Genomic DNA, 69419 nt, shown 5'->3' with positions numbered 1-69419 from the left:
GGCTCTGCGTTGGGTTCTCCCGGCGCGGCGGGGGGGCTGCTCTCCTGGTTGGGCTGGGGCGGCGCTCTCTTTCCCTCCGTGCCTCCCTGGCCTCTGGCTCTGGGGGCCTTGCGGCGGCCCTGCTGGCCCTGGCCTGGGTGGCGGGCTTGGTCGCCCGGGCGGCGGTTGTTCCCTGCCGGTTCCCGTGTGGCGTTGGGGGGATTCCGGCTGCCGCTGCTGCTGCGGTGGGGGTCTTGGGGTGGGGATGGCTGGGCGCTCTCCCTCCTTCTTTTCACGTTCCACCATCCATTTTAGAAGAACATAAACACTCACCTGAGCACAGGTGTTAGCTCACCTTTGCACTAACAGTTTGCATGATTGAATGACTGAAAGATTTCACACTAGTTGGTTTTAAGGCATAAGTATGCGTGTGAACACTATCTGTTTTGTGTACATGTCGACAGGTGGACATTTTTGCAGCTAGCAGGTGTGTTTATAACATTTGAGTGTGTGCGAACAGGCCCCGCCCTTTTTGTACTACATTGGAACCTTACCATAATGATTAACAACCAGTAAACTTGTTGCTGTATGCTGCTTCATGGTCTTACCCCCCTTCCCCTCCTATTATCACCCTCCTACCCCCCCCTCTCTCTAACGTCCCTCTCTCTTCTTCCCTTCTTTCCTTTTCCGTCCGGTCCAACACCAAAGATTTTCAGACATGATTGAAATGAATAAAGTTTGGCCTCAATTACAAAAGGGGTTTATTCAGACATACCTTTGGTTTGTCTGAAGATTAATAACCCCTCTTGTTAAAGTAAAATATGTCCAACACAAGAGGCCCTCAGCTCTCATCTGTCTGCCCAGCTGTTGGACAGGACAAGTTAAAAAAAAAAAAAAAGAAGACGTTTTGTCTCAGAGCTTTTTCTGTTTTCAGACCAGCAGCCAGCAGAGGAATACCGCTGAGCTCAGCAAAAGCTGTGTGTGTGTTTGTGTGTGTGTGTGTGTGTGTGTGTGTGTGTGTGTAGTCTGCAGGGACATGTGGAGACTGAAGACTCATTAGCATAATAATAAACTGGGATGCATGTAGACAGGCAGGCGGTGAGTCTGAACATGTGCGTTCACGCGCGTGTGTTTTTATGGGTGTGTGTGTGTGTGTGTGTGTGTTTGTGTTGAATGGGACTGCAAAGTGCTATCAGAGTCCATTTCATTCCCATCCTGTAGAGAGATTGGTTAATCCAACAACATCAACTCTTTTCTGTTCTCAGCTGTTGGAGTTTCAGCAGAACCCTGACTGGAACCGGACCCACAACACCAAGCAGAACCCACACAGCAAAGATCCACACAAAGAACACAAAGAGTCAAAGGTCGACAGATTATTTCATATTTATATGTGTCTGGAAATTACGGAAGGGAGGGGGGCTGAGAACAAATGATTTTCTGACTAAAACTAGCTCAGACAGGGGGGGGGGGGCTCCTGTTCTGGGTCAAATTGACCCGATAATAAACTTAAAAATCTAAGAAAATAAAAAGTGTTCAAGTGTTAACTGTGAATTTCCTCCTGCTAATGTTATTTAGTGTAATGAACATTAATGGTTCTGTGTCTCTCTAAAAGTGAACAAAAACCTCATGATGTTGACAGAAAACATCAGCTGTTGTTCTTCTGTTTGTTACAATTCTCTCAACTCAACTCAACTCAACTTTATTTATAAAGCACTTTAAGCAGAACAAGGTTCACCAAAGTGCTGAACAACACAAAACTGAATAAAAGCACATGACAATATAAAGCATAAAACACATAAAATAGGTCCGGATTCCAACTCAGTTAAAAGCCAAAGTGAAAAAATATGTTTTAAGAGCAGATTTAAAAATACTAAGTGAGTCTATCTGTCTGAGGTACAGGGGCAATTCCTTCCAGATTTGTGGTCCGAAGACCGAGAAGGCTCGGTCACCTCTCAGTTTTCTCCTGGTCTTCCAGACGACCAGCTGTGTCTGATTGGTTGACCTAAGGGAGCGGGGGGTAGTGTACACCTGAATCAGGTCAGACAGATATTTTGGAGCGAGTTCATGGAGACATTTAAAAACAAAAAGGAGAATTTTAAAATCAATGCGTAAGCGAACTGGGAGCCAATGAAGAGATGCTAAAATGGGAGTGATATGTTCTTGTTTCCGTGTACCAGTTAGAAGACGGGCAGCTGCATTTTGGACTAACTGCAAACGAGCAAGTCATTTCTGGGAAAGCCCAACATAGAGAGCATTACAGTAGTCCAAACGAGGTGAAATAAAAGCATGGATTAAAATCTCAAAGTCATGGCGGGAGAGGAGAGGTTTAACCTTGGCCAGTTGTCTCAGGTGAAAAAAAAAAAACTGGATTTCACCACTGAGTTGATATGAGCATTAAAAGTTAAATTGCTATCCAGTTTCACACCTAGACTTGTTGCTGTCTGTTTCAGGTGATCATTTAAAACGCCTAAGTTGACATGTGCCTTAGAGACGTCACTTGGACCAAATAGCAGAACCTCTGTTTTTTTCCTGGTTTAAGTGCAAGAAGTAACATGACATCCATGTCTTAATGTTATCAAGACATTCTAATAACTGGTGAGCAGAATATGCTTCTTCCTGTTTTAACGGTATGTAAATCTGACTGTCGTCAGCATAAAGGTGGAATGAAATCCCGTGTTCGCGGAGAATAGACCCAAGTGGAAGCAGGTACAATGAAAAAAGGAGAGGCCCCAGAACAGAGCCCTGAGGTACACCACATGTGAAAGTTGCTCTACGGGATTCTGCACGTCCAAGACGGACACAGAAGCTCCTCTCATTTAAGTACGATCTGAGCCATTCTAAAGCACTACCTCGAAGACCCACCCAGCTTTCCAGGCGAGACAAAAGGATTTGGTGGTCAACTGTGTCGAATGCAGCTGCCAGATCGAGCAGAACCAAAACAACATGGTGACCGGCATCCGATGCTAGAAAAATGTCATTTGAAACCCTCAATAGCGCAGACTCGGTACTGTGACGGGGTTTAAGCCATGGGTTAAAATTAAGTCAAGTGTGTGACCATGTTCTTGCGTAGGGGTAGACACAAGTTGAACAAGATTAAAAGAGTTGATAAGATTCAAAAAGTCTCTGGCCAGTGATTTATCAGGACAGCAGACATGAATATTAAAATCCCCAACTATCCGGGTGCCGGCTTCCTGGGCCCGGCGGTGCTCTCTCCGCGCGGTGGGGGAGTTCACATTACATCTGAGCCGGGGGTGTCTGGTCCCTGGGGGGTGGGTTCTGGTCCTTGCTCCTGAGTGCTGGGCCCCGCCAAATTTCCAACTGTGGCCGAGCCTGGTCGGGCCATATTTATAACACCCCTTGTGGGCCCTCTTTTTTTCCCCGGGGTTCCCCCCTCCTGGGCGGGGGCGGCGGGCCCCCTGCCTCGCTCCTCCCTGGACCAACCGTGGGCCAGGCGGATGGCTGCCTGGAGTGCGGAGCGGGTCTCCCTTGGGGGGTCCTGGCTCGTACCTGGGGTGGGGGCGGGGGGATGCCCGGAACTCCTGGGTGGTGGTGGGGTGCTCGTTTGGGGCTGTGGGCGTCCCTCTCCGGTGGGGCTCTGCGTTGGGTCTCCCGGCGCGGCGGGGGGGCTGCTCTCCTGGTTGGGCTGGGGCGGCGCTCTCTTTCCCTCCGTGCCTCCCTGGCCTCTGGCTCTGGGGGCCTTGCGGCGGCCCTGCTGGCCCTGGCCTGGGTGGCGGGCTTGGTCGCCCGGGCGGCGGTTGTTCCCTGCCGGTTCCCGTGTGGCGTTGGGGGGATTCCGGCTGCCGCTGCTGCTGCGGTGGGGGTCTTGGGGTGGGGATGGCTGGGCACTCTCCCTCCTTCTTTTCACGTTCCACCATCCATTTTAGAAGAACATAAAACCTCACCTGAGCACAGGTGTTAGCTCACCTTTGCACTAATAGCTTGCATGACTGAATGACTGAAATATTTCACACTAGTTGGTTTTAAGGCATAAGTATGCGTGTGTGAACACTATCTGTTTTGTGTGCATGTTGACATGTGGAGATTTTTGCAGCTAGCAGGTGTGTTGATAACATTTGAGTGTGTGTGTGGACGGGCCCCGCCCTTTTTGTACTGCATTTGAACCTTACCATAATGATTAACAACCAGTAAACTTGTTGCTCTATGCTGCTTCATGGTCTTATCCCCCTTCCCCTCCTATTATCACCCCCTACCCCCCCCTCTCTCTAGCGTCCCTCTCTCTTCTTCCCCTCTTTCCTTTTCCGTCCGGTCCAACACCAAAGATTTTCAGACATGATTGAAATTAATAAAGTTTGGCCTCAATTACAAAAGGGGTTTATTCAGACATACCTTTGGTTTGTCAGAAGATTAATAACCCCTCTTGTTAAAGTCAAATATGTCCAACACAAGAGGCCCTCAACTCTCGTCTGTCTGCCCAGCTGTTGGACAGGACAAGTTAAAAAAAAAAAAAAAAAAAAAAAAAAAAAAAATCCCCAACTATCAAAATTCTGTCATATTTTGGCATTATTCCAGCCAAGAACACAGCGAAATCATCAATGAAGTCCTTGTTGTATTTTGGCGGCCTGTATATAACAGCACAAAACATTGAGAGAGCAGGGTCTAGCTTAAAGACGCTTGCCTCAAAACTAGAGTAGGTCTTTGTTAAAATCACCTGTTTACAGTCGTAGCTGGTCCTGTAGACGGTGGCCACACCCCCTCCTCGACCAGACGATCTAGGAGCGCTAAAATATGAGCAATCCGGTGGTAAAAGTTCAGTGAAAGCGCTTCTATCGTCTCCAGAGATCCAATCCTCATTCCAATCATCTGTGTGATAGAACTTATGTGGTAGTACTAGAAGTACTTCATCAGAAGTCGTATAGTTGCTGTGAGTTTCTGACGGTTTCATGCTCTTCCATCCACGTGGACTTCCACGCCGCAGATCATTACTGCCATGAACTGCAGCAGAACAGGAAGTCTGGAGGGGAAGCATCTTCACAGCTAAACGCCCTTTGACCTTTAGCTTGACCTCTGTGAGAGTTTTCTTCCCCTCTGCCCCCCCAGCCTCTGTCACTGCGTTTAAACCTTTAGCTGAATATTGTTTTCTTTGTAAAACCTGTCAGAGTGTGTGCATGTGTGTGCATGTGCGTGCACACACATGCACACACACACATGGATCTGATCGTGGGTCACTGCTGCTCTGGTGTGCGTCATGCATAGACAGTGTGGCGCTATGGGGCACGAACAGGCGAGCAAACCGTGTCTCTGAGCAGAGCAGCCGGACTCGTAGCTTGGTGATTTTGGGCGGGGGAGGGTGCTTTGTTACGGTCCACTCAGGAGGACGTGTCTCGAGCAGAGGAGGTCCTAGGACGGTGTGTGAGGAGGTCCTGGGACGGTGTGTGAGGAGGTCCTGGGACGGTGTGTGAGGAGGTCCTGGGACGGTGTGTGAGGAGGTCCTGGGACGGTGTGTGAGGAGGCCCTGGGACGGTGTGTGAGGAGGCCCTGGGACGGTGTGTGAGGAGGTCCTGGGACGGTGTGTGAGGAGGTCCTGGGACGGTGTGTGAGGAGGTCCTGGGACGGTGTGTGAGGAGGCCCTGGGACGGTGTGTGAGGAGGTCCTGGGACGGTGTGTGAGGAGGTCCTGGGACGGTGTGTGAGGAGGTCCTGGGACGGTGTGTGAGCTAATGGAGGAGGCTGAAGGCAGAGATGCCGTTCAGTCCTGAGAAACCGTGGAAACAATCATGAGGATTTGTGTTTCTAACTGTTCAGACAGAATAAAGGCTGATGTTATTCCTACATATGGATTGCAGCACGGACCGCATGGATTTTAGATTTAAACGTGTCAGTCTACTCCTAACTCTTCTTCAGGCTCCGTTCCGCCACAGAAAAAACAATGACCACACGGATAGAATGAAATGATGAGCAAACAGGCGCTTCATAATCATCATAATAATAAAATCATGTTTAGAAGATCGTCTCGCTCTATGAAGCAGCTCTGTTTGTTCATAACAGAATTCAGTGTTTCTTCTTTTACGGTGGTTTCTGGTACAGTGATCCCTCGCTATAACGTGGTTTACTTTTCACGGTTTCGCTACTTCACGGATTTGCATCGTGCATTGAGTTCTGCATTCTGATTGGCTAAAACGTCACTCCGCTTCTTCTCTACCTGTGCGTCAATAACGTTGCATTTTAATAAGTACACGTACGTAAAACAGCTTGCCAAATTAACATTACATACGTGCAAATTCTCTTGCAATTTGGAGTTTCTCTAAAACCCATAGAAAAAAGAGCGACAACAACTGCCAATCACTACGTTCTTCTCCTGAACAAACACAGCTGCACTGCGGGCTTCAGAAGAAGAAAACACTGCAGAGCGGAGTCAGGATGCAGCGGCTCAGTCTGTAGAGCAGTGAAATACACCTGAGTCACTATTTGTCCAACTGTACTTTGTATTTTTTTCATAATTGTTTTTTAAATTTTCTCCAGTTTAATCCAACTACTCGGGTCGTGGTGGGCGGGGCTAATCTCCGCGATTTGAAGCCTTCTGTTCACATCGATGATTCAAATTATTATTTGACTGTACAGTACAGAAGTTATTTGTTGAAAAAAAACACGTTTCTAAAGTACTTTTATTTGTGAAACAAATGCTTGAGCCTGTAAAATGGTTTGTTCTTTCTTTTCTATGTATAAAAGAGTATTTAATTGTATATTGTATTTAATTGTTAAAAAAAAATAGAGGTTTCTACTTCACGGATTTTGCCTATCACGGGTTCTTTTTGGAACGTAACCCCCGCGAAAAACAAGGGTTTACTGTATTTTACAGATTTCTGCGCATCTCCAAATGACCAAGAGTGTGGCGTTTGTACATGTTTGTTAAAGTCGGATATCGTCTTTCTAGGCCCATGCACACAGTTCAGTTCTGATCCGATCAAAGATATTTTCTACGTAGAACCACAGCTAGTGGCGCTGACTTTGGGAACTGAACCTGCGATCTTTGGGTTGGAGGTGAAGCGCTCTGAACCGTTTGAACAGAGTTGAGTTTTCGGTGATGAAACAAAAGCCCCTCATACCCGTGTCCCTCTGACAGATACGGCCCCACATGTGTGCTATGAATATGTATTTTGTATGTAGAAGACGTGACCCTGGACATTAATATGTATTGGGTGGTAATGAGGCGAATGGACAGATCAGATGGTTCCCCTTTAACTGGTCACATGTGGCTCATTAGGACGGGGCTGCATGGAGCACCTGATACCCCGAAGAGACCACAGCGACCCCCCAAGAATGATGACTTTGATTTACGTTGTTCCTTTCTGCAGCTTTAAAGACGATTTGGAAAAGACAGAGTTCACTAGAGGAAGAGATTCAGCCAGAATCCAGATCCTGACATGTTGGTACCTGAATGCAGCACCTCCAGACAGAACGTCTCATTTACTGAAACATTTGATCTGTTCCTGAGAAAACTTCATAAATGTGATTAAAAAAGTCACAATTCATCCAACTAAACAGCAACTTTTAGATCCTTTCTGATGAAACGCCGATCTGACGCAGAACCCAGAAAAAAAGGCTGAGATGAAGCTGGAGTTCACAGAAATCAGCCTGAACGTTCTAACATCAGAGAACCGGAACGCCGTGGTCTGTGATGAGGCCGTCACCACGGCAGAGACGCTCTGACCTGTTCTAGCCGACGTCTGCTCCTCTAACAGTTCCTCATCCCACGAGCTGCAAAGTCTTGTTGGATTCAAGATCCTGTTTTACCTCCGATGCAACACAATCCTGCTTTATCCCTTCAACTGTTTATTTTATTAGAGACACGTTCAATAAAAGGTGTACGCTTAAATCAAAATCAAAAATCAAAGAGATCAAATGTAATGAAAAATCATTTCATTTTTGTATTTTTGAGTATTTCCCTTAGAAATTGCCGTCAATCAAACTGCTCCAAGGATGCTCAGTTTAAGTTAATGAGCTGTTGTGACGTCACAACGGCCCAGGAGAGCGTAGACAAGCTCCCTATCTGCCCCGTCCAGCGTGCACATCAGCTCAGGTGGGGCAGGAGAGAAGATGGTAAATGGCGTGTACTCATATAGCGCTTTTCTACCTACAAGGACAAAGCGTTTTACAGTCACACACAGTCACACACTGGTGGCGGATCCGCTGCCAAACACTGGCGCCCGCCTCCCACCAGAGGCAAGGTGGGGTTCAGTGTCTTGCCCAAGGACACTTCGACTCATGGGCGTGCAAGGCGGGAATTGAACCTGCAATCTTACGATCATGGGTCGACCGCCCTACCGCTGCACCGTGGCCACCCCAAAGATGCAGATTGCTGGAGGACCACACAGGAAAGGAGGATTTTTGTCAGGGGGGGTGTCTTTCAACCATCTTTCCAGTGCTTGTGTCCGTTTTCATTGCAGACGGGCTCGATTACATGAAAGTGGGTCATTGGACCATGCAGAACAGGAACATCATATCTAGTACAATCAGCTCTTTGCACGTCAGTGTTTTTCCACTGAAAGACAGAACAATCGGGTGATAAGTGCATGTGTGTGCAAACGATAACTGCATAAACTCTATCCAAGGAAATCCAGGGATCTTTTTCATTATTGCCTCCATTGAAAATGAGAAAAAAAAGTTCTGGAGGTCTGCTCAGGCCGCCTCCCCGTCCTGCAGCAGGTCTCTGTGTGGCCGCCATAGTGTCCGGAATGGGGATCAAGTCAGTGTTCCCGCCAGTAGCCGGGACAGCTGTTGTTGGGCGTGATTTGTTTCAGACGGGTACCGATCACGCCACGCTGCTGAGATCAGGCTGCTGCCAGACCTTTGTGCTGCGCCTGTCGCTTAAATCACGCCGCAGCGCCTCAGATCGCGTCTGAACCATCGACTAACATTCAAACTGGCGCCTCAGACGCGAAGACGTGTTCAGTGTGAACGCAGCTTAGCCGTACTCCTAACCTTAACCCCCCCTCTGGGTCCATGAAGCCAAGAAAAAAGTTCAGCCCTGGCCGAGAATGACGTACAAATATGAGCTTTCTTTCTGGAGTTTCATTTTATTTGCTGTGAAACTGTTGGGGGGACGGCTGGGGGCGCCAGACGATCCAGAGGAAGGGTCCACAACCAAGGACAGGAGCAGAAACGAGCCCACTGGAATCTGGAATCAGTCCTGCTTCCCCCGGAGGGAAGTAGGAAAGAGGAACAGTACATGAATGCACCACATGCAGACAAGGTTCTTTTTAAATCCAATAATAATAAGAATAATAATAGTAATGATGGTAAAAGCACTTTTCAAGACACACAAGAACACTGTAGAGATTCAACACAGTAAAACTAACAGTTTGCATTTATTATTACTATTATTATTATCATTAAATTTAGATTCAGTGGAATATAAATGTAAACAGATGATCACTATGGAACAATGTAGAAGGTTCCGTCTGAATCCTCCATGACAGACTAGATAGAACAGAAAGAGACGTTCACGAGGCCTTCATTTGAAAACCTAAAGGCTGATTGACTGCTCTGTGTTCACAGCTGCACCACACCTGCTACTTTCAGTGGTCCTTCGGGACCCGGGTACCACAGGACCCGTTTGGTCCAGAGGTGCAGAAAACTGCTCTAAAATGCTTTTTCTGTGTCGTCTGCAGATCACTGAGAAATGTCAAGAGAAATAATCAAATCCTTCATATATATGTCACAACAGAAAGGCTTAGTTTAGACATTTCTCCAATCCTCATGTTTCCGCAATAGTATGTACACATTAGCTATAAATGTATGGTTCGGGATCTATTGTTATCAATCAATCAATCAATGTACTATTTGTATAGCGCTATTTAAGCAGAAGCAACCAAAGCGCTTAACATAAAATCAGAGACAATATGATACAATAAAGAACCAATAAACGCAATAAAACAATAAAACAGACAAAAAGCATAAAATTAACAAGCTGACCCACTAAACCTGCTCACTGGAGTTAAAAGCCTGACAAAAAAGATGAGTTTTCAAAAGTGATTTAAAATCACTGACCTCACAAAGAAAGGGAGAACGTTCCAGAGTTTAGGAGCTGCAACTGAAAAGGCTCCGTCTCCCCGAGTAACAAGCCAAGTCCTGGGAACCATTAAAAGCATAAGGACTCGACGTGGACGATACTCATGTAACAGCTCAGAGAGATACTCAGGTGCCAGACCATTCAAACATTTAAAAACCAAAAGTAAAATCTTAAAAGTTATAGATCTATAGCTATAGATCCATAGTTATGGATGTAGAGGTGTTAGATGTAAAGGTGTTGGATGTAGAGGTGATGGATGTAGAGGTGTTGGATGTAGAGGTGATGGATGTAGAGGTGATGGATGTAGAGGTGTTGGATGTAGAGGTGATGGATGTAGAGATGATGGATGTAGAGGTGATGGATGTAGAGGTGATGGATGTGGGGATGATGGATGTAGAGGTGATGGATGTAGAGATGATGGATGTAGAGGTGATGGATGTAGAGGTGATGGATGTAGAGGTGTTGGATGTAGAGGTGATGGATGTAGAGGTGATGGATGTAGAAATGATGGATGTAGAGGTGATGGATGTAGAGATGATGGATGTAGAGGTGATGGATGTAGAGGTGATGGATGTGGGGATGATGGATGTAGAGGTGATGGATGTAGAGGTGATGGATGTAGAGGTGTTGGATTTAGAGGTGATGGATGTAGAGGTGATGGATGTAGAGGTGATGGATGTAGAGGTGATGGATGTAGAGGTGATGGATGTAGAGATGATGGATGTAGAGGTGATGGATGTAGAGGTGATGGATGTGGGGATGATGGATGTAGAGATGATGGATGTAGAGGTGATGGATGTAGAGGTGATGGATGTAGAGGTGATGGATGTAGAGGTGTTGGATGTAGAGGTGATGGATGTAGAGGTGATGGATGTAGAGGTGTTGGATGTAGAGGTGATGGATGTAGAGATGATGGATGTAGAGGTGATGGATGTAGAGGTGATGGATGTGGGGATGATGGATGTAGAGGTGATGGATGTAGAGATGATGGATGTAGAGGTGATGGATGTAGAAATGATGGATGTAGAGGTGATGGATGTAGAGATGATGGATGTAGAAATGATGGATGTAGAGGTGATGGATGTAGAGATGATGGATGTAGAGGTGATGGATGTAGAGGTGATGGATGTAGAGGTGATGGATGTAGAGGTGATGGATGTAGAGGTGATGGATGTAGAGGTGTTGGATTTAGAGGTGATGGATGTAGAGGTGATGGATGTAGAGGTGATGGATGTAGAGGTGATGGATGTAGAGGCGATGGATGTAGAGGTGATGGATGTAGAGGTGATGGATGTAGAGATGATGGATGTAGAGATGATGGATGTAGAGGTGATGGATGTAGAGATGATGGATGTAGAGGTGATGGATGTAGAGGTGTTGGATGTAGAGGTGATGGATGTAGAGGTGATGGATGTAGAAATGATGGATGTAGAGGTGATGGATGTAGAGATGATGGATGTAGAGGTGATGGATGTAGAGGTGATGGATGTAGAGGTGATGGATGTAGAGGTGATGGATGTAGAGATGATGGATGTAGAGGTGATGGATGTGGGGATGATGGATGTAGAGGTGATGGATGTAGAGATGATGGATGTAGAGGTGATGGATGTAGAGGTGATGGATGTAGAGGTGTTGGATTTAGAGGTGATGGATGTAGAGGTGATGGATGTAGAGGTGATGGATGTAGAGATGATGGATGTAGAGGTGATGGATGTAGAGGTGATGGATGTGGGGATGATGGATGTAGAGGTGATGGATGTAGAGGTGATGGATGTAGAGGTGTTGGATTTAGAGGTGATGGATGTAGAGGTGATGGATGTGGGGATGATGGATGTAGAGGTGATGGATGTAGAGGTGATGGATGTGGGGATGATGGATGTAGAGGTGATGGATGTGGGGATGATGGATGTAGAGATGATGGATGTAGAGGTGATGGATGTAGAGGTGATGGATGTAGAGGTGATGGATGTAGAGGTGATGGATGTAGAGATGATGGATGTAGAGGTGATGGATGTAGAGGTGATGGATGTGGGGATGATGGATGTAGAGGTGATGGATGTAGAGATGATGGATGTAGAGGTGATGGATGTAGAGGTGATGGATGTGGAGGTGATGGATTTGGAGGTGATGGATGTAGAGGTGATGGATGTAGAGGTGATGGATGTAGAGGTGATGGTTTACTCCCAGGCTTCAAACAGGGCCATGCATATGATTGGTGGGTGACTCACCACACACGGAGGGTGGGGGTGGGGGGTTAGAGCAGTAATATAGTTCTATAATGTCAACCCCAATTTATTGAAGGAGGACTTAATCTCATATCCTACACAGTGGGAGGATTATTGCACAGAAATTTCTTGGTCAGCTAAGAGACTAAATGGATCAGAGGAGAATCTCATATAAGAGTTGGGCTCAGACTCACCTGTGCTGCTCACTTTGTCCTGTTTGGAGGGAATTTCTTTGTGCTCAGACAAAAATCGCTGATTTGAGGGTTGTATTGCCGCTGAGTGTAGAGTTGCAGAGCCGTGCACTTCTTCCAGTGAGTTCCACCTTCAGAACAGGACAGCTGGAAGAAAACGTCAGTGCAATCATCACAACATCATCACAAAATCATCACAAAATCATCACATAATCATGTAAAATTATCCAATATTATTCAATAATCATTTTTTAAAGGATTTTTTACATCCATAATCAAACCCACTGATATAGAGATTAGGGGTAAAAGCATGTCCAAAGTCCAGACGACTTCAATCCGTTTTCTTGTCAGTGAACATCAGAATGTTGATTTTTGTTTATTTTATTTTATTTGAAAATTCTGGTTTTTGTTTTCACCTTTTCAACCAATACATCAAGCTGGACTTTAGTTATTTATCTATATTTCATGAAGCAAATGGGATTGAAGTGTCTTTTCTTGTTTTATTTTCTGTTTTTTGTCATCATTTCTGTAATGAGTTTGATAAATCTGTGTCCATTCTTTATTGCTGTGACTACAATGCTGGAAATCCATCAATCAATCAATCAATCAATCAATCAATCAATCAATCAATCAATCAATCAATCAATCAATCAATCAATCAATCAATCAATCAATCAATCAATCAATCAATCAATCAATCAATCAATCAATCAATCAATCAACCAATCAATCAAAGTGTTTCCCTCAGATCATGGACAGCGTGTTGCTCCTCGTGTTTTAATGTGAATTCCGTTTTTCCCAAAGTTCCTGGCAGTCCAGACTCGCTCCGTCTGTGTTCTCACTTCTGATGAAGAACACAAACGAGAACAAAGGATCTCCGTGGAAGTGGGGGCCCAGGCGGCACCAAGGGGCTTTTGGGGGAGGAGAGGATAAATGAGTCATGAAAGAGTGGAGACAACAGAGGGGATCAGAGGATGAGAGAGGAATAATGACAGAAGTTTAGACAGACATGCCTTAATGGTTTTACTGTCGAGTGCTTTGAGGGTTTTCGGTCCGGACTCCCCCAGTTCTGCAGCTCAGAGGGAGGCGGCTTAAGTCATCTTCACTTAACGGGGGCTTTGCTGAAGTCGCCCCGTTAACAGAATTCTGGGCTTAAAAGTCAACTGGATCAGGAAAAGTCATCCTGACCTTCTCCTGAGTGAAGATCTGTGGGTTTTGGTTGAGCTGCGACATCACAGCTGTGATTCAACCTCCAGCCAACAAAAGAGGCCGATCTCACCGACAGTCTCTGATTCTTTTGGTTCATTCTGTACTCGTGTCGTCGAGCTGAAGCTTTTCTATCATGTTGATGGGTTTTTAGGGAACTCTTGGGTTTAATGGCTGAAGATTAGCTCGCACGCAGACGTCCAACTACAGACCATCACTACCACAGCATGTGCATCTTCACATGCATGCGTGTGCATCTTCACATGCATGCGTGTGCATCTTCACATGCATGCGTGTGCATCTTCACATGCATGCGTGTGCATCTTCACATGCATGCGTGTGCATCTTCACATGCATGCGTGTGCATCTTCACATGCATGCGTGTGCATCTTCACATGCATGCGTGTGCATCTTCACATGCATGCGTGTGCATCTTCACATGCATGCGTGTGCATCTTCACATGCATGCGTGTGATTCTTCACATGCATGCGTATGCACGCGGCTGAGTGTGTTAATCACGCTGCACTTATCAGTGACCGTCAGACCTGCAGCAGCTCTGATGTGCTCCCCGCCGATAGCAGGACTCCGCCCCCTTTGGGCTTTTCTATGGCGAGCTGACAGATCATTAGCAGCTAGCTAATGGCTCGTCGTTTGATGCATAGTAAAGGAGTGGGAGGAGCTGCATTGAACACGCCTCCATCAGTTCAGTTTACTACGTGGTACTTTGAACATTCTACTGATTTTTGATGAACTAAACACAGTTTTCCTTCTTTACTAGCTTCTGCTTTAGGATTCAGGACAAAAGGAAACGAGGTGAAAGGTTCAAATCCATCATTATAGACCCTTCACGCATGCATGCACGCACACACACACACACACACACACACCCCCACACCCACACACACACACACACACACCTACACACACACACTAAAGGACAGAGGAGGCTGTAATGAACAGCCAGGGGAGTCTATTGCCCCTCCTGTTCATATTCTGACCTTTGATTGGCGAAGACCTTTGACCGCAGAGGTCAAAAGGTCAGCATTGTGACCCTGAAACGGCCGAATGCAGCAGTGAGGTTTGGAGGGACAAAGAGCATGAAAGTATGAAGGGGTTCCACACCAGAACCTGACCTGAAGGTTTGTGGGGACCAAACGTTTCTGAGAGTTCTTGTTTCCATCAATTAGCAGCAGGTCAGCATGAAGTCGGCGTCTGCCTGAGCGTGTGGGAACTCCTGCCTGCAGATGACAGCTCATTAGCAGAGATTTGACCACACCCACCGCCCGGAGCTCTGCAGCAACAAGGTCAAACAAAGAGGAGGAAGAGGAGGAGGAGGAGATCCAACATGGAGGAGGAGGAGCGTGGGATGAAAAAAGGAACAGGAGGACCTTAGGATCAAACATGAAGGAGCATGGGATGAAACATGGAGGAGGAGGGGAGCCTAGGATGAAACATGGAGGAGCATGGGATGAAACATGGAGGAGGAGGGGAGCCTAGGATGAAACATGGAGGAGCATGGGATGAAACATGGAGGAGGAGGAGGAGCGCAGGATGAAATATGGAGGAGGAGGAGGAGCCTAGGATGAAACATGGAGGAGCATGGGATGAAACATGGAGGAGGAGGAGGAGCGCAGGATGAAACATGAAAGAGCGTGGGATGAAACATGGAGGAGGAGGGGAGGAAACATGGAGGAACATGGGATGAAACATGGAGGAGGAGGGGAGCCTAGGATGAAACATGAAAGAGCGTGGGATGAAACATGGAGGAGGAGGGGAGCCTAGGATGAAACACGGAGGAGCATGGGATGAAACATGGAGGAGGAGGAGGAGCGCAGGATGAAACATGAAAGAGCGTGGGATGAAACATGGAGGAGGAGGGGAGCCTAGGATGAAACATGGAGGAGCATGGGATGAAACATGGAGGAGGAGGAGGAGCGCAGGATGAAACATGAAAGAGCGTGGGATGAAACATGGAGGAGGAGGGGAGCCTAGGATGAACCATGAAGGAGCATGGGATGAAACATGGAGGAGGAGGAGGAGCGCAGGATGAAATATGGAGGAGGAGGAAGAGCACAGGATGAAACCTGGAGGAGGAAGGGAGCCTAGGATGAAACATGGCGGAGGAGGAGGAGCGTGGGATGAAAAATGGAGGAGGTGGAGAAGCACGGGATGAAAGATGGAGGAGGAGGACGAGCGTGGGATGAAAGATGGAGGAGGAGGAGGAGCATGGGATGAAACATGGAGGAGGAGGAGGAGCATGGCATGAAACATGGAGGAGGAGGAGGAGCGTGGGATGAAACATGGAGGAGGACGAGGAGCATGGGATAAAACATGGAAGAGGAAGAGCTTAGAATGAAACATGGAGGAGGAGCATGGCATGAAACATGGAGGAGGAGGAGGAGCGTGGGATGAAACATGGAGGAGGAGGAGGAGGAGCGTGGGATGAAACATGGAGGAGGAGGAGGAGCGTGGGATGAAACATGGAGGAGGAGGAGGAGCATGGCATGAAACACGGAGGAGGAAGAGGAGGAGCTTGGGATGAAACATGGAGGAGGAGGAGGAGCATGGGATGAAACATGGAGAAGGAGGAGGAGCGTGGGATGAAACATGGAGGAGGTGGAGGAGCGTGGGATGAAACATGAAGGAGGAGGAGGAGCATGGGATGAAACAAGGAGGAATAGAAGGAGCATGGGATGAAACATGGAGGAGGAGGAGCCTAGAATGAAACATGGAGGAGGAGGAGGAGCGTGGCATGAAGTAGGCATGAAGGAGTAGGAAGGGCATGGAATGAAACATGGAGGAGGAGGAGGAGGAGGAGAAGGAGCATGGGATGAAACATGGAGGAGGAGGAGCCTAGAATGAAACATGGAGGAGGAGGAGGAGCATGGCATAGAAGGAGCATGGGATGAAACATGGAGGAGGAGGAGGAGCGTGGCATGAAGTAGGCATGAAGGAGTAGGAAGGGCATGGAATGAAACATGGAGGAGGAGGAGGAGGAGGAGAAGGAGCATGGGATGAAACATGGAGGAGGAGGAGCCTAGAATGAAACATGGAGGAGGAGGAGGAGCATGGCATGAAACATGGAGGAGGAGGAGGAGCGTGGGATGAAACATGGAGGAGGAGGAGGAGCATGGGATGAAACATGGAGGAGGAGGAGGAGCAGGGGATGAAACATGGAGGAGGAGGAAGAGCATGGGATGAAACATGGAGGAGGAGGAGCCTAGAATGAAACATGGAGGAGGAGGAGGAGCGTGGGATGAAACATGGGGGAGGAGCCTAGAATGAAACATGGAGGAGGAGGAAGAGCATGGGATGAAACATGGAGGAGGAGGAGTCTAGAAGGAAACATGGAGGAGGAGGAGCATGGCATGAAACATGGAGGAGGAGGAGGAGCCTAGAATGAGACATGGAGGAGGAGGAGGAGCATGGCATGAAACATGGAGGAGGAGGAGGAGCGTGGGATGAAACATGGAGGAAGTGGAGGAGCGTGGGATGAAACATGAAGGAGGAGGAGCAGCATCGGATGAAACAAGGAGGAAGAGAAGGAGCATGGGATGAAACATGGAGGAGGAGGAGCCTAGAATGAAACATGGAGGAGGAGGAGGAGCGTGGCATGAAACATGGAGGAGGAGGAGCGTGGGATGAAACATGGAGGAGGAGGAGGAGCATGGCATGAAACATGGAGGAGGAGGAGGAGCGTGGGATGAACGATCAAGCAGGAGGAGGAGTATGGATGAAACATGAAGTGTGAGGAGGTGTATGGCATAAAACATGGCGGAGGAGGAAGTGCCCAGGATGAAACATGGAGGAGGAGCGCGGAATAAAAAACATGAAGGAGGAGGACAAGGAGCGCTGGATAAAACATGGAGGAAGAGGAGGAGCATTGGATGAATCATGGAGGAAAAGGAGTAGGAGGGGCATGGAATGAAACATGGAGGAGGAGGAGGAGCGTGGGATGAATCATGGAGGAGAACGAGTAGGAGGGGCATGGAATGAAACATGGAGAAGGAGGAGGAGAAGGAGCAGAAGGATGAAACATGGAGGAGGAGGAGCCTAGAATGAAACATGGAGGAGGAGGAGGAGCGTGGCATGAAGTAGGCATGAAGGAGTAGGAAAGGCATGGAATGAAACATGGAGGAGGAGGAGGAGGAGGAGAAGGAGCATGGGATGAAACATGGAGGAGGAGGAGCCTAGAATGAATCATGGAGGAGGAGGAGGAGCATGGCATGAAACATGGAGGAGGAGGAGGAGCATGGGATGAAACATGGAGGAGGAGGAGGAGCAGGGGATGAAACATGGAGGAGGAGGAAGAGCATGGGATGAAACATGGAGGAGGAGGAGCCTAGAATGAAACATGGAGGAGGAGGAAGAGCATGGGATTAAACATGGAGGAGGAAGAGTCTAGAATGAAACATGGAGGAGGAGGAGCATGGCATGAAACATGGAGGAGGAGGAGGAGCCTAGAATGAGACATGGAGGAGGAGGAGGAGCATGGCATGAAACATGGAGGAGGAGGAGGAGCGTGGGATGAAACATGGAGGAGGAGGAGGAGCATGGGATGAAAAATGGAGGAGGAGGAGGAGCGTGGGATGAAACATGGAGGAAGTGGAGGAGCGTGGGATGAAACATGAAGGAGGAGGAGCAGCATCGGATGAAACAAGGAGGAAGAGAAGGAGCATGGGATGAAACATGGAGGAGGAGGAGCCTAGAATGAAACATGGAGGAGGAGGAGGAGCGTGGCATGAAACATGGAGGAGGAGGAGCGTGGGATGAAACATGGAGGAGGAGGAGGAACATGGCATGAAACATGGAGGAGGAGGAGGAGCGTGGGATGAACGATCAAGCAGGAGGAGGAGTATGGATGAAACATGAAGTGTGAGGAGGTGTATGGCATAAAACATGGCGGAGGAGGAAGTGCCCAGGATGAAACATGGAGGAGGAGCGCGGAATAAAAAACATGAAGGAGGAGGACAAGGAGCGCTGGATAAAACATGGAGGAAGAGGAGGAGCATTGGATGAATCATGGAGGAAAAGGAGTAGGAGGGGCATGGAATGAAACATGGAGGAGGAGGAGGAGCGTGGGATGAAACATGGAGGAGGAGGAGGAGCATGGCATGAAACAAGGAGGAGGAGGAGAAGCGTTGGATGAAACATGGAGGAGGTGGAGGAGCGTGGGATGAAACATGGAGGAGGAGGAGGAGCATGGCATGAAACATGGAGGAGGAGGAGGAGCGTTGGATGAAACATGGAGGAGGTGGAGGAGCGTGGGATGAAAAATGGAGGAGGAGGACAAGCGTGGGATGAAAGATGGAGGAAGAGCGTTGGATGAAACATGAAGTGTGAGGAGGTGTATGGGATAAAACATGGAGGAGGAGGAAGTGCGCTGGATAAAACATGGAGGAAGAGGAGGAGCATGGGATGAATCATGGAGGAGAACGAGTAGGAGGGGCATGGAATGAAACATGGAGGAGGAGGAGGAGAAGGAGCAGAAGGATGAAACATGGAGGAGGAGGAGCCTAGAATGAAACATGGAGGAGGAGGAGGAGCATGGCATGAAACATGGATGAGGAGGAGCATGGGATGAAACATGGAGGAGGAGGAGGAGCAGGGGATGAAACATGGAGGAGGAGGAGGAGCGTGGGATGAAACATGGAGGAGGAGGAGCATGGGATGAAACATGGAGGAAGAGGAGGAGCATGGGATGAAACATGGAGGAGGAGGAGCCTAGAATGAAACATGGAGGAGGAGGAGGAGCATGGCATGAAACATGGAGGAGGAGGAGCCTAGAATGTGACATGGAGGAGGAGGAGGAGCTTGGCATGAAACATGGAGGAGGAGGAGGAGCGTGGGATGAAACATGGAGGAGGAGGAGGAGCATTGGATGAAACATGGAGGAGGAGGAAGAGCGTGGGATGAAACATGGAGGAGGAGGAGGAGCGTGGGATGAAACATGGAGGAGGAGGAGCATGGGATGAAACATAGAGGAGGAGGAGGAGCAGGGGATGAAACATGGAGGAGGTGGAGGAGCGTGGGATGAAACATGAAGGAGGAGGAGGAGCATGGGATGAAACATGGAGGAGGAGGAGCGTGGGATGAAACATGAAGGAGGAGGAGGAGCATCGGATGAAACAAGGAGGCAGAGAAGGAGCATGGGATGAAACATGGAGGAGGAGGAGCCTAGAATGAAACATGGAGGAGGAGGAGGAGGAGGAGCGTGGGATGAAACATGAAGGAGGAGGAGGAGCATCTGATGAAACAAGGAGGAAGAGAAGGAGCATGGGATGAAACATGGAGGAGGAGGAGGAGCGTGGGATGAAACATGGAGGAGGAGGAGCAGGGGATGAACATGGAGGAGGAGGAGCGTGGGATGAAACATGGAGGAAGTGGAGGAGCGTGGGATGAAACATGAAGGAGGAGGAGCAGCATCGGATGAAACAAGGAGGAAGAGAAAGAGCATGGGATGAAACATGGAGGAGGAGGAGCCTAGAATGAAACACGGATGAGGAGGAGGAGGAGGAGGAGCGTGGCATGAAACATGAAGGAGGAGGAGGAGCATGGCATGAAACATGGAGGAGGAGGAGGAGCGTGGGATGAACGATCAAGCAGTAGGAGGAGTATGGATGAAACATGAAGTGTGTCGAGGTGTATGGCATAAAACATGGAGGAGGAGGAAGTGCCCAGGATGAAACATGGAGGAGGAGCGCGGAATAAAAAACATGAAGGAGGAGGACAAGAAGCGCTGGATAAAACATGGAGGAAGAGGAGGAGCATGGGATGAATCATGGAGGAGGAGGAGCCTAGAATGAAACATGGAGGAGGAGGAGGAGCATGGCATGAAACATGGAGGAGGAGGAGGAGCGTGGGATGAAACATGGAGGACGAGGAGGAGCATGGGATGAAACATGGAGGAGTAGCAGGGGATGAAACATGGAGGAGGAGGAGCGTGGGATGAAACATGGAGGAGGTGGAGGAGCGTGGGATGAAACATGAAGGAGGAGAAGGAGCATGGGATGAAACAAGGAGGAAGAGAAGAAGCATGGGATGAAACATGGAGGAGGAGGAGCCTAGAATGAAACATGGAGGAGGAGGAGGAGCGTGGCATGAAACATGGAGGAGGAGGAGGAGCGTGGGATGAAACATGGAGGAGGAGGAGGAGTATGGCATGAAACATGGAGGAGGAGGAGGAGCGTGGGATGAAACATGGAGGAGGAGGAGGAGCGTGGGATGAACGATCAAGCAGGAGGAGGAGTATGGATGAAACATGAAGTGTGAGGAGGTGTATGGGATAAAACATGGAGGAGGAGGAAGTGCGCTGGATGAAACATGGAAGAGGAGCGCGGAATAAAAAACATGAAGGAAGAGGAGGAGCATGGGATGAATCATGGAGGAGGAGGAGGAGGAGGAGGAGCGTGGGATGAAACATGGAGCAGGAGGAGCTTAGGATAAAAACATGGAGGAGGAGGAGGAGCATGTGATGAACGATCAAGGCGGAGGAGGAGCGTGGGATGGATGAGGAAGCTACCACAGAGAAGTACCACAGAGAAGTACCACTAAAAAGTACGACAGAGAAATACCACAAAGAAGTACCACAGAGAAGTACCACAGAGAAGTACCACAGAGAAGTACCACAAAGAAGTACCACAGAGAAGTACCACAAAAAAGTACCACAGAGAAATACCACAAAGAAGTACCACAAAATAAGTACCACAAAGACGTACCACAAAGAAGTACCACAAAGACGTACTACTAAAAAGTACCACAAAGAAGTACCACAAAGAAGTACCACAGAGAAGTACCACAAAAAAGTACCACAGAGAAATACCACAAAGAAGTACCACAAAATAAGTACCACAAAGACGTACCACAAAGAAGTACCACAAAGACGTACCACTAAAAAGTACCACAAAGAAGTACCACAAAGAAGTACCACAAAATAAGTACCACAAAGACGTACCACAAAGAAGTACCACAGAGAAGTACCACAAAGAAGTACCACAAGGAAGTACCACAAAGAAGTACCACAAAGAAGTACCACAAAGAAGTACCACAAAGAAGTACCACAGAGAAGTACCACAAAGAAGTACCACAAAAAAAGTACCACAGAGAAGTACCACAAAGAAGTACCACAAAATAAGTACCACAAAGAAGTACCACAAAGAAGTACCACAGAGAAGTACTTCAAAGACGTACCACTAAAAAGTACCACAAAGAATTACCACAGAGAAGTACCGCAAAGACGTACCACAAAGAAGTACCACAAAGACGTACCACTAAAAAGTACCACAAAGAAGTACCACAGAGAAGTACCACAAAGAAGTACCACAAAGAAGTACCACAGAGAAGTACCACAAAGAAGTACCACAAAGAAGTACCACAAAGAAGTACCACAAAGAAGTACCACAGAAAAGTACCACAAAAAAGTACCACAGAGAAATACCACAAAAAAGTACCACAGAGAAGTAACACAAAAAAGTACCACAAAATAAGTACCACAGAGAAGTACCACAAAGAAGTACCACAAGGAAGTACCACAAAGAAGTACCACAAAGAAGTACCACAAAGAAGTACCACAGAGAAGTACCACAAAGAAGTACCACAAAGAAGTACCACAGAGAAGTACCACAAGGAAGTACCACAAAGAAGTACCACAGAGAAGTACCACAAAGAAGTACCACAAAGAAGTACCACAAAGAAGTACCACAAAGAAGTACCACAGAGAAGTACCACAAAGAAGTACCACAAGGAAGTACCATAAAGAAGTACCACAAAGAAGTACCACAGAGAAGTACCACAAAGAAGTACCACAAAGAAGTACCACAAAGAAGTACCACAAAGAAGTACCACAGAGAAGTACCACAAAAAAGTACCACAAAAAAAGTACCACTGAGAAGTACCACAAAGAAGTACCACAAAAAAAGTACCACAGAGAAGTAACACAAAAAAGTACCACAAAATAAGTACCACAAAGACGTACCACAAAGAAGTACCACAAAGACGTACCACAAAGAAGTACCACAGAGAAGTACCACAAAAAAGTACCACAGAGAAATACCACAAAGAAGTACCACAAAATAAGTACCACACAGACGTACCACAAAGAAGTACCACAAAGACGTACCACTAAAAAGTACCACAAAGAAGTACCACAAAGACGTACCACAAAGAAGTACCACAAAGACGTACCACAAAGAAGTACCACAGAGAAGTACCACAAAGAAGTACCACAAAAAAAGTACCACTGAGAAGTACCACAAAGAAGTACCACAAAAAAAGTACCACAGAGAAGTAACACAAAAAAGTACCACAAAATAAGTACCACAGAGAAGTACCACAAAGAAGTACCACAAGGAAGTACCACAAAGAAGTACCACAAAGAAGTACCACAAAGAAGTACCACAAAATAAGTACCACACAGACGTACCACAAAGAAGTACCACAAAGACGTACCACTAAAAAGTACCACAAAGAAGTACCACAAAGACGTACCACAAAGAAGTACCACAAAGACGTACCACAAAGAAGTACCACAGAGAAGTACCACAAAGAAGTACCACAAAAAAAGTACCACTGAGAAGTACCACAAAGAAGTACCACAAAAAAAGTACCACAGAGAAGTAACACAAAAAAGTACCACAAAATAAGTACCACAGAGAAGTACCACAAAGAAGTACCACAAGGAAGTACCACAAAGAAGTACCACAAAGAAGTACCACAAAGAAGTACCACAGAGAAGTAACACAAAAAAGTACCACAAAATAAGTACCACAAAGAAGTACCACAAGGAAGTACCACAAAGAAGTACCACAAAGAAGTACCACAAAGAAGTACCACAAAGAAGTACCACAGAGAAGTACCACAAAGAAGTACCACAAAAAAAGTACCACAGAGAAGTACCACAAAGAAGTACCACAAAATAAGTACCACAAAGAAGTACCACAAAGAAGTACCACAGAGAAGTACTTCAAAGACGTACCACTAAAAAGTACCACAAAGAATTACCACAGAGAAGTACCGCAAAGACGTACCACAAAGAAGTACCACAAAGACGTACCACTAAAAAGTACCACAAAGAAGTACCACAGAGAAGTACCACAAAGAAGTACCACAAAGAAGTACCACAGAGAAGTACCACAAAGAAGTACCACAAAGAAGTACCACAAAGAAGTACCACAGAAAAGTACCACAAAAAAGTACCACAGAGAAATACCACAAAAAAGTACCACAGAGAAGTAACACAAAAAAGTACCACAAAATAAGTACCACAGAGAAGTACCACAAAGAAGTACCACAAGGAAGTACCACAAAGAAGTACCACAAAGAAGTACCACAAAGAAGTACCACAGAGAAGTACCACAAAGAAGTACCACAAAGAAGTACAACAGAGAAGTACCACAAGGAAGTACCACAAAGAAGTACCACAGAGAAGTACCACAAAGAAGTACCACAAAGAAGTACCACAAAGAAGTACCACAAAGAAGTACCACAGAGAAGTACCACAAAGAAGTACCACAAGGAAGTACCACAAAGAAGTACCACAAAGAAGTACCACAGAGAAGTACCACAAAGAAGTACCACAAAGAAGTACCACAAAGAAGTACCACAAAGAAGTACCACAGAGAAGTACCACAAAAAAGTACCACAAAAAAAGTACCACTGAGAAGTACCACAAAGAAGTACCACAAAAAAAGTACCACAGAGAAGTAACACAAAAAAGTACCACAAAGACGTACCACAAAGAAGTACCACAAAGACGTACCACAAAGAAGTACCACAGAGAAGTACCACAAAAAAGTACCACAGAGAAATACCACAAAGAAGTACCACAAAATAAGTACCACACAGACGTACCACAAAGAAGTACCACAAAGACGTACCACTAAAAAGTACCACAAAGAAGTACCACAAAGACGTACCACAAAGAAGTACCACAAAGACGTACCACAAAGAAGTACCACAGAGAAGTACCACAAAGAAGTACCACAAAAAAAGTACCACTGAGAAGTACCACAAAGAAGTACCACAAAAAAAGTACCACAGAGAAGTAACACAAAAAAGTACCACAAAATAAGTACCACAGAGAAGTACCACAAAGAAGTACCACAAAGAAGTACCACAAAGAAGTACCACAAAGAAGTACCACAAAGAAGTACCACAAAATAAGTACCACACAGACGTACCACAAAGAAGTACCACAAAGACGTACCACTAAAAAGTACCACAAAGAAGTACCACAAAGACGTACCACAAAGAAGTACCACAAAGACGTACCACAAAGAAGTACCACAGAGAAGTACCACAAAAAAGTACCACAAAAAAAGTACCACTGAGAAGTACCACAAAGAAGTACCACAAAAAAAGTACCACAGAGAAGTAACACAAAAAAGTACCACAAAATAAGTACCACAGAGAAGTACCACAAAGAAGTACCACAAGGAAGTACCACAAAGAAGTACCACAAAGAAGTACCACAAAGAAGTACCACAGAGAAGTAACACAAAAAAGTACCACAAAATAAGTACCACAAAGACGTACCACAAAGAAGTACCACAAAGACGTACCACAAAGAAGTACCACAGAGAAGTACCACAAAAAAGTACCACAGAGAAATACCACAAAGAAGTACCAAAAAATAAGTACCACACAGACGTACCACAAAGAAGTACCACAAAGACGTACCACTAAAAAGTACCACAAAGAAGTACCACAAAGACGTACCACAAAGAAGTACCACAAAGACGTACCACAAAGAAGTACCACAAAGACGTACCACAAAGAAGTACCACAGAGAAGTACCACAAAAAAGTACCACAGAGAAATACCACAAAGAAGTACCACAAAATAAGTACCACACAGACGTACCACAAAGAAGTACCACAAAGACGTACCACTAAAAAGTACCACAAAGAAGTACCACAAAGACGTACCACAAAGAAGTACCACAAAGACGTACCACAAAGAAGTACCACAGAGAAGTACCACAAAGAAGTACCACAAAAAAAGTACCACTGAGAAGTACCACAAAGAAGTACCACAAAAAAAGTACCACAGAGAAGTAACACAAAAAAGTACCACAAAATAAGTACCACAAGGAAGTACCACAAAGAAGTACCACAAGGAAGTACCACAAAGAAGTACCACAAAGAAGTACCACAAAGAAGTACCACAAAATAAGTACCACACAGACGTACCACAAAGAAGTACCACAAAGACGTACCACTAAAAAGTACCACAAAGAAGTACCACAAAGACGTACCACAAAGAAGTACCACAAAGACGTACCACAAAGAAGTACCACAGAGAAGTACCACAAAGAAGTACCACAAAAAAAGTACCACTGAGAAGTACCACAAAGAAGTACCACAAAAAAAGTACCACAGAGAAGTAACACAAAAAAGTACCACAAAATAAGTACCACAGAGAAGTACCACAAAGAAGTACCACAAGGAAGTACCACAAAGAAGTACCACAAAGAAGTACCACAAAGAAGTACCACAGAGAAGTACCACAAGGAAGTACCACAAAGAAGTACCACAGAGAAGTACCACAAAGAAGTACCACAAAGAAGTACCACAAAGAAGTACCACAAAGAAGTACCACAGAGAAGTACCACAAAGAAGTACCACAAGGAAGTACCACAAAGAAGTACCACAAAGAAGTACCACAGAGAAGTACCACAAAGAAGTACCACAAAGAAGTACCACAAAGAAGTACCACAAAGAAGTACCAAAGAGAAGTACCACAAAAAAGTACCACAGAGAAATACCACAAAGAAGTACCACAAAATAAGTACCACACAGACGTACCACAAAGAAGTACCACAAAGACGTACCACTAAAAAGTACCACAAAGAAGTACCACAAAGAAGTACCACAGAGAAGTACCACAAAGAAGTACCACAAAAAAAGTACCACAGAGAAGTACCACAAAGAAGTACCACAAAATAAGTACCACAAAGAAGTACCACAAGAAGTACCACAGAGAAGTACCTCAAAGACGTACCACTAAAAAGTACCACAAAGAATTACCACAGAGAAGTACCGCAAAGACGTACCACAAAGAAGTACCACAAAGACGTACCACTAAAAAGTACCACAAAGAAGTACCACAGAGAAGTACCACAAAGAAGTACCACAAAGAAGTACCACAGAGAAGTACCACAAAGAAGTACCACAAAGAAGTACCACAAAGAAGTACCACAGAAAAGTACCACAAAAAAGTACCACAGAGAAATACCACAAAGAAGTACCACAAAATAAGTACCACAAAGAAGTACCACAAAGACGTACCACTAAAAAGTACCACAAAGAAGTACCACAGAGAAGTACCACAAAGAAGTACCACAAAGAAGTACCACAGAGAAGTACCACAAAGAAGTACCACAAAGAAGTACCACAAAGAAGTACCACAAAGAAGTACCACAGAGAAGTACCACAAAAAAGTACCACAGAGAAATACCACAAAGAAGTACCACAAAATAAGTACCACACAGACGTACCACAAAGAAGTACCACAAAGACGTACCACTAAAAAGTACCACAAAGAAGTACCACAAAGAAGTACCACAAAATAAGTACCACAAAGACGTACCACAAAGAAGTACCACAAAGACGTACCACAAAGAAGTACCACAGAGAAGTACCACAAAGAAGTACCACAAAAAAAGTACCACTGAGAAGTACCACAAAGAAGTACCACAAAAAAAGTACCACAGAGAAGTAACACAAAAAAGTACCACAAAATAAGTACCACAAAGACGTACCACAAAGAAGTACCACAAAGACGTACCACAAAGAAGTACCACAGAGAAGTACCACAAAAAAGTACCACAGAGAAATACCACAAAGAAGTACCACAAAATAAGTACCACACAGACGTACCACAAAGAAGTACCACAAAGACGTACCACTAAAAAGTACCACAAAGAAGTACCACAAAGACGTACCACAAAGAAGTACCACAAAGACGTACCACAAAGAAGTACCACAGAGAAGTACCACAAAGAAGTACCACAAAAAAAGTACCACTGAGAAGTACCACAAAGAAGTACCACAAAAAAAGTACCACAGAGAAGTAACACAAAAAAGTACCACAAAATAAGTACCACAGAGAAGTACCACAAAGAAGTACCACAAGGAAGTACCACAAAGAAGTACCACAAAGAAGTACCACAAAGAAGTACCACAGAGAAGTACCACAAAGAAGTACCACAAAGAAGTACCACAGAGAAGTACCACAAGGAAGTACCACAAAGAAGTACCACAGAGAAGTACCACAAAGAAGTACCACAAAGAAGTACCACAAAGAAGTACCACAAAGAAGTACCACAGAGAAGTACCACAAAGAAGTACCACAAGGAAGTACCACAAAGAAGTACCACAAAGAAGTACCACAAAGAAGTACCACAAAGAAGTACCACAAAGAAGTACCACAAAAAAAGTACCACAGAGAAGTACCACAAAGAAGTACCACAAAATAAGTACCACAAAGAAGTACCACAAAGAAGTACCACAGAGAAGTACCTCAAAGACGTACCACTAAAAAGTACCACAAAGAATTACCACAGAGAAGTACCGCAAAGACGTACCACAAAGAAGTACCACAAAGACGTACCACTAAAAAGTACCACAAAGAAGTACCACAGAGAAGTACCACAAAGAAGTACCACAAAGAAGTACCACAGAGAAGTACCACAAAGAAGTACCACAAAGAAGTACCACAAAGAAGTACCACAAAGAAGTACCACAGAAAAGTACCACAAAAAAGTACCACAGAGAAATACCACAAAGAAGTACCACAAAATAAGTACCACAAAGAAGTACCACAAAGACGTACCACTAAAAAGTACCACAAAGAAGTACCACAGAGAAGTACCACAAAGAAGTACCACAAAGAAGTACCACAGAGAAGTACCACAAAGAAGTACCACAAAGAAGTACCACAGAGAAGTACCACAAAGAAGTACCACAAGGAAGTACCACAAAGAAGTACCACAAAGAAGTACCACAGAGAAGTACCACAAAGAAGTACCACAAAGAAGTACCACAAAGAAGTACCACAAGGAAGTACCACAAAGAAGTACCACAGAGAAGTACCACAAAGAAGTACCACAAAGAAGTACCACAAAGAAGTACCACAAAGAAGTACCACAGAGAAGTACCACAAAGAAGTACCACAAGGAAGTACCACAAAGAAGTACCACAAAGAAGTACCACAGAGAAGTACCACAAAGAAGTACCACAAAGAAGTACCACAAAGAAGTACCACAAAGAAGTACCACAGAGAAGTACCACAAAAAAGTACCACAAAAAAAGTACCACTGAGAAGTACCACAAAGAAGTACCACAAAAAAAGTACCACAGAGAAGTAACACAAAAAAGTACCACAAAATAAGTACCACAAAGACGTACCACAAAGAAGTACCACAAAGACGTACCACAAAGAAGTACCACAGAGAAGTACCACAAAAAAGTACCACAGAGAAATACCACAAAGAAGTACCACAAAATAAGTACCACACAGACGTACCACAAAGAAGTACCACAAAGACGTACCACTAAAAAGTACCACAAAGAAGTACCACAAAGACGTACCACAAAGAAGTACCACAAAGACGTACCACAAAGAAGTACCACAGAGAAGTACCACAAAGAAGTACCACAAAAAAAGTACCACTGAGAAGTACCACAAAGAAGTACCACAAAAAAAGTACCACAGAGAAGTAACACAAAAAAGTACCACAAAATAAGTACCACAGAGAAGTACCACAAAGAAGTACCACAAGGAAGTACCACAAAGAAGTACCACAAAGAAGTACCACAAAGAAGTACCACAGAGAAGTACCACAAAGAAGTACCACAAAGAAGTACCACAGAGAAGTACCACAAGGAAGTACCACAAAGAAGTACCACAGAGAAGTACCACAAAGAAGTACCACAAAGAAGTACCACAAAGAAGTACCACAAAGAAGTACCACAGAGAAGTACCACAAAGAAGTACCACAAGGAAGTACCACAAAGAAGTACCACAAAGAAGTACCACAAAGAAGTACCACAAAGAAGTACCACAAAGAAGTACCACAGAGAAGTACCACAAAGAAGTACCACAAAAAAGTACCACAGAGAAGTACCACAAAGAAGTACCACAAAATAAGTACCACAAAGAAGTACCACAAAGAAGTACCACAGAGAAGTACCTCAAAGACGTACCACTAAAAAGTACCACAAAGAATTACCACAGAGAAGTACCGCAAAGACGTACCACAAAGAAGTACCACAAAGACGTACCACTAAAAAGTACCACAAAGAAGTACCACAGAGAAGTACCACAAAGAAGTACCACAAAGAAGTACCACAGAGAAGTACCACAAAGAAGTACCACAAAGAAGTACCACAAAGAAGTACCACAAAGAAGTACCACAGAAAAGTACCACAAAAAAGTACCACAGAGAAATACCACAAAGAAGTACCACAAAATAAGTACCACAAAGAAGTACCACAAAGACGTACCACTAAAAAGTACCACAAAGAAGTACCACAGAGAAGTACCACAAAGAAGTACCACAAAGAAGTACCACAGAGAAGTACCTCAAAGAAGTACCACAAAGAAGTACCACAGAGAAGTACCACAAAGAAGTACCACAAGGAAGTACCACAAAGAAGTACCACAAAGAAGTACCACAGAGAAGTACCACAAAGAAGTACCACAAAGAAGTACCACAAAGAAGTACCACAAGGAAGTACCACAAAGAAGTACCACAGAGAAGTACCACAAAGAAGTACCACAAAGAAGTACCACAAAGAAGTACCACAAAGAAGTACCACAGAGAAGTACCACAAAGAAGTACCACAAGGAAGTACCACAAAGAAGTACCACAAAGGAGTACCACAGAGAAGTACCACAAAGAAGTACCACAAAGAAGTACCACAAAGAAGTACCACAAAGAAGTACCACAGAGAAGTACCACAAAAAAGTACCACAAAAAAAGTACCACTGAGAAGTACCACAAAGAAGTACCACAAAAAAAGTACCACAGAGAAGTAACACAAAAAAGTACCACAAAATAAGTACCACAAAGACGTACCACAAAGAAGTACCACAAAGACGTACCACAAAGAAGTACCACAGAGAAGTACCACAAAAAAGTACCACAGAGAAATACCACAAAGAAGTACCACAAAATAAGTACCACACAGACGTACCACAAAGAAGTACCACAAAGACGTACCACTAAAAAGTACCACAAAGAAGTACCACAAAGACGTACCACAAAGAAGTACCACAAAGACGTACCACAAAGAAGTACCACAGAGAAGTACCACAAAGAAGTACCACAAAAAAAGTACCACTGAGAAGTACCACAAAGAAGTACCACAAAAAAAGTACCACAGAGAAGTAACACAAAAAAGTACCACAAAATAAGTACCACAGAGAAGTACCACAAAGAAGTACCACAAGGAAGTACCACAAAGAAGTACCACAAAGAAGTACCACAAAGAAGTACCACAAAATAAGTACCACACAGACGTACCACAAAGAAGTACCACAAAGACGTACCACTAAAAAGTACCACAAAGAAGTACCACAAAGACGTACCACAAAGAAGTACCACAAAGACGTACCACAAAGAAGTACCACAGAGAAGTACCACAAAGAAGTACCACAAAAAAAGTACCACTGAGAAGTACCACAAAGAAGTACCACAAAAAAAGTACCACAGAGAAGTAACACAAAAAAGTACCACAAAATAAGTACCACAGAGAAGTACCACAAAGAAGTACCACAAGGAAGTACCACAAAGAAGTACCACAAAGAAGTACCACAAAGAAGTACCACAGAGAAGTAACACAAAAAAGTACCACAAAATAAGTACCACAAAGACGTACCACAAAGAAGTACCACAAAGACGTACCACAAAGAAGTACCACAGAGAAGTACCACAAAAAAGTACCACAGAGAAATACCACAAAGACGTACCACTAAAAAGTACCACAAAGAAGTACCACAAAGACGTACCACAAAGAAGTACCACAAAGACGTACCACAAAGAAGTACCACAAAGACGTACCACAAAGAAGTACCACAGAGAAGTACCACAAAAAAGTACCACAGAGAAATACCACAAAGAAGTACCACAAAATAAGTACCACACAGACGTACCACAAAGAAGTACCACAAAGACGTACCACTAAAAAGTACCACAAAGAAGTACCACAAAGACGTACCACAAAGAAGTACCACAAAGACGTACCACAAAGAAGTACCACAGAGAAGTACCACAAAGAAGTACCACAAAAAAAGTACCACTGAGAAGTACCACAAAGAAGTACCACAAAAAAAGTACCACAGAGAAGTAACACAAAAAAGTACCACAAAATAAGTACCACAGAGAAGTACCACAAAGAAGTACCACAAGGAAGTACCACAAAGAAGTACCACAAAGAAGTACCACAAAGAAGTACCACAAAATAAGTACCACACAGACGTACCACAAAGAAGTACCACAAAGACGTACCACTAAAAAGTACCACAAAGAAGTACCACAAAGACGTACCACAAAGAAGTACCACAAAGACGTACCACAAAGAAGTACCACAGAGAAGTACCACAAAGAAGTACCACAAAAAAAGTACCACAAGGAAGTACCACAAAGAAGTACCACAAAAAAAGTACCACAGAGAAGTAACACAAAAAAGTACCACAAAATAAGTACCACAGAGAAGTACCACAAAGAAGTACCACAAGGAAGTACCACAAAGAAGTACCACAAAGAAGTACCACAAAGAAGTACCACAGAGAAGTACCACAAGGAAGTACCACAAAGAAGTACCACAGAGAAGTACCACAAAGAAGTACCACAAAGAAGTACCACAAAGAATTACCACAAAGAAGTACCACAGAGAAGTACCACAAAGAAGTACCACAAGGAAGTACCACAAAGAAGTACCACAAAGAAGTACCACAGAGAAGTACCACAAAGAAGTACCACAAAGAAGTACCACAAAGAAGTACCACAAAGAAGTACCACAAAGAAGTACCACAAAGAAGTACCACAGAGAAGTACCACAAAAAAGTACCACAGAGAAATACCACAAAGAAGTACCACAAAATAAGTACCACACAGACGTACCACAAAGAAGTACCACAAAGACGTACCACTAAAAAGTACCACAAAGAAGTACCACAAAGAAGTACCACAGAGAAGTACCACAAAGAAGTACCACAAAAAAAGTACCACAGAGAAGTACCACAAAGAAGTACCACAAAATAAGTACCACAAAGAAGTACCACAAGAAGTACCACAGAGAAGTACCTCAAAGACGTACCACTAAAAAGTACCACAAAGAATTACCACAGAGAAGTACCGCAAAGACGTACCACAAAGAAGTACCACAAAGACGTACCACTAAAAAGTACCACAAAGAAGTACCACAGAGAAGTACCACAAAGAAGTACCACAAAGAAGTACCACAGAGAAGTACCACAAAGAAGTACCACAAAGAAGTACCACAAAGAAGTACCACAAAGAAGTACCACAGAAAAGTACCACAAAAAAGTACCACAGAGAAATACCACAAAGAAGTACCACAAAATAAGTACCACAAAGAAGTACCACAAAGACGTACCACTAAAAAGTACCACAAAGAAGTACCACAGAGAAGTACCACAAAGAAGTACCACAAAGAAGTACCACAGAGAAGTACCACAAAGAAGTACCACAAAGAAGTACCACAAAGAAGTACCACAAAGAAGTACCACAGAAAAGTACCACAAAAAAGTACCACAGAGAAATACCACAAAGAAGTACCACAAAATAAGTACCACAAAGAAGTACCACAAAGACGTACCACTAAAAAGTACCACAAAGAAGTACCACAGAGAAGTACCACAAAGAAGTACCACAAAGAAGTACCACAGAGAAGTACCACAAAGAAGTACCACAAAGAAGTACCACAGAGAAGTACCACAAAGAAGTACCACAAGGAAGTACCACAAAGAAGTACCACAAAGAAGTACCACAGAGAAGTACCACAAAGAAGTACCACAAAGAAGTACCACAAAGAAGTACCACAAGGAAGTACCACAAAGAAGTACCACAGAGAAGTACCACAAAGAAGTACCACAAAGAAGTACCACAAAGAAGTACCACAAAGAAGTACCACAGAGAAGTACCACAAAGAAGTACCACAAGGAAGTACCACAAAGAAGTACCACAAAGGAGTACCACAGAGAAGTACCACAAAGAAGTACCACAAAGAAGTACCACAAAGAAGTACCACAAAGAAGTACCACAGAGAAGTACCACAAAAAAGTACCACAAAAAAAGTACCACTGAGAAGTACCACAAAGAAGTACCACAAAAAAAGTACCACAGAGAAGTAACACAAAAAAGTACCACAAAATAAGTACCACAAAGACGTACCACAAAGAAGTACCACAAAGACGTACCACAAAGAAGTACCACAGAGAAGTACCACAAAAAAGTACCACAGAGAAATACCACAAAGAAGTACCACAAAATAAGTACCACACAGACGTACCACAAAGAAGTACCACAAAGACGTACCACTAAAAAGTACCACAAAGAAGTACCACAAAGACGTACCACAAAGAAGTACCACAAAGACGTACCACAAAGAAGTACCACAGAGAAGTACCACAAAGAAGTACCACAAAAAAAGTACCACTGAGAAGTACCACAAAGAAGTACCACAAAAAAAGTACCACAGAGAAGTAACACAAAAAAGTACCACAAAATAAGTACCACAGAGAAGTACCACAAAGAAGTACCACAAGGAAGTACCACAAAGAAGTACCACAAAGAAGTACCACAAAGAAGTACCACAAAATAAGTACCACACAGACGTACCACAAAGAAGTACCACAAAGACGTACCACTAAAAAGTACCACAAAGAAGTACCACAAAGACGTACCACAAAGAAGTACCACAAAGACGTACCACAAAGAAGTACCACAGAGAAGTACCACAAAGAAGTACCACAAAAAAAGTACCACTGAGAAGTACCACAAAGAAGTACCACAAAAAAAGTACCACAGAGAAGTAACACAAAAAAGTACCACAAAATAAGTACCACAGAGAAGTACCACAAAGAAGTACCACAAGGAAGTACCACAAAGAAGTACCACAAAGAAGTACCACAAAGAAGTACCACAGAGAAGTAACACAAAAAAGTACCACAAAATAAGTACCACAAAGACGTACCACAAAGAAGTACCACAAAGACGTACCACAAAGAAGTACCACAGAGAAGTACCACAAAAAAGTACCACAGAGAAATACCACAAAGAAGTACCACAAAATAAGTACCACACAGACGTACCACAAAGAAGTACCACAAAGACGTACCACTAAAAAGTACCACAAAGAAGTACCACAAAGACGTACCACAAAGAAGTACCACAAAGACGTACCACAAAGAAGTACCACAAAGACGTACCACAAAGAAGTACCACAGAGAAGTACCACAAAAAAGTACCACAGAGAAATACCACAAAGAAGTACCACAAAATAAGTACCACACAGACGTACCACAAAGAAGTACCACAAAGACGTACCACTAAAAAGTACCACAAAGAAGTACCACAAAGACGTACCACAAAGAAGTACCACAAAGACGTACCACAAAGAAGTACCACAGAGAAGTACCACAAAGAAGTACCACAAAAAAAGTACCACTGAGAAGTACCACAAAGAAGTACCACAAAAAAAGTACCACAGAGAAGTAACACAAAAAAGTACCACAAAATAAGTACCACAGAGAAGTACCACAAAGAAGTACCACAAGGAAGTACCACAAAGAAGTACCACAAAGAAGTACCACAAAGAAGTACCACAAAATAAGTACCACACAGACGTACCACAAAGAAGTACCACAAAGACGTACCACTAAAAAGTACCACAAAGAAGTACCACAAAGACGTACCACAAAGAAGTACCACAAAGACGTACCACAAAGAAGTACCACAGAGAAGTACCACAAAGAAGTACCACAAAAAAAGTACCACAAGGAAGTACCACAAAGAAGTACCACAAAAAAAGTACCACAGAGAAGTAACACAAAAAAGTACCACAAAATAAGTACCACAGAGAAGTACCACAAAGAAGTACCACAAGGAAGTACCACAAAGAAGTACCACAAAGAAGTACCACAAAGAAGTACCACAGAGAAGTACCACAAGGAAGTACCACAAAGAAGTACCACAGAGAAGTACCACAAAGAAGTACCACAAAGAAGTACCACAAAGAATTACCACAAAGAAGTACCACAGAGAAGTACCACAAAGAAGTACCACAAGGAAGTACCACAAAGAAGTACCACAAAGAAGTACCACAGAGAAGTACCACAAAGAAGTACCACAAAGAAGTACCACAAAGAAGTACCACAAAGAAGTACCACAAAGAAGTACCACAAAGAAGTACCACAGAGAAGTACCACAAAAAAGTACCACAGAGAAATACCACAAAGAAGTACCACAAAATAAGTACCACACAGACGTACCACAAAGAAGTACCACAAAGACGTACCACTAAAAAGTACCACAAAGAAGTACCACAAAGAAGTACCACAGAGAAGTACCACAAAGAAGTACCACAAAAAAAGTACCACAGAGAAGTACCACAAAGAAGTACCACAAAATAAGTACCACAAAGAAGTACCACAAGAAGTACCACAGAGAAGTACCTCAAAGACGTACCACTAAAAAGTACCACAAAGAATTACCACAGAGAAGTACCGCAAAGACGTACCACAAAGAAGTACCACAAAGACGTACCACTAAAAAGTACCACAAAGAAGTACCACAGAGAAGTACCACAAAGAAGTACCACAAAGAAGTACCACAGAGAAGTACCACAAAGAAGTACCACAAAGAAGTACCACAAAGAAGTACCACAAAGAAGTACCACAGAAAAGTACCACAAAAAAGTACCACAGAGAAATACCACAAAGAAGTACCACAAAATAAGTACCACAAAGAAGTACCACAAAGACGTACCACTAAAAAGTACCACAAAGAAGTACCACAGAGAAGTACCACAAAGAAGTACCACAAAGAAGTACCACAGAGAAGTACCACAAAGAAGTACCACAAAGAAGTACCACAAAGAAGTACCACAAAGAAGTACCACAGAGAAGTACCACAAAAAAGTACCACAGAGAAATACCACAAAGAAGTACCACAAAATAAGTACCACACAGACGTACCACAAAGAAGTACCACAAAGACGTACCACTAAAAAGTACCACAAAGAAGTACCACAAAGAAGTACCACAAAATAAGTACCACAAAGACGTACCACAAAGAAGTACCACAAAGACGTACCACAAAGAAGTACCACAGAGAAGTACCACAAAGAAGTACCACAAAAAAAGTACCACTGAGAAGTACCACAAAGAAGTACCACAAAAAAAGTACCACAGAGAAGTAACACAAAAAAGTACCACAAAATAAGTACCACAAAGACGTACCACAAAGAAGTACCACAAAGACGTACCACAAAGAAGTACCACAGAGAAGTACCACAAAAAAGTACCACAGAGAAATACCACAAAGAAGTACCACAAAATAAGTACCACACAGACGTACCACAAAGAAGTACCACAAAGACGTACCACTAAAAAGTACCACAAAGAAGTACCACAAAGACGTACCACAAAGAAGTACCACAAAGACGTACCACAAAGAAGTACCACAGAGAAGTACCACAAAGAAGTACCACAAAAAAAGTACCACTGAGAAGTACCACAAAGAAGTACCACAAAAAAAGTACCACAGAGAAGTAACACAAAAAAGTACCACAAAATAAGTACCACAGAGAAGTACCACAAAGAAGTACCACAAGGAAGTACCACAAAGAAGTACCACAAAGAAGTACCACAGAGAAGTACCACAAAGAAGTACCACAAAGAAGTACCACAGAGAAGTACCACAAGGAAGTACCACAAAGAAGTACCACAGAGAAGTACCACAAAGAAGTACCACAAAGAAGTACCACAAAGAAGTACCACAAAGAAGTACCACAGAGAAGTACCACAAAGAAGTACCACAAGGAAGTACCACAAAGAAGTACCACAAAGAAGTACCACAAAGAAGTACCACAAAGAAGTACCACAAAGAAGTACCACAGAGAAGTACCACAAAGAAGTACCACAAAAAAAGTACCACAGAGAAGTACCACAAAGAAGTACCACAAAATAAGTACCACAAAGAAGTACCACAAAGAAGTACCACAGAGAAGTACCTCAAAGACGTACCACTAAAAAGTACCACAAAGAATTACCACAGAGAAGTACCGCAAAGACGTACCACAAAGAAGTACCACAAAGACGTACCACTAAAAAGTACCACAAAGAAGTACCACAGAGAAGTACCACAAAGAAGTACCACAAAGAAGTACCACAGAGAAGTACCACAAAGAAGTACCACAAAGAAGTACCACAAAGAAGTACCACAAAGAAGTACCACAGAAAAGTACCACAAAAAAGTACCACAGAGAAATACCACAAAGAAGTACCACAAAATAAGTACCACAAAGAAGTACCACAAAGACGTACCACTAAAAAGTACCACAAAGAAGTACCACAGAGAAGTACCACAAAGAAGTACCACAAAGAAGTACCACAGAGAAGTACCACAAAGAAGTACCACAAAGAAGTACCACAAAGAAGTACCACAAAGAAGTACCACAGAGAAGTACCACAAAAAAGTACCACAGAGAAATACCACAAAGAAGTACCACAAAATAAGTACCACACAGACGTACCACAAAGAAGTACCACAAAGACGTACCACTAAAAAGTACCACAAAGAAGTACCACAAAGAAGTACCACAAAATAAGTACCACAAAGACGTACCACAAAGAAGTACCACAAAGACGTACCACAAAGAAGTACCACAGAGAAGTACCACAAAGAAGTACCACAAAAAAAGTACCACTGAGAAGTACCACAAAGAAGTACCACAAAAAAAGTACCACAGAGAAGTAACACAAAAAAGTACCACAAAATAAGTACCACAAAGACGTACCACAAAGAAGTACCACAAAGACGTACCACAAAGAAGTACCACAGAGAAGTACCACAAAAAAGTACCACAGAGAAATACCACAAAGAAGTACCACAAAATAAGTACCACACAGACGTACCACAAAGAAGTACCACAAAGACGTACCACTAAAAAGTACCACAAAGAAGTACCACAAAGACGTACCACAAAGAAGTACCACAAAGACGTACCACAAAGAAGTACCACAGAGAAGTACCACAAAGAAGTACCACAAAAAAAGTACCACTGAGAAGTACCACAAAGAAGTACCACAAAAAAAGTACCACAGAGAAGTAACACAAAGAAGTACCACAAAAAAAGTACCACAGAGAAGTAACACAAAAAAGTACCACAAAATAAGTACCACAGAGAAGTACCACAAAGAAGTACCACAAGGAAGTACCACAAAGAAGTACCACAAAGAAGTACCACAAAGAAGTACCACAGAGAAGTACCACAAAGAAGTACCACAAAGAAGTACCACAGAGAAGTACCACAAGGAAGTACCACAAAGAAGTACCACAGAGAAGTACCACAAAGAAGTACCACAAAGAAGTACCACAAAGAAGTACCACAAAGAAGTACCACAGAGAAGTACCACAAAGAAGTACCACAAGGAAGTACCACAAAGAAGTACCACAAAGAAGTACCACAAAGAAGTACCACAAAGAAGTACCACAGAGTCAAAAACATCCCAACTCCTAATTAAATATTCAAACAAATCCTGCAGAAAAAGTAATGAAGTCAGGAAAAAGACGCCGACTCCCATCAACCTGAAAGGAAGCAGGAGTGCAGAGATGGAGGTGAAGAACTGGGCCAAACAGGGATCAGTTTCACGCTGAGATGACAAAACCATCTTCCGATCTGTCCCACCTCCGTCTGTTTACCTCCAGCCTTCATCTCAGCGGCAGATTTTCTTCTGAGAGACTAAAATACACGAAAACACGACTGCAGAGACGGGAAGAGGAGGACTGAAATACTTTCTGTTCTTCTGCTGGAGCAAAGTGTCTTTAACTAAAATGACATTAGTATAAAGAAACTGCAGACTTCATACAAACATCAGACAGATTTAAAGCCTTTCAGACTGATTCTTACATGGAAGTAATCCATTCGGTCATATCTGATTTACAGATGATTCTGTCCCAGAAATGGATCAAAGACAAACCAAGAAACCAAATTATTTAATTGATCCATTTAAACGTGATCAACACTTAAAGACCCACTCTGATTAAAAACAAAAACTGTCTTTGGTGTTTTTAACATGTTTTTGTGGCATTTTTCTGACGAGGGAAGATTTTATAATGAAAACTTAGCTTAAAATTACATTTCTGAGTATTTTTGGTGAAAAAATGCTGTTTGAAAAAGATTGCATGTATGATGTGACAAAAACTCTGGGCGGGGCCAAAGTATCAATGCTCCGCCCCCTACTGATGCAGAAACATAGATCCGTGATGGCCTTTGTTTTCCTGGTCTGAGCTGGAATCTGGATCAGAACTGGACAAATCTGATGTTGCTGCTGTTTTTGCTGCTCCGCTAATGTTAGATTGGGGGGGGGGGTGAGGGGCTGTCAAATTAGAAGGTAGGGGGAGCAGGACTTTAACAAATAAAAGGGATGTCTTTAATGATGACCTGCTGTAGATCAGCAGAGTCATACTGAAAGCTTGTCAGTCATGAACTGACTGTAAAAACCAAACGTGAACAAATCGAAAGCCCCACATTATGACACTCACACCACCAACCTGATCCAACCTTTTTAAGGCAGGACAATAAGTGAACTGAAGCTGCTCACGTCAGAGCAGGAACTACAAAATTCAGAATTCCGACAGATTCTCCAAAGCGTCTCTGGTTCTCCACATGGACCAGGTTCCCTGCAGGTTTTTGGGGATCCACCTCATCTTTTATTGGTCAGGTTGGTCTTTGGGTGGATTCATCCCCTCAGCATTAGACCTCCAGGAAGTTCCAGTGTGACCACTCCCCATTGGAGCCTGTTTCCATCATGTTACAGACGTGTTTCTCCATGAGGACGACGGCGCCGGCGTCTGTTGGCGAGCTCCGTTTATTTATTGATGTCATAAATCTTTCTTTAGGATCGGCGGAAATGTCATGTTGATGCCACAACTGCAGCACATTAACAGTGTCTGTGATGAAGCTCTCTGTGAGGAGCAGAGATGATGAAGAACAAGGAAAAGCACAGGCACCCAAGACATGGAGCGGAATGAGAGGAGCAATCATCTCCAATCAACATGTTATTGATTTACTGCTTGATTTGGCTCCCATCAGCACCTGGCTCTCAGCACAGCAGGACACGGAGGACGGCGGCGGCGCACACACTCATTATTGTTCTGTCTGCACACACGCACATGCACGCACGCACACACACACGCACGCACACACATGCACGGCTCCCTGCCTGTGAAATGAAACCCCAAAACACGTTTTCTGCTTCATTCTGCTCTCTGATCATTATGGGCTGTTCGACTGGAGCTCCAACAACAAACAGTTCGGTGGCGTGGGATGATGTACGGAGGAGGTCATCAAGTCAAATCATTCTTTCAGGTTTGGATGTGGGAGTGGAGTGGCTCGCCGTCAGAACGGCTTTGCTCGGTTTCCGTGTCCAGAGCGACTCCAGTACCTCTGTGACGGACGCTCTGCCACGTGGATCAGTGACTCGTCCTTCAGTCCAGTGCTGAGTCATGATGGCCCAGCAGAGAGGGAGCTGAACCTTTTGGAACAGAACCTGTGTTGTTACAGACAGTCCCTCTCAGAGGGTCTTCTCAGTCCTGACCCATGTGGGGGATGGGGCTGCTGGAGCCTATCCCAGCTGCTGTTGGGCAAAGGCGAGGTTCACCCTCAACAGGTCTACGTTAACCCTCATCTCTACCAACATGACATCACTGCATTTGAAAGTCCTGTTCCTGACTGTGATAGGATGTTCTTTCAAATCCACAGATGATCAGAGCACATATCGAAAACCTCCTGAAGAAGTCTTGGACTGAAGAAATGGTTTCTACTGAGGGGCTTCAGTACCTGCTGCATGATGATTGGACGAGTCACATGTCCTCATGCTAACCGTGTGGCCACTTGGTCCATTCATGCAGTCAGCACCACACGCTGCTCATGGGCCTCGTTTCTGCTGAGTGTTAGGTCCAGTCCAGGCCAGTATTTTGAGCGTTTCCATTATAAGATTGACCCATTAGGCCAGACCAAACTGTACCATTTTTGGGGCCTCTATTGGTTGTAGGTCCATAGAAAAATGGAACAGGCCGGTTAAGGTGGAGCAACTGTTGAAACCCGCTGAGCAGCTGAAGGTCACAAGGACAAAAGGAAGCTCTAAAGCGGCCAAATTCCTCTTCACCGACCGCCATCTTCTCTCAAACAACACAAAAAGATGAGCTGCTGGATGACCTCCATCATTGCTGTTCTCACTCCGCATGCGCCGTGACGCTCCAACGTTGAGAGGAACCTTCACCTGAATTCCCTGGACCATTCTAAAACGGAATGGACTGGACCGGACCGCTCAGTAGAAATTAGGCTATGGAGAACCACAGCAGATTCTTTCTGCTTAGGAGAAATGTTGTGTATCAGTTAGAATCCATCCATCCGGGGTCCCAGGGCTGCAGGAGCCTATCCCAGCTAGTGTTGGGTGAAGGCAGGGTACATCCTGGACAAGCCCCCAGTCCGTCCCAGAATAGGATTACACTATAATATCTATAACACCTACAAATAGTTGGTACCCCTCAGTTAAAGAAACAAAGTCCACAATGCTCACTGAAATGACTTGAAACGTTCAAAAGTAACAATAAATTTAAACATATTGAAAATTAAATAATCAAAATCAGCCATTACTTTTGAGTTGTTGATTAACAGAATTATTAAAAAAAAAAAACTAATGAAATATGGCTGGACTAAAATGATGGTACCTTCATAAAAGACTGAGAACTAATTGTCCAGGGGGTCATGATGAACTCAGGTATGTCCTTTAATATACATCACAGCTGTTTTCAAACCCAGAATCAGTCAGTCTGCCTATTTAAAGGGAGACAAATAGTGAAAAGGTGTGAACCACACTGAACATGGACAACAGAAAGGAGAGAATTGTCCCAGGACATTAGAAACACAATGATAGACAAACATGGTAAAGTTAAAGGCTATGAAACCATCTCTAAGCAGCTTGAAGTTCCTCTGACCACAGTGGCACATATTATTCAGAAGTTTAAGACCCACGGGACAGTAGCCAACCTCCCTGGACGATGGAAGAGGAACATTGATGACAAATGGAGGAGACGGATAGTTGGAACTGTATCCAAAGAGCCCAGAAGAACCTCCAGAGACATTAAAGGTGAACTCCTAGATCAAGGTACATCAGTGTCAGATCGCACCATTTGTGGTTGTTTGAGCCAGAGTGGACTTCATGGGAGACGACCAAGGAGGACACCACTGTTGAAAGGAAATCATCAAAAAGCCAGACTGGAATTTGCAAACATGCATGTTGACAAGCCACAAAGCTTCTGGGAAAATGATGAGACCAAACTGGAGCTTTTTGGTAAGAAACATCAGCTCTATGTTGGTAGACTCTCCAACCAAAAGAACACTGTCCCTGCTGTGAAACATGGAGGGGGCTCAGTTCTGTTTGGGGCTGCTTTGCTGCATCTGGAACAGGCTGTCTGGAAGTTATGAAGGTCAAATGAAATCTCCAGATGATCAAGGCATTCTGGGTAGAAATGTGCTGCCTAGTGTCAGAAAGCTTGGTCTCAGTTGCAGGTCATGGGTCTTCCAACAGGACAACCATCCAAAACACACAGCCAGAAACCCCCAAGAATGGCTCAGAGAAAAGTGTTGGACTATTCTGAAGTGGCATTTTATGAGTCCAGATCTGAATCCCATTGAACATCAGTGGAAGGAGCTGAAACATGCCATTTGGAGAAGACACCATCAAACCTGAGACAACTGGAGCAGTTTGCTGATGAGGAGGGGGCCAGAATACCTGTGGACAGGTGCAGAAGGCTCATTGACAAATACAGAAACCGTTTCATTGCAGTGATTGCCTCAAAAGGTTGTGGGTCCCATCATTTTTGTCCAGCCCTATTTCATTAGTTTGATTTTTAAATACTTCTGTTAACCAACAACTCAAAAGTAATGGCTGATTCTGATTATTTAATTTTCAATAAATTTTAATTTATTGTTACTTTTGAACGTTTCAAGTCATTTCAGTGAGAATTGAGGACTTTCTATCTTTAACTGAGGGGTACCAACTATTTTGTCCACCACTGTATTTCTGTGAACAGCTTTGTTCAGACAAATCAAACAGATTTGGTGTTTTTCTCTGGCTCTTTCAGGTCAGCTTTTGTCCTTGGACTGTCTCCTGGCTCTCAAAGCCACTGAAGGCATCACCAGGGATTCCCTGTGTGTGCGTCTGGAGCTGTATGTTAATCAATGCTGGTAATGTAGCAATGAATTAGTAGTTTAGATGTCACAGGATGCTTAACACAGCTGATGCTTAGCAGACACACACACCTACACACAGCCGCGGGACCCCCGGGGACCACCGGCAGACATTGTATAGCAGGCTAATTATCCAAATTGCTAAAGTGGTAGCGGCGTGCGTGTGCGCATACACTAACACGCAGCTGCTCCCGCTGTCAGGCCGTTGATAGATGAGAGATGGAGAGAGTGTTCATTTAGTGCTGCGGGACGCCCACACGCACACACCTGACTGCTCATTTATTTGTCTAACAGATTGGTCTTTTGTTGCTGCTCGCCGCTTCACGCCAGAGACGAAGCCAAAGTCCAGGCTTTGGGGAAAATGCCCCCCATCGTCCTGGGTCCATGCAGGAAGCAGCCAGACCTGCTCGGAATAATCAGGACATAACAGGCGAAACAGCAAGGCGGGGCAGGAAACGGGCATGACGCTGGGCAGGACGCGGGGCAGAATGTGGGGCAGGGCGTGGACAGTGTGATGGATGGGCAACACGGGCGCCTCTGCGGCTCGGATTCAACCAAGTTTTAATGTCAACAGAAACGTTTCGATTGAAACTTTCTTCTCATCGCTGAAGAAATCAAACCAATCCGCACATCCAGGTCCGAGGTGGGATCATTAAGACTTTAACTCAAGAGGAAAAAATCATCACCTAATATCTATTTCATATTTCATCTGAACTCTTCTGGCGTCATTTTCTTTGTCTACTGATGCTAATTTGCCATTTAGCAAAAACATCAGTGATTCTTCAGATTTGGAAACAAATTCAGGCGTCAGGAAGTTAAAGTTTTTCTGAACCTGAACATCTTCCTTCACACACGATTCTTTCTGCTTTGTGTTTAAAAAAACGCTTTCTAGTTTTAGTCGTTCTTGAGTTTGTAGCGTAGAAATGCCAGACTAGAGCAGTAATACATCATTTGCTGGTTTGGATCGGTGAGAAAGTTCATTTAGGAACAACATCCAAGAACAAACGCGTGAATTCACCCGTTATCAATGCCCAATCCATCTATATTCACTTTCTGGTCTGGTTCTCTAACATTGTTTACCAAAAGCTCAGTGATGAAATACGGTCACATGACGTCACGAGGACACGAGTTTGAGTTCTACAACCCGGAAAAGAGTGGAAACTGTGAGACAGAGTGATGAGTCTGTACCATCTTTGCTGGTCTATGTTCTGTTCAGAACAGAAATTGAACGTGGATGGGCTTCCCGGCCCTTTGTCCCCGTGGCGGCGCCGCGTTCAGCCATCAAGGCGTCCCCCTCATTCCACCATCCGTCCATCTCTGGATATTGACAAAGTGACAGGGCCACAGGCTGACAGACACCCGCTCATCTGCTTTAAATGACCTCCACACCCTACACACACCTGCCCCGGCTGCACCGCAGCTGTGTGTGTGTGGGCGGGGTAGAGGGGTAGATGAGTGCATCTGGGATGGGTGACTGGGGAGCCCCCCCATGACCCCCAACATACAGATAAACACAGACACACACAACAGGAAGAGAGCAACAGAGCAGTTGGGCTGTGAAATGAGCTGTGAGGCAGAGAGGATATTAAGCTGCCACATGTGTTCTGTTTACTATTCTCTAATTAACCCCCAGGCTGTGTTAGACACACACACACACACACTAAGACACACACACTAAGACACAGCTTTCTCATCTTCTTTTGTTGGTCTGGATCTACATTATTTAACTCTCTGCTGCAATCACAGACATGAAAACCGTCACACAGCGACTGTCGGGGCGCCAGCATCCCGGGTTAGAAGTCACTTCCTTCAGCATCCCATGTGTCTCTGATCCTCTGCTGTTGCTGTGCAGAACCCCCCAGCTTCTGTTCTTCCTCTGGTCTGTTGACAGATTCACCACCACAACCCATCCCATGTGTTTGTCAGAAGGAACCAACGACCCGATTGGACCAAAAAGAGTTGTGGTTTCACTGACATTTGATTGGATCATCCACATTTCCATCCATCCACCCCTCCCTCCCTCCACCCACCCATCCATCCACCCATCCATCCATCCTCCACTCCACGTTGGAGTCAACAGAGACTTGCTCCGTACTGAGACCAGGCTCTAGTGGTCTTTGGAGAAACTGCAGAACACAGTGGAAAGAATAAAAACTCTGGAGCTAAAGCTTTGGCGTTAAAAAAAAAAAAAAAAAGGTTGATGCAATGTCTGCATAAAGGCAGCTAATATGTGTCCAGCTGCCCCCCCCCCCCCCAGCATGTTGTATTGCACTGATCCGATCACCTTCAAACTTTACCCAATAGAGATCTGAAAGTGTCTAAAGAACTGTAAGGATATTGGGTTACCTGCACATGAAGGACAGCCGTGGAGGAATATGCTGACCTCCAAAGGTAGAGACTTGTTAATAAGTCCCACTCGGCCCAGGACAACGCTGTCCCAGTCACATGATGGATGGCTCGCTGGGAAGACGTGTCCTCCACTGTGAGGAACCCCTCAGAACCAGGTTATGGCTGCCTGCTGACCACTTTCCTTTCTCAGTCTGACTCCAACAAGGCGGCCCAGCACTCCTGAAACAGCACAGTTCTCACAGGATTGGTTCTGTTCGCCTGAACTCCAAAGGGAACCGAATCCGCTTCTTGAAACCCCCCATCCACCTCTTTGATCCTCCTTTTGCTTGTTTAGGTTCAAACTCAGGGCTTTGATCTTAATCCATCCAAGCTAAATTGATCAGTCATCGATCCATAAAAGCATTTCCTCTTCTGGTGACCTAAAGCAAAGTGAAATTCCTCTATAGCTTGATGCTAATGCTATGGAATTTCCTATAGGCGGCTAATGCTAATGCTCGGTTTTACAGACTCACAGGAAGGAATTTCCCAAACTCTTTTCAGACAAAACTTTTTTTTAAGTAACCATATGTGTTCTAAACCTAGGTAACAAGAGGTAGAAAATGTGGGCCCCAAATTAGTTGGTCTGGAGTTTCCACGCTGGCCCCCCTTGTGTTTGGCCACAGGGGGGGAAGCTCTGCTGCTCAGGTTCTGGCAGAGCAAGCGAGCGGCACCGCCCAAAGTATCAGATTAATCGAAAAGTATCAGATTAATAGGAATATCTTCAAAGCATATAGAGATTACTAATGATTTTCTATACAAATATGTCTAAATGTGAAAACCATGTCAATTCAAAATTGAATCAAATCAAAGTGAATTGAATGGAAAAAAATCGTGAATCAAACCGATTCTGGAAATTATTGGTGAAACCAGCCCTAATAGCTGTTCATTTGTCTACTGAAGTCTGTGGGATTCTGGCTTCCTGTTGGAATGCCAGGGGGCGGAGCCACTCAGTCCAGTTCTCTGATACAGTCTATGAACAAATCTGACCTGCATACATTGGTTCTGGAGCTGCTGGGGTTCTGGAGCTGTTGAGGTTCTGGTTCTGGAGCTTCTAGGGTTCTGGAACTGCTGGGGTTCTGGAGCTGCTTTTAGGGTCACAAAGACAGAATGATGGGTTTCATTGTAAAGAACAGGTTCTGCTTCATCAGCATTTTGGATTCCATAAGTATGAAATACAGGACACAGAAAACTCAGAACTGAAAACCAGCTTCTGTTTCATGACGTCTTTCATGACATCACAGATATTCAGAATCAGAATTACTTTATTGAGTTTAGAGCAGAAGTGGTTTGATGCAAACTTGCATCAATAGGCATCAAAGGGTCAAGCACCCCCCTCACTGACACCCCCACCCCCCACCCCCCCCAACACACACACGGACCCACACACCCAGCACCGGATCCGTTGCTCAGGTTTGAAAATGCTGCAGAAATGGTTCCAGAACTTCTTGGGTTTTTAACGAGTTCAGGGAAGGTTTTCCTGAACTGTTAGGCTGGTAAAGAATAAAATACTACAGATGTTTGTATTTTCAACAATAACCAACTTGTTAGGAAGTTCTAAATCAGAGAAAATGTGTTCTGTCCTCCATCCAGCGGTGCAGCAAACCTTTCTCCTTCAGAGATGAAACTCTGCTGCGCTCTGAAAGCTGGCAAATGAACGGTTCTGTAGAATGGCAGTGCCGGGCATCTCCTAAGGTGTCCGTACAGACGAACAATGAACACAGGAACACTCAGAAGGGCTGAAAGTGAAGAATTTTAATTGAAAAGAGCCAAGCAGAGAGAAATCTGACAGCTACAGTTTGGCCGAAAGGAAAACGGGGAAAGAAAAACTGTGAGGAGCAGACAGAAAACACAAAGCTGTTGGTAGAAAACGCAATAAACGCAGTAAACAGTTAGAAACGCAGTGAACAGTTAGAAACGCAGTAAACTGTTAAAAATGCAATAACAGTGAGAAACGCAGTGAACAGTTAAAAAAAGTAAACAGTTAGAAACACAGTAAACAGTCAGAAATGCTGTTTACAGTTAACCACAGTGAATAGTTAGAAATGCAGTAAACAGTTAGAAAAAGCAGTGAAAAGTTAGAAACGCAGAAAACAGTTACAAATACAGTGAACAGTTAAAAAAAGTAAACAATAAGAAACGCAGTAAAAAGTCGGAAATGCAGTAACAGTTAGAAAACCAGTAAACAGTCAGAAACGCAGTAAACTGTGGAAAATGCAGTAAACAGTTAGAATCGCAGTGAACAGTTAAAAAGAGTAAACAGTTAGAAATATAGTAAACAGTTAGAAACGCAGTAAACAGTTAGAAACGCAGTAAACAGTCAGAAATGCAGTGAACAGTTAGAAATGCAGTAAACAGTTAGAAATGCAGTAAACAGTCAGAAATGCAGTGAACAGTTAGAAACGCAGTAAACTGTTAAAAATGCAGTAAACAGTGAGAAACGCAGTGAACAGTTAAAAAAAGTAAACAGTTAGAAACACAGTAAACAGTCAGAAATGCTGTTTACAGTGAACCACAGTGAATAGTTAGAAATGCAGTAAACAGTTAGAAAAAGCAGTGAAAAGTTAGAAACGCAGAAAACAGTTACAAATACAGTGAACAGTTAAAAAAAGTAAACAATAAGAAACGCAGTAAAAAGTCGGAAATGCAGTAACAGTTAGAAAACCAGTAAACAGTCAGAAACGCAGTAAACTGTGGAAAATGCAGTAAACAGTTAGAATCGCAGTGAACAGTTAAAAAAAGTAAACAGTTAGAAATATAGTAAACAGTTAGAAACGCAGTAAACAGTTAGAAACGCAGTAAACAGTCAGAAATGCAGTGAACAGTTAGAAATGCAGTAAACAGTTAGAAATGCAGTAAACAGTCAGAAATGCAGTGAACAGTTAGAAACGCAGTAAACTGTTAAAAATGCAGTAAACAGTGAGAAACGCAGTGAACAGTTAAAAAAAGTAAACAGTTAGAAACACAGTAAACAGTCAGAAATGCTGTTTACAGTTAACCACAGTGAATAGTTAGAAATGCAGTAAACAGTTAGAAAAAGCAGTGAAAAGTTAGAAACGCAGAAAACAGTTACAAATACAGTGAACAGTTAAAAAAAGTAAACAATAAGAAACACAGTAAAAAGTCGGAAATGCAGTAACAGTTAAAAAACCAGTAAACAGTCAGAAACGCAGTAAACTGTGGAAAATGCAGTAAACAGTTAGAATCGCAGTGAACAGTTAAAAAAAGTAAACAGTTAGAAATATAGTAAACAGTTAGAAACGCAGTAAACAGTTAGAAACGCAGTAAACAGTCAGAAATGCAGTGAACAGTTAGAAATGCAGTAAACAGTTAGAAATGCAGTAAACTGTTAGAAACTCAGTAAACAGTCAGAAATGCAGTAAACAGTTAGAAATGCAGTAAACAGTCAGAAATGCAGTAAACAGTTAGAAATGCAGTGAACAGTTAAAAAAAGTAAATAGTAAGAAATGCAGTAAATAGTCAGAAATGCAGTAAACAGATAGAAACGCAGTAAACAAAAACACAATGAACAGTTAAAAAAAGTAAAAAGTAAGAAACGCAATAAATAGTCAGAAATGCAGTAAACAGTTAGAAATGCAGTGAACAGTTAAAAAGCAGTGAACTGTTAAAAATGCAGTAAACAGTCAGAAACGCAGTAAACAGTTATAAATGCAGTGAACAGTCAGAAACGCAGTGAACAGTTAGAAATGCAGTAAAAAGTTAGAAATGCAATGAACAGTTAGAAACGCAGTAAACAGTTAGAAACGCAGTGAACTGTTAGAAATGCAGTGAACAGTTAGAAATGCAGTGAACAGTCAGAAAACGCAGTAAACAGTTAGAAATGCCGTCAACAGTTAGAAACGCAGTGAACTGTTAGTAATGCAGTGAACAGTAAGAAATGCCGTCAACAGTTAGAAATGCAGTAAACAGTTAGAAATACAGTGAACAGTTAAAAACACAGTAAACAGTCAGAAACGCAGTAAGCAGTTAGAAATGCAGTAAACAAAAACACAATGAACAGTTAAAAAAAGTAAAAAGTAAGAAACGCAATAAATAGTCAGAAATGCTGTAAACAGTTAGAAATGCAGTGAACAGTTAAAAAGCAGTGAACTGTTAAAAATGCAGTAAACAGTTAGAAACGCAGTAAACAGTCAGAAACGCAGTAAAAAGTTATAAATGCAGTGAACAGTCAGAAACGCAGTGAACAGTTAGAAATGCAGTAAAAAGTTAGAAATGCAACGAACAGTTAGAAACGCAGTAAACAGTTAGAAACGCAGTGAACTGTTAGAAATGCAGTGAACAGTTAGAAATGCAGTGAACAGTCAGAAACGCAGTAAACAGTTAGAAATGCCGTCAACAGTTAGAAACGCAGTGAACTGTTAGAAATGCAGTGAACAGTTAGAAATGCAGTAAATAGTTAGAAATGCAGTGAACAGTTAGAAATGCAGTAAACAGTTAGAAATGCAGTAAACTGTTAGAAACGCAGTAAACAGTCAGAAATGCAGTAAACAGTTAGAAATGCAGTAAACAGTTAGAAATGCAGTGAACTGGGGGGTATTCCAGGAAGCATGTTTAAACTAGCCGGACTTTGAGCCTGAACTCTGGCTGAAATCCGCCTGAACTTGTTTACTCTGGGTATGTCGGTTCCAAAATACTGGTTATGAGTTAGCGTAATTACGCTCGATTTGGTAACCCTGGGTTAATGCTCGTGCACAGCAGGTACATAAAGACATTCTCAATAGATCGCAGATTTCTGGAGTCACCATGGAAACACTTGGTGAAAAAAAAAAAAAACGCTGTACTTCAGTGAGACGGAGTCTGAGATTTTAATGACGGCGTATGAAGATTACACGTCCATAAAAAAAGTAACACGGCCGCATCATCAGTAAAAAAAAAGGGTTTCTTCGTGTAGAAATAGAGCAGACAAAGTAAACGCACGAATTTCTGATCTTGTTTACATTTTTCTTGTGACGCATATATATATATATATATATATATATATATATATATATATATATATATATATATATATATATATATATATATATATATATATATAACGTATCCAATTTTGCCAATTTAAATGAATTACTTCTATTGGGAATAAACAATTGAGTTAAATTTATTTAACCTAATTTCTTACGTCTATAAAACTCAATAATTGTTTATAAAACTCAAATTTACATATTAATTTAACTAAATGTCACATTACTCCAATTCAATTAATCTTTTTTCCATCTTAATTAATTATATTTCTTGAACTCTCAAATGTCTAAGTTTGAGCCGGCAGATATTCTCATTTTTATAACAATAAAAAAGACGGGGGGGAAAATGCACGGAGTGCAAAATCTCAATTAGGAATTTACCGTCATTATCATTACACCTATGGCCCGTAGGGGTGGTATATATAGTCATCATCCTCTCCTTAACTCTCACTCATGGTGCAGAGACGTAAGCTCAGTAGGGCAAAATAACTCGGCAAAACATGGTAAAACACAGTAAAACAGCTAAACAACTAAACACATTTGGTCAAAAACCCACACTTAAACCCAAATTCGTCCAGACAGGCAAAGGGAATGATATCCCAGAATCCTTTGCGGTGCCGATCTAACAGCAGCACCAAAGTTACACCTACTTAATTGAATTAATTTGAATGAAAGTAAAATAACTGTCTGATAACTACGTGTAATTTTTTAACTGACTTACCATAAAAAAGATTTATCTTAACTGAAACAAATAATTAAGTTAGATCAAAGTAAAAAAAAATTTTTTCCAACATCCATATGTGGTCTTATCACCATCTCACTGTGGAAAAAGTATTATCTGAGCTTCTTCATCCACTAAATCATCTTTAAATGGACACGCCATGCTGCCTCACCTCTCTGTAAACAAACTAAGCTTCAACTAAACCTGCTCCGGACCAGGTTATGTTCAGAGCATGAGTTGCCATGGCAACTTGACGTACCCTGAAACATACCTCCATTTCTGGAACCGAAAGCTGAGGTTATCAACTTCCTTAGCCTCAAACTTATCGTGAGAGCTAGCATAACCTGCTTTCTGGAATACCCCCCAGGTAGAAATGCAGTAAACAGTTAGAAATGCAGTAAACTGTTAGAAATGCAGTAAACGCTTAGAAGCGCAGTAAACAGTTAGAAATGCAGTAAACAGTCAGAAATGCAGTAAACAGTTAGAAATGCAGTGAACAGTTAAAAAAAAAGTAAATAGTAAGAAATGCAGTAAATAGTCAGAAATGCAGTAAACAGATAGAAACGCAGTAAACAAAAACACAATGAACAGTTAAAAAAAGTAAAAAGTAAGAAACGCAATAAATAGTCAGAAATGCAGTAAACAGTTACAAATGCAGTGAACAGTTAAAAAGCAGTAAACTGTTAAAAATGCAGTAAACAGTTAGAAACGCAGTGAACAGTTAGAAATGCAGTAAACAGTTAGAAATACAGTGAACAGTTAAAAACACAGTAAACAGTCAGAAACGCAGTAAACAGTTAGAAATGCCGTCAACAGTTAGAAACGCAGTGAACTGTTAGAAATGCAGTGAACAGTTAGAAATGCAGTAAAAAGTTAAAAAATCAATGAACAGTTAGAAACGCAGTAAACAGTTAGAAACGCAGTGAACTGTTAGAAATGCACTGAACAGTTAGAAATGCAGTGAACAGTCAGAAACGCAGTAAACAGTTAGAAATGCCGTCAACAGTTAGAAACGCAGTGAACTGTTAGTAATGCAGTGAACAGTTAGAAATGCCGTCAACAGTTAGAAACGCAGTTAATTGTTAGAAATGCAGTGAACAGTTAGAAATGCAGTAAATAGTTAGAAATTCAATGAACAGTTAGAAATGCAGTAAATAGTTAGAAATGCAATGAACAGTTAGAAATGCAGTGAACTGTTAGAAATGCAGTGAACAGTTAGAAATGCAGTGAACAGTCAGAAACGCAGTAAACAGTTAGAAATGCCGTCAACAGTTAGAAACGCAGTGAACTGTTAGTAATGCAGTGAACAGTTAGAAATGCCGTCAACAGTTAGAAACGCAGTTAATTGTTAGAAATGCAGTGAACAGTTAGAAATGCAGTAAATAGTTAGAAATGCAGTGAACTGTTAGAAATGCAGTGAACAGTTAGAAATGCAGTGAACAGTCAGAAACGCAGTAAACAGTTAGAAATGCCGTCAACAGTTAGAAACGCAGTGAACAGTTAGAAATGCAGTAAATAGTTAGAAATGCAATGAACAGTTAGAAATGCAGTAAACAGTTAGAAATGCAGTGAACTGATGGCTAAACTTGTTTTATTGTTTGATAAACAGTTTTACTACTATTTGTCTAAATCTGGGATTTAAATATATGCTACTAGTAAAGGGGTTAACGTATGTAAACCTTTGTTTAGGGTAAACTATCCTAACTGAGATGCAGCTAAACCGATTCCAACCATGATACTAACACCACCAACCAAGCTTGAGCCATTCTCCAGTTCTGTGTTTGTCTGTTCACAACGTTGTGGAATTCTTGACACAAACAGTTCATGTTCATCAGGGACAAACCTTAGGCATTCATTTGAAAACATGTATCCTCATTTTTTTGAGTGATGAACAAAAACAAACTATGGAAGTTTGAACATTTTAAAACACAGAGATCCTTTATTTATCGCAGGTGAAATGTTCCATAAAAAAGCCCTGATGGCTGAAATCTATGAAGTAGGATTACAGATGTTTTAAGGTGGTAAAACTCCTCACTTCACACTTTTGATACTTTTCTCTCTGGTTTAAAGTTAGTTCAAACATAGAAAATTATGTCCAGGATTAGAGAATAAAAACAGATCTGATCAAAGATTTATGGAGATTCAGCAAACTGAACCATTCTGTACAGGAGACACGGCACTTAGGAGATTAACTGACAGCGTCTACAGCCAATCAGGATCCAGAGAACAGAGCCCTGTTTAAAAAAAAAAGTGTAAAATTGCACTGAAACAAAAATTGGTGAAACAGCGAGAGCGGGAAAGGTGAACCGCGATATAGCGAGGGAACAGTGCAAGGTGTTATTCATCCGTGTATTTCCCATACATCCTCTGAACAGATGGGGGGATTCTGCAAGAGGCAAGCTCCGCCCCCAAAATGACCACAAGTACGTCATCGGTCTGAGACGAAGCCGCCTTAAATACAAGGAAAGACTGATATTAAAACATCAATGACTGTTCAGATCAATAAAGGTTTAATTGAAAAACAGACAAATCCAAAAACAACCCCTTTTATTTTTTCCCGTTTATTGATATTTGATGTCAGATTTCATGTAGATTTGACCCAAAAAATCTTCCAATCCTGGATTTTGTATTTCGTTTTTCAGGTTTTCGTTGAATGTTTTAAGCTATTAACGTTATGTTTTACCTATTTGTGTTACTATGGTGACGCTCTATTTCTTTATGAACCTTAAAAAAAGGCGAAAAAAATCAAAGTTTACTGACTGAAAAGAATCGCTTCCCTTTGTGCCGGTTGGCAGGATGGATATGTGTGTTACTGTAAAACAGCAAAGGACACAAAGTGAACTAGAGTGTTACCTAAACAAAGACCCAGGCACACACACACATGCACACACGCACACACACATGCATAGGCTCACGCGCGCACACGCACACACACATGCATACGCACACATGCACACACACCCAAACACACACACATGCACACACATACAGCATGGTCTTTGTCTGGTTTCCACTGTCTTAACTCTCACATGTAATTAGCCTCAGTCTCTCTGTCCGCTGCAGATACCGATAGCACACTGAGGGGGGGGGTCAGTGTGCATGTGTGTTTGGGTGGGTGGGTTTGGGTACATGGGGGTCCGACAGTCTCAAGGGAAGAGTTATGACAAATAAGATTAATGCGTTCCCTATTTCCAGACTGGTGCACCGGCCCCCGTGTGATGAAGAGCCCGTCCTGATAGGTTTCCTCTCTGGAGGGGCTCCACATGGAGAGAGGGGTCGGCGTGTTCAAGCAAACACTCGGACGCCACCTTGTTCCTTTGTTTGCCATCAGCCCACATGAAGCTTCTGTGGAAGGACTTTGCATTTGTGATAATCTGCTTGGGGGGGGGTTCTGCTGACTGTGAGGAACAATCCATCGTTTGCTTCAATACTTTGGATCAATACTATCATTTAGAGATCCCTTCTAAAGCCCGGTCTCCAGCATAAAAAAGTCGCAGATTATGCTAAATTTGACAAATCATCAAATCAACAATCAAAATGATGGAATTTTTCAATAAAAAATCAGCAATCAAAACAAAACGTTCACAGCAAATTCAATTTTCCGTTTTCTGTTTCCAATTACAAATTTCAAGATAAACTTCGTTTAGAATCAAAATCAACAATTTCTTAGCTTTTTGTGTTGTAACCACAAGGAATTGTGGGATTAAAATATCATGTCCCCCATGAGAGAAGGATGGTATCCTCCGTTACAGGAAAGAATCCACGGTGAACCGTACTTCCTGTCCTGAAGTCAAGCTACTTTTTCAAAATAAAAAACTTCCGTGTTAAAATAAATAATTTACACAGAAGAAAAAAGTGGTCACAAATGTCTTTGAAGATTTAAGGTTTAGGTGAAGCAGAACTTTCCTTTATTCAAGCTATTTGTGTATTGATGGAAAACTGATTTCTTTTTTGTTTCAAACAATTTTCAATACTCTGATTGATTGACTTCATTTTTCACCTAAATCTGTTCACTTTCATTCAATTCAACTGAACTTCAGTTGATTTCAGTTGAACTTATTTCAGCGAAATTATATTTTTATCGTTCTCTGTGCTTAAAAGTCAAATAAGTTCAGTGAAAATATATTATACAAAAATATTCTGTTTTCATACAAAAACTGATTTATTTGGTGAAAGTGAAAGGAGGTTGATGAACTTTAACACCAATGCATATCAAATGACGTAAAGCAGCTGAATTCAGTCACAAAAAGTTTCTTTAAATAACGTTTACTTGAAAACAGGCCGGAGCTGCCAGCCACATTAAGCTCCGTGTGGAAAAACTGGCGGGAAATGATTGAAGCTGCTGGCAGCTGTAGACGGATGGGATGCAGGCGAAGAGCCTGGTGGTTTTGGAGCATTCTGCTCAGCGTGAGGCTAATTGAGGAGGAATGTGGAATTAGCAGCTAATTTGCTTTAGTGCTTTTCCTGCTGTAAAGTCGAGTTGGAAGGTTTCCTGGCTGCTTCAGCAGACGCCGAATCCCTGAGATGTTTTAAGCACCGCACGCTAAAGGAGCAAACTAAGAGTTTAGAGGTAATCATATTCCCAGCAGGCGCCGCCCTGAGCGGCGCTGAAGACGACTTTCAGCTTCTTTATGTTGATGATACATCAAAGAAATGCAGTAATGAATCAATAAAGATGAAGCATGAACAGTAGGCACAGGACTGAGAAGAGTTTAGAGCCCAATCATCCAGCTCCTCCTGACCTTTACAGGAAGTGGAGGACGAAACTTTAGAGGAAAAGAACCAAAGAACTGGTTCCATGTGGACTCAGCTGACCCCTGGTCTGTTGGTGGACTGACCTCTCTGAAGTTTCTCAGTGTCAATCTGGAATACCACCTGGACCCCAAAGATCCTCAGCAGCTTCCTGTTTAGTCCGTCCTGACCAGCTGCATCACAGTGTGGTGCGGTGGTCTACCGCCACAGGCCAACCCCCCCACCCACCCACAACCAGGTCTGTTCACCCCCCCCCCCCCCCCCCCCCCCCCTCTGGACGGAGGTACAGGTGTGTGACGTTCAGGAACACCAGACTCAGGAACTCTTTCTTTCCCTCTGCCATCAGACTCCTTAACAGCTGACAGGAGTCTGGAACAACAAACTGCACCTCTGCACAAACTCTTTGTCTGTTATTACTGACACTGTTAGCTCATGAACGTCTCTGTGCACAGTTACTCTCAGCTGAATCTGCACACCAGCGGATTTGTATATAGCTTCAGTCATTTACTGATGCATAGTTATGTTTTATATTATGTCTGAATGTTTCAGATATCATGTATTTATCCTTTCGTTATTTTATTTCACCTTTTGGCATTCAGAGCGGACAGCAAAGTCAGCATCTCACCGTTTCCTAACTGTGCAGATGACAATAAACCCTTGAAATCTTTGAAACGGTTGATGATTAATTTGAAAAAATATTCTCTGGAACCTGAGGAAGAAAAGAGGACATTTCTGAAGAAAGGTTCCAAAAACCAAACGTTGAGTTCTTGCTCTTGGTAATGTGTTTTTCTGAGCAGCTCCTTCAGTAAAACCTGGACACTGCTTCACATCCTGGGGGGGTTGTGTCTTGGTGGCCGCTCTGCTACCCTGGCTGGGTGAGATGTCCCGACACCGTAAACTGTCTCTGAGAGCGACGGTTCTCTAACTGCCACTGGTTTGACTCGCAGCTATAATCTCTTCTTAAACACTCGCTGTGTGTTCCCTTTTCTCCAGATCGGAGTGAGGACTCCCAGCCGGGTGATGAAGATGCAGACACACAAACGCACAGCGCCGACACACACGTTTGTCTGTGAGGGAACAGAAACAAAAAATGTCCTTTTTCCAAACGGACTGTGACGACTGCTCAGGGATTTCTGTTGCAAACAGAGAGAAAAAGAAGAGAACGTCTTGAAATCAGGAGAGCTTCACAGAGAGGAGATTTAAGAAAAGAACCAGAGAATTGAAGTCTCAGTTCAGCAAAGCAAACTGGATTAATGGGGAGAAAAGGGAGGGCAGAAAATTAGCGTTTGTGGTGCAAAGTCAAGCTGGAAAGAAAAGGAAGACGGATGTGGACGGAGAAGAACAGGAGGAAGCAGAAAAGCAATCCTCAGGGAGGGACGGCAGGACGCTCCTCCTTGGTCCGGGTATGAAAGTAATTGGTTCAGGATTAGAGAAGATTATAGACAAAAAATACACACAGCAATGACAAAGCCCGTCACAGGTCTGGTTTCCATGGCAACAGCCTGCTGTGCAACAGGGAGGCCAACCGGCCCGGGCTGCTTCCCCAGAATAAAACAAACTCTGGAGGGAGACCTCTGCAGGAGCGCAGTCAAAGAGCACAAAGGAAAGCTGAGCTAGCTTCTGAACCCCCCACCCCCGTGCTTCACCACTTTCATCTGCTGGGGTTCCAGTAGGTGGACTATCTTAAGGCCTGAGGCGTGTCACAGCCGAACCGGATCGCTGACGCATCAGATGAGGTTCTTGTCTGCAGAAGCGGCGAGAACCACAGGAAGGACTCCATCTTTGGAGATACCAAATACATGATGGTCCTAATCATGGTATGGGCTGTCACTCATAAATGCATCTGGAGGGGGGGGCATGACCACCTGCAGGTTTCTGCCCAACTCAATACTGCTACGAAAGGGGCAATAATCAAGGGCAAAGTGGAGTCTTGTTGCTTCCACCCCACTGACTGTACCTGAGACCTGAACTGAGTGACTGTGACCCCCCAGCAGTGGCTCCAATCTTCAGTTCCTCCATCGTCTGATAATTGGACCAAAACATTTCAGGGTTTTCCATGACGGACTGAAGCCAGCGCTGAATCCAATGCAAACAGAAACCAGAGTGACGCTCCGCTCCACCAAATGATCCGTCATTTGATTCATCAATAATTCTGCTGTTTGGTTAGAGCCAGGCCTGAAACGTTCAAAAATCCACTTAGTGCTGCGGAACAGGAACAAATTCAGCACATTTGTTCAAACTCAAGGACGGCTAATATGTGCAATAAAGCTGGAACTAAATGAGAATTGTTCCCTCACTGTCACTTTCTAGTTTGTGTTTCTCCAATTCCTCCATAAGTGAGGAACAATTTTTCAGCCCTGGTATTAGCATTTTGTTCTTAATGTATCTGCAATGAAAAAAAGATAAAACAGGTAACAAATTGAAAAGCTGTTAAAAAGGTTGCGTTGCCATAGTTACACTGTTGCAGTTCAGATCCAAAAGAAGCAGAAATGAGAAAGATCTGCATGTATGAGGATGAAATGTGTCCAAATAAAAGTTTTCAAATCCAAAACCTTTTCCTTTCCTGAAATCTTAAACATGAAATGTGAAAAATGGTTTGCAGCACATTTTCAGTCTGTGTGGACATTGGAGGTAAAAAGAATATCGGCCCCAGCAAACATTTGGAGCAAAAGCTGCAGAAATGTCCCTAAAAGCCTAAATTCTGAAAGCCTTTTGTTATGTGAGAAGTTCTGGAAAAAATGACAGAGAACAGGACTGGTTTGGTTCTGGAGTGATGTTTGGGTCAGAATGTGTTCTGATCAGCCCGACGCTCACAAAGAGCACCCAAAACCGCTCAAGCAGAAGTGTTTGGGAGTAAAATCGTTTGGATCAAAAAAATCTCAGCCATCTTACGGTCCAAGTCAGTCCCAAACTTTGGACCCAAAAGTTCAGAAACTGTAAGGTGTCAGAAACAAAGATGTTTCTGGTCCAGACAGGAACTGAGAGTCGGAGCAGCTCCAGAGCTTCCTGGTAGGAGAAGAACCGGATGGAAGACTTTCTCCATAACGGTCCAATAAACACGGGTCCAGTACTTTACAGGTGGGGTTGTTGTGTTGTTGTTGAGCTGTTGTGTCGTTGTGTTATTGTGTCGTTGGGTTGTGGTGCTGTTGGGTTGTTGTGCTGTTGTTGAGCTGTTGTGTTGTTGTGTCTTTGGGTTGTTGTTCTGTTGTGTTGTTATTGTGTCGTTGAATTTTTCTGCTGTTGTGTTCTTGTGGTGGTGTTGTGTTATTGGTTTGTTGTTGGGTTGTTGTGTCATTGGGTTGTGTTGTTGTTGAGCTGTTGTGTTGTTGGATTGTTGTTTATTGGGTTGTTGTTGTGTCGTTGGGTTGTTGTATTGTTGTGTCATTGGGTTGTTGTGCTGTTGAGTTTTTGTGTCGTTGGGTTGTTTTTGTTGTGTCTTTGGGTTGTGTTGTTGTTGAGCTGTTGTGTTGTTGTCCTGTTGAGTTGTTGTACTGTTGGGTTGTTGTGTTTTTGTTGAGCTGTTGTGTTGTTGGGTTTTTGTATTGTTGTTGTTGTGTCGTTGGGTTGTTGTGTTGTTGTGCTGTTGTGTCATTGGGTTGTTGTTGTGTTATTCTGTCATTGAGTTGTTGTGTCGTTGGGTTGTTGTGCTGTTGGGTTGTTGTGTCATTGTGTTGTAGTTGTGCAGTTGTTTTGTTGTTGTGTGGTTGTGATGTTGGGTTGTTGTGTCATTGGGTTGTTGTGTCGTTTGTTTGTTGTGTCATTGTGTTGTAGTTGTGCAGTTGTTTTGTTGTTGTGTGGTTGTGATGTTGGGTTGTTGTGTCACTGGGTTGTTGCTGTTGTGTTGTCGTGCTGTTGGTTTGTTATGTTGTTGTGTTGTTGTGCTGTTGTGTTGTTGTGTGACTGGTTTCTCTCACATGCACACGCCTGCAGCACGTGCGCTGCATGAACTGTCCTGTAGTTTCTGGATGGAGTTTGCTGGTGTCGACCGTCCACGCCGCCGTGTGTGCCCGTCTACACCCAGGCGGGTGGGGGGTCGTCCGGGATCATGTAACTGGATTAGCCGTCATGCTTTCATTTCTGTAATGGAAAGATCAGCCTGAAGGAAAAAGGAGGGAAGAGCACACGGCGAGCGTGCACGATGAGGGCTAAGAGCACACGGCGAGCGTGCACGAGGAGGGCAGGGATCTTCACTTTGCCCCCCACACACACACACACACACACTAATACGTTTTATTTGTGGGTTTTAAACATCAGGAATCTATGGTGTTTGAAAAATACATAAACAACAATGGATGAAGGATGAAGAAGTTTTTCCTCCAGGATAAAGAAGTTTTTAGTCCAGAATGAAGAAGTTTTTCCTCCAGGATAAAGAAGTTTTTCCTCCAGAATGAAGAAGTTTTTACTCCAGAATGAAGAAGTTTTTCCTCCAGGATAAAGAAGTTTTTACTCCAGGATAAAGAAGGTTTTCCTCCAGGATAAAGAAGTTTTTCCTCCAGAATGAAGAAGTTTTTCCTCCAGGATAAAGAAGTTTTTCCTCCAGAATGAAGAAGTTTTTCCTCCAGGATAAAGAAGTTTTTCCTCCAGAATGAAGAAGTTTTTCCTCCAGGATAAAGAAGTTTTTCCTCCAGAATGAAGAAGTTTTTCCTCCAGGATAAAGAAGTTTTTCCTCCAGAATGAAGAAGTTTTTCCTCCAGGATAAAGAAGTTTTTCCTCCAGAATGAAGAAGTTTTTCCTCCAGGATAAAGAAGTTTTTCCTCCAGGATAAAGAAGTTTTTCCTCCAGGATAAAGAAGTTTTTCCTCCAGGATAAAGAAGTTTTTTCCTCCAGGATAAAGAAGTTTTTCCTCCAGGATGAAGAAGTTTTTACTCCAGAATGAAGAAGTTTTTCCTCCAGAATGAAGAAGTTTTTCCTCCAGGATAAAGAAGTTTTTCCTCCAGAATGAAGAAGTTTTTCCTCCAGGATAAAGAAGTTTTTAGTCCAGAATGAAGAAGTTTTTCCTCCAGGATAAAGAAGTTTTTCCTCCAGAATGAAGAAGTTTTTCCTCCAGGATAAAGAAGTTTTTCCTCCAGGATAAATAAGTTTTTCCTCCAGGATAAAGAAGTTTTTCCTCCAGGATAAAGAAGTTTTTCCTCCAGAATGAAGAAGTTTTTCCTCCAGGATGAAGAAGTTTTGCCTCCAGGATAAAGAGGTTTTTCATCCAGAATGAAGAAGTTTTTCCTCCAGGATAAAGAAGTTTTTCCTCCAGAATGAAGAAGTTTTTCCTCCAGGATAAAGAAGTTTTTCCTCCAGGATAAAGAAGTTTTTCCTCCAGGATAAAGAAGTTTTTCCTCCAGGATAAAGAAGTTTTTCCTCCAGAATGAAGAAGGTTTTCCTCCAGGATAAAGAAGTTTTTCCTCCAGAATGAAGAAGTTTTTCCTCCAGGATGAAGAAGTTTTTCCTCCAGGATAAAGAAGTTTTTCCTCCAGAATGAAGAAGTTTTTCCTCCAGGATAAAGAAGTTTTTCCTCCAGAATGAAGAAGTTTTTCCTCCAGGATGAAGAAGTTTTTCCTCCAGGATAAAGAAGTTTTTCCTCCAGAATGAAGAAGTTTTTCCTCCAGGATAAAGAAGTTTTTCCTCCAGAATGAAGAAGTTTTTCCTCCAGGATAAAGAAGTTTTTCCTCCAGAATGAAGAAGTTTTTCCTCCAGGATAAAGAAGTTTTTCCTCCAGGATAAATAAGTTTTTCCTCCAGGATAAAGAAGTTTTTCCTCCAGGATAAAGAAGTTTTTCCTCCAGAATGAAGAAGTTTTTCCTCCAGGATGAAGAAGTTTTGCCTCCAGGATAAAGAGGTTTTTCATCCAGAATGAAGAAGTTTTTCCTCCAGGATAAAGAAGTTTTTCCTCCAGAATGAAGAAGTTTTTCCTCCAGGATAAAGAAGTTTTTCCTCCAGGATAAAGAAGTTTTTCCTCCAGGATAAAGAAGTTTTTCCTCCAGGATAAAGAAGTTTTTCCTCCAGAATGAAGAAGGTTTTCCTCCAGGATAAAGAAGTTTTTCCTCCAGAATGAAGAAGTTTTTCCTCCAGGATGAAGAAGTTTTTCCTCCAGGATAAAGAAGTTTTTCCTCCAGAATGAAGAAGTTTTTCCTCCAGGATAAAGAAGTTTTTCCTCCAGAATGAAGAAGTTTTTCCTCCAGGATAAAGAAGTTTTTCCTCCAGAATGAAGAAGTTTTTCCTCCAGGATAAAGAAGTTTTTCCTCCAGAATGAAGAAGTTTTTCCTCCAGGATAAAGAGGTTTTTCATCCAGAATGAAGAAGTTTTTCCTCCAGGATAAAGAAGTTTTTCCTCCAGAATGAAGAAGTTTTTCCTCCAGAATGAAGGAGTTTTTCCTCCAGGATGAATTGTAGTAGGTTTAGGGGTTGTCATCTGGACTTGGTTTTTAAGTTAGAAGACGTTTAACCTCTTATCAAAGAGGCTTTGTCAATTCTGTATTAGCTGGTAAAAGAGCTGGTATATATCCGCTCATGGGGGAGGAGTCAGACCTGAAACTGGATGGTTTTGTCAACTTAACCTACATGGTTTCTGGTCGTTAAGAGTCCTTGTCCTCAGCTGGGGGTTGGGGAGCCAGTGACTCCCTCCCCAGACTGGTCATCTCTTTCAGCTGTTAACGACCCAGGTGGAACTGGTTTGGGTTGTTTAGGTTTCAGAACACTGCTGTAGATGGATGGAAGAATAAACCCGAGACCACCATTCTTATTAAGAGAAGGTTTCTCCTTCTTGACAAAGATGGCTTCTTTCACTCCTCGCTCAAACCATCCTTTCTCTCTGGCTAGAATTCGGACTTCACTGTCCTCGAAAGAGTGGTTTGTGGCCTTCAGGTGGAGATGTACTGCAGACTCAGGTCCACTTGGGTTGGCTCTGCGATGTTGGTGAAGCCGCTTGTGTTGAGGTTGTTTGGTTTCTCCTATATACTGTTCCTTGCAGTTCTCTTTGCAGTGGATAGAGTACACAACATTACTCTGTTTGTAGCTGGGAATTTTGTCCTTTGGATGAACCAGATTTTGTCTGAGAGTATTAATTGGTTTGAGATGAACTTGGATGTTGTGTTGTCTGAAAATCATTTTTAGTTTTTCGGACAGGCCTGAGATATATGGAATTGAAATAGTGTTCCGTTTCGGCTCTTGTTCCTTCTTGTCTTGTTTTCTTGTACGTTGAGATCTGGTGAATGCCCACTTGGGATATCCACAGGTTCGGAGGGCTTGGCGGATATGTTGCTCTTCTTTCTTCTTTTCCGTCAGAGCTTGTGGGGACCTCCTGGGCTCTGTGTTGTAATGTCCTGATGACGCCTAGTTTGTGCTGTAAGGGGTGGTTTGAGTCAAATAACAGGTACTGATCTGTGTGAGTCGGCTTCCTGTACACTTCAACCTGGAGCTGTCTGTCCTCTCCAATGATCACTGCACAGTCTAGAAAGGCTAGGGTGTTGTCCTTTGTGTCTTCCCTGGTGAATTTGATGTTCTTGCCGACTGCGTTGATATGATCTGTGAAAGTCTCCACTTCCTGGATTTTGATCTTGACCAAAGTGTCGTCCACATATCTGAACCAGTGGCTTGGAGTGGTACCTGGGAACGAGTCCAGGGCTCTTCTCTCGACTTCTTCCATTTACAAATTGGCCACAATGGGCGAGATTGGAGAGCCCATAGCACAGCCGTGCCTCTGCCTGTAGAAGTTTCCCCTGAATTGTAAATATGTGGAGTTGAGGCACACTCCAGCAGTTCGCAGATGTGGTCTGGTGTCAGATTTGTTCTGTCTTGTAGCTGAGAATCCTGCAGTAATCTCTTCCTCACTTAAATCACTTACTTTGGTGGTGGGAATGCAGGTGAAGAGGGAAGTTACATCATAAGACACCATCGTCTCATCAGAATCCAGCTGAAGATGTTTGACTTTGTTTGCAAAATCTTGTGAATTCCTAACATGATGCTCTGTGTTGCCAACTAGAGGGGCCAAAATAGTCCCTCCAGGATGAAGAAGTTTTTCCTCCAGTATGAATTTTTCCCTCCAGGATGATGAAATTTTGTGCTGCAGCAAACAAATCTCCAGGTTTTCTTCAGAATTTTTCCCTGTTCTTCGCGGGTCATCAGTAATGCAGAGGATGAACGCTGAGAACGTCCACAGGTTTACTGACAGACAACAGGATGCATGAAACCAGGTCACTGCAATGTGTGTGTGTGTGTGTGTGTGTGTGTGTGTGTGTGTGTAGACACCCACAGATGTCAAGGGTCCCACATGCATTACCGCCATAAGCCAGCCTTAATATGTGTGTGTTCATGTGTGTGTGAAGCCAATCAAGTCAATCTCCAACACTTGAGTGGTTTGAAGCCGAGAGCGACTGACTGCCGGCATGATTCCCGTTCATGTCAGGCCCAACAGCAGCACGACACCGTTTAGACCCAGTCCAGAAGAAAGGAAGCAAACACAACATGTTCAAATGCAGAAACAACATCTGAATGGAGGTTTGATGCGCGTTTTACCCACTGACCGGGTGTCAGAAGTGGGCGGGGTCAGTGTGACGTCATCCATAGAAAACACTTTACTTCTGCCTCCAATCAAATAAAGTTAGTGGCCTTTTATTCCTCATGCAGACGTCACCAGTAAGCAGTGATTGGTCCAAGTTGGTCCTAGTCTTCTCTTCTTTGGGAACCGCTCTGGCCAATCAGGATGGAGCTTGTTGGAAGGCCACACCCCTACCACTTGAAGCGGGCTACACGAAATCTGCAAATGAAACATTTCTAACGTTGGATGTGGGGGTCAGCAGCCTCCACCTACTTTTATTGAGGCATCTGATTGGTCAGTTCATAGCCTGAACAACAGAAAAGATATGAAAAAAACGAGGATCCTCAGAAAAGGTGTCAGATCCAGAACAGTTCTGACCCATAGAACGACGGAGGAACAGCCGTTTATTTCTATATAGAATCTGTGGGATTTTGGCTTCTTGGAGCCACTTCCTGTTTTGGAAGCCAGGGGGGCGGGGCCACTCAGTCCAGTTCTCATATACAGTCAATGGTCTGGTCTGAAATGCAAAAGAACAATGAAAATAATCAAAGGAAAGAAAAAAAAAGTCCAGATCAAAACAAATGCATTAAAATGAATCTTTCTGGACAAAACTATCATTTATCAAAAATCTTCTTCATGTGAAAACAACATTATCTTGTTCTCCCTCTGTGTTTTTTCCTCTTCAGACCACTAAGACAACAGCAGCAAAAATCTTTCAAATCTTCACTTTTTCACCAAATGTTCTGTTTCAGGGGAAGCAGCTGCATGAACGCAGAGCAGCCTCGCCATCTGTTGGCCAATCGGGTAACGCGCACAAACGTGGCCATTATCTGGCCCATCTGTGGATTTGAACCCACAACCTCCAAGTCCCACTCACTCTAGGTCAGACGGGTGAAAACCAGACAGATTTGTTTCTCTGTGAATGATGATGATGATGAGGGAAGTAAAGGTTTGTCTTCATCAAACACCTGATGCCAAACGTTGTTGTTCGGGAAAACAGTTTGAAGGAAAATGACTCTTAGTTTTCCTGCAGTTCAGTGGAGAGCTGCTGATTTTTCAGTTTGAAAAGCAATAAAGGACCACATCATGGTTTATTGCTTCACGGCTTTTTGACTTTTTTGGTAACCTTTATCCCAACAAAATGGAAAAAAAGGACTGAACAGATTACAGAATGCTTCTGTTGAAACTGCAGCGCTCATGATGTTTGGGTCGACTTTGACCCGTCCCTAAAATGAAGATTCTGCATTTTGAATAAGAGTCCAAATGAACATTTGAAGTGTTATTTCTGTCTGCAGCCATGAACTGTTTACCTGCCAGACCACCTGTGGGAACCACAAGCAAATGTGGAATGTCTGTGTTTTCAATGATTTCAACCAAAGTCACTAAAAGGTCCATTCTTACCCCGGAGCCGACATGAGGGAGGAACACGGAGGAACATGGAGATGCTTCACCCATGTTCTTCTTCCTGCTAGAGTCCACAGATCCTGCAGTCGGGCTATTTTAGGTCAGTCTGGACGGGTGAAAGACATGCCAGTGTGTAACTGGGAGACAGCCGACAGTGTTTTACAACATTACAAGTATCTGCATGAAAGCATTTGGGATTTGGACCAGAGGCACCACGGCTCTAAAGCAGAGTGCATGACGAGGAGCTGCTCATTCAGGGGCACAGCTGCCTCGGGATCCAGAGGCTGTAGACCTGCTCAGACAGGTGCAGAGCGCAAAGAGTCCCCCACCCACGCCGGCAGTCCCACAAAGAGCCCCCCACCCACGCCGGCAGTCCCACAAAGAGCCCCTTCACCTGTATCCTCAGCGAGCCGCCGATCATGTCAACCATGTTTCTGCTGCGGGTGATCTGGTTTTGTCAGATGCTTAAAGATGCTTCACTTCCCATGATGCTTCACTTCCCATGATGCTTCAGTCATCAAAGTCCTCAAAGGTGGAGGAAGAAACTCTTCTCTGCTTCCTCTCTACGGACGTCTGTCATGTTTTTGATCCAAACAAACTTAGAATAAATGCTGGAGCCAAGAAACTGAGATGTTGGACTTCAGCATCCTAATCCTAATCCCAGACTAAGACCTCCCCTGTCAAACCAAGTGAAGGACGATGACTTGAATACAAAAACTAGAACTAAAGCCAAACTAATTGGTTACTCTAAATTCTCCCTGAGTGTGAGGCTGCATGGGTGTGTGATTGTGGCCCTGTGGTCCAGGACGTCCCCTGCCTTCACCCACGAGTAGCCGGGATAGGCTCCAGCAGCCCTGTGACCCCAAAAGGGACAAAAACAGGTTTAGAAGATGAATGTTCTGACAGTGAAGCACATGTGTGAAATGGTCAGATTGTAGATTCAGGTCAATGGTCAGATTGTACCTAGAAGTGTATTAAGACGACTGAAGAACAATTAATCACAGAATCCATCAATCTATGCAGGATTATTTGGTAAAACTCTTTGTTGGAAGTAACTAACTGTGATAACCAATCATAGAAGGTTCTGTGCTTTAATGTCACATCACAAACTGATAAAACTGAACTTCAAGCATCCTCCTCAGTCTCTCTTCATGTTGTTGTTCAAGTTTTCAGCTTTTGAAACCATAAAAATGTTCATGTCCAACACAAGAGTCCACTTTTTTCTTCATTCTGTTTTGGGGCTTTTGAAATAACGGCGTGAGCGCCTTCAAACAGAAATAAAAGAAGAACGTTTCCCCCACAAACATGAAACCTGCTGCAGATCTGCTGGATCACTGTGCTCCATCATCTGCATACGACAGAAGCAGAAAGAGCCAGAAGAAGCAGGAAGGATGTGTGATGGACAAACTTAAACTGACTTTAGCGCTGACACATGGAGGACAAAGAAAACCTGTTGATAAGGTGGTCGTTTATCAGCCAGCAGCGCTTTCTAGACACAGCAGACATTAGGAACACTGGATCTGCTGTAAATATGTTGTCTTTGTTAGAAATGAACTTATTTACTGTCCAACTGTGTGTTGCAGGGTTATGTGTGTTTATGTCCACATAGGATTCTATGCAAATGAACGTCAGGCCTTCATTTAGATTTGTCTGAATGTTTTTCTTATTCTTTGGTTTTGGAACATTCGGAACCGTCTTTAGCAGTTTTGGAACAGTGAGACTGAGCTTTCATGTTCAAGCTTCCAGGCCTTTTCACAATAAAAGCCTGGCTATTCCTCCTTTACTTTGAAAGTCTGCTGGTTTCAGATGTGCAGCAGAGCTGTTGGCTGCAGGTCACCTTTTTCAGGGCAGACAGGTATGGAGGAGCACGAGCCACGTCTCAGCCAATCACAGGCCAGAGTGTGGAGACCGCAGAGGTTCCTCACAGTGATATAAGTGAAGCTGAGATAAATGCCCGCACTGCATTCCTCTCCACCTTCATCACTGATGAGCTCCAGCATGTTCTCCTTAAGCAGGCTGCTCGTGACGGTTCTGTGTTCGGGCCCGGTTCTGCTCGGTTCCGTCGGGGCCACCCCCGCGGTGGAGGGCGCGTACGAGGCCGTGGTCCGCGTGCTGGCCCCGGGACAGCAGCATCTGACGGAGCGCTCCGTCCGCGCGCTCTTTAAGGCGCTGCAGGCGCGTGTGCAGTGCGGCGGAGTGCCGTGTGGAAAGGTAGGTTTTATTGATGCCCGCGAGCCCAGGTGCAGCCAGGTGAGGCCAAGCACGGCCAGAGTCAGGCTGCCGAACCGAGCTGTTATCGGAACCGAACAAAAGAGGTTTAGGACTTAGTGGTGTTTGGTTCTTCCTGCAGTCAGAGAACTTAGATCGTTCTGGTTCATGAAGGTCCTTTAGAAAAGAATCCAAACTCTTTTAGTTCTGATGATCCAGAGCCGTCAGTCAGTCAGTCAGTCAGTCAGTCCAGCTGCTCTTGTAGTTTTTAAATGTTTATCTTTACTAAAACTGTCAGCCAGTTG

General features: G+C 43.4%; 1 protein-coding gene and 1 long non-coding RNA gene across 2 annotated transcripts in view; one reads left to right on the top strand and one right to left on the bottom strand.

Annotated features, from left to right (window-relative positions):
- Positions 1-9251: 9251 nt before the first annotated feature.
- On the bottom strand, positions 9252-40088 carry LOC144995475 (uncharacterized). Its single transcript, XR_013658995.1, has 4 exons — positions 39469-40088; positions 14765-14869; positions 12428-12571; positions 9252-10067 (listed from the first exon to the last, which is right to left on the bottom strand). It is a non-coding gene; the product is annotated as an uncharacterized LOC144995475 (long non-coding RNA).
- Positions 40089-68780: 28692 nt separating this feature from the next.
- The window catches only part of slc39a4 (solute carrier family 39 member 4), a 6778-nt gene continuing 6139 nt past the window's right edge, over positions 68781-69419 (top strand). The window contains exon 1 of the mRNA XM_020700810.3: positions 68781-69117. Within this exon, the coding sequence (XP_020556469.2) occupies positions 68857-69117 (261 nt within the window). The 5' untranslated portion in view covers positions 68781-68856. The remainder of the gene's footprint in view (positions 69118-69419) is intronic.

Source organism: Oryzias latipes, chromosome 11 (assembly GCF_053564925.1).
Source record: "Oryzias latipes strain Hd-rR chromosome 11, Olatipes_Hd-rR_3.1".
In the NCBI taxonomy this organism is placed as follows: Eukaryota; Metazoa; Chordata; class Actinopteri; order Beloniformes; family Adrianichthyidae; genus Oryzias; species Oryzias latipes.
Note: the sequence above shows the minus strand (reverse complement) of the source record. Positions and strands in the feature narration are given on the sequence as shown.